This window comes from Camellia sinensis, chromosome 4 (genome assembly GCF_055761805.1).
Source record: "Camellia sinensis isolate YWXY chromosome 4, ASM5576180v1, whole genome shotgun sequence".
Classification (NCBI taxonomy): Eukaryota; Viridiplantae; Streptophyta; class Magnoliopsida; order Ericales; family Theaceae; genus Camellia; species Camellia sinensis.
The window spans coordinates 141,028,584-141,100,672 of NC_138964.1; the positions used below are offsets into that span (position 1 = coordinate 141,028,584).

The following is a 72,089-nucleotide window of genomic DNA, read 5'->3' on the forward strand; positions in this document are numbered from 1 at the left end:
AAGAAACAAATTGGTTGAGAGATATGTTAAATGGAATCTCTTGTTGGGAAAAACCGATTCCATTTATATTGATTCATTGTGATAGCACCGTAGCAATTGGTGAAGTTAATAACCGTTATTATAATGGTAAATCCAGACCTATAACAAGAAAACACAGTACTGTGAGATCTTATATGAATAATGGCATCATAAATGCGGATTATATTGAATCTGATGATAATTTTGCAGATCTATTAACTAAGGCCTTAGCAAGAGATAGAGTCTGGAATACATCGAGGGGGATGGGGTTGAAGCCCATTGAATATGGTAGGAGTCATGCATGAGGATACTCAACCCAGGAACCAGAGATCCTATAACTGGGTTCAATAAGAAAAATGATCATATGATGGCCGTGAGAAATGTACTAAATTAATTTTTACCCATCCCTATGATGTAAGGGCATTTATCCTGTAACGTTGTAGAGGTTGAGTTATTAAAAAAATTCTTGATGAATTTTTGTAGCTCTTACTGAGTGGGGTGTCATAGTTACAGGAGCACCTTTGATAGAATTCACCTATGTGAGTGTGGTAGTGAGGCCACTACCTATGAGATTTGGCTAATTCTCAAACACACATGAATCGTGGGATTGCCCAAGGCCATAATATGCTGGCTATTAAAGCTTATATGAACACCTAGAATATTATGTGTGTGCAATAATTATTTATTTCCTTTAAGCAGTCATAGTTCAATGCTGAGCATACTATTAGCTTTGGAGTAGATATTATTGTTTCAATAATGGAGCTTTAATGCAGAGCACACCTACCATGATGCATAATATCCTTATTTGCCTAATAATCTCAGATTTTGTTTCCTATAATATTAAAATAGGTGGGAGAATGTTAGCAGATATTTTAATATTATAATGTGTTATAGATTATATTGTGTGCATGGGCTCCAAGCAACTTATTCTCCAAGCTACCTTTCTTTGCCTCTAAGAAAAGTTTCTTTCCCTTCAAGTTCTCTTTTCTTTTCCTCCAAGTATTCTTGCCCACCAAGTAACTCTTATTTTCTTTTCTTTTCTTTTGGCCCAAGTTTTCCTCTCTTATAAATTGAGCTAACCTCTTATTTTGAAAAAAACAAAGAAGTGTTCGTAATTTTACCATTTTTGTGTGAGATTATTAGGCAAAGAAATAAAAGGTGTATGCGATGAAGCTTTGGGTTCAACCAATTGTGTAGTATTGGTAAAGCATACGACTTAGTCGGGCTGTTGTATCCTGGGGGGATAAGTCAAGGTTTTTTCTGCTGCACCGGTGTGAGGCTTTGCCTAACCGCAGAGGGCTTGAATCTCCTTAAAGAGAGCGAATTTCCCGTGCCTCAGCCCTTTCAATAGTTATTGTAATTTTTATTATTGATATTTTCTAGTGTTTTATTTGTAATTATCACCAACAGTATGTTTCTATATTTATTGGTCTTTGTTAGTGCAATAGACAAATTATGCCAATATTTGCTTGACAAAATGCCTAACTAGCTGCCCCATTAAGTCAAACAAAATTTATAAGCCAAAAAATTAATGGGACTCAATAGAAGACAATTAGTAAAATAGAACTTCTAACTGTCTAGCATTTTGTCACTGCATCAGTACTTCTTGTTTTTTACAGATTTAAAACCTTGAAACGCCTAATTTAGTGATTTCATGGACAGCTTCAATTAGAAATTTTCACATTATTTCTCTTGCAAGGGCTGGAACAGAGACCCAAAAAAAATCATTTCATTTGTTTCCTTGGAAGGACTATATCAGTATTTTAAATGGAGTGGTTGTTGAGTAATGATCTCTTTCTTACATAGGGATATTGGAAAACAACACAAGATAATTAAGGTTGTGGGGTGGAAGCTATGTATCCCATTCCTTTAAACCAAACCTAAGTGAATAGGGATTTTGAACTAATATAGGCCTAATGTTAAAAAATAGTTTTTTTTTTTTTCCATCTTTAATATTTATGCCATGTTCATTTTTTGTTTGTCTACATTGTTTTTTGTTAGTCGTGTAGGTATTGGATTTTTTATTCTTTGTTTTTTTTTTTTTTTTTTGTAAAGTGATTTATGAGAATATTGAAATCTATAGGGAGAAGGTCGAAAATTGTTGCGGATTTTTCCTGCTGCAATAATTTTGTTGATTGTCAACAATAATTTACTCTTTAAATTAGGATTTTGAGTTTCATTTTGCCTTAGGGCTATGCATGTTGGCTTTGATTGATCGTTGTTAGTTTCTACTTAAGTAGCAGAGTGAGTTTGTAGTTGCCAATTCGATTTACATAAACATGCTATTTATATTAATCTTGCTTTTTTTTTAATTTTTTTTTTTGAGTTTCTAGATTCTTCTGTTTAATTTTGATTCTACCTAAGACATTTTATTACCATATGCCATTTGCCTATCCATGTTTTAGAAAAACATGAAGACACTTGTTAGTTTTGTTTTTCATCTTAATGTTCTTGGAACCTGCATGTCATCCATAATTTGTGTTCAATTGCTCTAATTTAGTGTACTAACTACGGAACATCAATTTAATGTTTGAAGTTGACTTCTTACCAAAAACATAGATTCCCTTGGAACATTAATTTAAATTTCTCTTATGGTGGGTTGTATTCCTCTTATATAATAAATCATAAATTCTATGAAGCCTTTGAATCTTCTGTTACTCTATTTATTATTTGCCAATCTAGGCCTTAACGCTTTAGACAACTTGCCCTGTTTATCATCTGCTGAAATAAGTTAGTCGGTTTATTTTTTTTATTTTTTCCAGTAACTATTTTTGGTTTTCTTTTGACTTTTGATTTCTATATGGTTATTCTTTGATCCCTTATGGAACATATATCACATACATATAGATATATTTTCATATACATGTGTAGATACATATACACATACACATACACATATATGCACAAGTGTATATATATTATTTTGGTTTGTTTGTTTTGATAACTTGGTATTTGGCCCACTAACTAATCCGGTAGGCCCAATTAAAGCAGAGGCAAAGCCTCATATGGACTTGCCCCAAGAAATTATTTGCACCTAAGAAGTTTTGAACCTGAAAAATTGGAGGGAGTCAACCCCTTGGGGTTATACACACAGATATAAGTGTATGTGTGTATATACATGGCTATAAGTGTATACGTAAAATAGAATTAGAGCAACAAATACACATGTATATACACACACATACACTTCCACATTATCAATGTAAATACTAATACAGTTAAATGAAATAGAATTAGAACAACAAACATTGAAATCACTTTAGCTCTATGACTTCTAATGACAGTACTGGTAAATTCTATGCAATTTTGGTCATAGAATTGGGATGAAATAGATGTCTTTACATATTTCAAGTTCTAATAATAATATAAAAGTTACAAATCAACGTAAGCATTGGCGTGTTCCTGAAAACAAATGCATCTCATCATAAATTCAAAAAAAAAAAAATGTTATGTTGACTATTTTCTTTTACCAATTGCATTTAATATTTGATGTGACACACTCCACTGCTGTTAATACAATAGGTCCCATGGACATATCACTGATATCTAAAGGTAATGGAGTGTGCCACATCAAAATCTAAATAGAAATGGTCAAAACAGTTGATAAGCATAGCGATACTCAAATTGAATTAACAGATTGACAAGTTGCTACAACATTGATAAAATGATTGATGGCCTGCTGGAGCATTAATAAAATGATTGAAGATCTTAAAATGGATATCTACAGATTGAAAACTGTCTTCTTCTCATATAAATCAGATTGCATCTTTTCTCTTTTTTAATGTTAATATTTTACTTTAATAATGGGATGAGCTAAACAGTAGAGCTATGTTCATCTTGTTCTACTCTCTTTCCTCATAGTAAGTTTCTTCCCTCAGTCTTCAAATAGAAATCTTTCTTTTGTCTTCTTTTATGGGTTTCTAAATTATGTTATTATTAGATTATCAGACACCTAGCAAACCAAACTATGTGTTTTGGAAGAGATAGCTTTTGCTTGAATGACTGATATACCAATTTGTTCTTTGAAAGGTTATGATTAACTTGCAGAATGCAGTTAAGGATTATGATATTGTTATGAATAGGTTTCTTTCTACTAAAATACATGAGTTGTTTGAAGAGCTCATTAACATTGAGTCCGACAAAGAAAGTAGAAATATAACAACTTGTAACTTCTCATCTTTTTTCAATTCATATCAAAATTAAAACAAGAGTTCAAATTGTCAAATTACAATCCAGAGGGTTAGACCCTTACATATCTAACACCAGTTATGTCATCTACAAGTGCAGCTTTAACTTCATCTGGGGGATTCTCAAGAACCACAACATGCTCTGTTTGAGCCACTCCCAGGTTAGCTAGTTGATCAACAACTTTGTTACCCTCTCTTAAGGTGTGTACAAGAGAACAACTACACCTTCTGAGCAAAAACTTGGCATCTTTAATGAGGGCCTTGTATGGTGAATTTGGGTTTGGACCTTGAAGAAGTTGAGTGATAGCATGTTCCGAGTCTGATTCAATTACTACATATGTAGTGTCTTTTTGGAAGAGGATGGTGAACCCTTTGTAAATGGCCCAAATCTCAACCTCCAAGCCAGTGCAATGTCCTATCTTTCCAAAGTAGCCCCATTGCCAGGTGCTTGTTTCATCTCTCAGCAAACCTCCATAGCTTGCTTGTGCTGGATCTCCCTTTGAGCAGCCATCAATGTTCATTTTGAGTTTACCTGCAGATGGACAATTCCAATTAATTAATCTAGGTAATGTAGGTTAGGGATAGAGAAGGGAATGATAAGCCTCATCAATCTCTTGAACATAATTGAAGATGTTCTTTAGATTGATGTGGGTTGGGTTCAAAAGATTATCAAAAACCAATTTGTTACGGTCTTTCCAAATTTGCTAAAGAGTAACAATGAAAATAAGGGACCCGTTTTTACCATAACAAAGAGTTTTATTTTCCATAGTAAGAGTAACCCAATCAGTTAAAGGCTACTCAAAATTTGATAGGTCATTACACACACCAAAATTAAACACAAAATTATACCAAATTCTTTCAAAATAATGGCAAGTCCAGGTATCAATCCACAGAGACAATTGTGAAATTAAACTAATTTAATTGTTAAATTCCTAAATTAATTTTGATGAAAAGATTGATTATTCATAACCTAATTTAATAACAAATAAATGAAACTAAGTAATTAAATTATTAATTATAAATAAAATTGGATTTACTGATTTGGGAAAAAACCTAGGGCAATGAGTCCACCACTAGTTATGTAAATAGGGTTTCAAATTGAAATCAATTATGTTATGGTTCGAATGGAATAATGCTTTGCAACTACAAGTTCAAAGCATTTAACACGAAAATCATCACGTTCAATGTACGAGCACGAACCATCTCAAGTAGTATGAATTGTTCACTCTAAACTAGGGTAGTGACATGACTTGTAACTGGTAGTATGGTTCGTCTCATACCTTGAATGTGAAAGAATAGAAAACTCTTGTATGGAAAACATTCAACAATCACAAAAAGCCGAATACTTGAAGAAATAATGGAAAATATATATAAAAAACTTCTAAAAACACCATACAATTGTTCAAACCTTTACATAATTGAAAATCAAAAAGAAAACCTAATTACATGGCTAGGGTTTCATCAAAATCCTAGAAAAGAAGACTAGCCACTCGTGGAGGAGTGAGAAGAGGAAGAAGATGAGGAAAAAGACCCCATGGAAGTGTTCTTCAAGTTTTTTGGAGAAAATCACCTCTTGAAACCCTAGCCTCTCTTTCCTTGCAAAAACAATTTCAAAATCCTAATCTAGCCTTTTTCTTGCCTCTTTATACTTCTGCTGCCTTTCAAACAAGTTTAAAACATCGGGCCTGTTTTCCAAAAAAAGTCAATGCACGTACGAAAAAGTCAACGCACGTGCGAACAAAGTCAACGCACGTGCGGTAAGCTGTTTTCTCTTCAAATTCTGTCTTTTGGCTCATTTTATGCTCCAACTATGTACAACCTGATTGACATTAAACACATATAAAATATACAGTTTGACAAGCAAGTAAAGTTAAGAGATCCTAATTAATGGCCTCAATGTTGTACAATTCGGCCTTAATCACCCGTCTACCCGCCAAGTCTGGCTTTAATTGATGTTGAGCCAGATTTTTTTGGGCATAGTACAGTCTGTAAGTAAATGTCTCATATCTTCACAGTAATGGCCACACCTGGGGCATGTATCAGTAACAGTTAAGTGTCTAACAGGCCGTAGTTGATTGGTCAACAAACGACCCTTTAACACAAACCAAAAGAAGTATTTCAGGTTTTGAGGGATCTTGAGTTTTCAGACCCACTTCTACTCTTTGTTACTCAACTCAGAAGTAGTAATGAAATTAAAAGCTGAAGCTGTAGCGAAGTTACCAGAAGAAGAGAGAACCCAGGCTGGAGCATCAATGGAAGTAACATATCTGGGCCTATAAACTTTGAGTATCTCATTGAGGTCTTGCTGATTAACTAAATTGGATAGGGTATCTGTGTCCCACTTGCCTTCATCATCTAGAATGGAGCTGACCATATCAAGATCATTGGATTGGTCGCAGTTGTTTTGTTTTGCTAGTGGTTATGTACCACACCACCAGTCATTCCAAAGAGAGATATCCTTTCCATTGCTAACTATCCATTTAATACCCTTCCTGAGGACTTCCCTGTTTTTACAAATACTTCTCTAGCAGTGGGAAGATTTTTTCTTCATGGGCCAAGTGTACAGAGTATGATGTTTTAGATAATTAGATTGCATCACTCTACACCAGAGTTTGTCCTTATCACTGATTAATTTCCAACTTAGTTTGGTGAGGAGGGCAGTATTTTGATCCCTAGCCTTCCTAATTCCAAGACCTCCCTTAGGTTTGCTTTTGCAAACACTGTTCCAGTTAACCAAATACACCTTTTTATGAATATCAGTGTCACCCCACAGGAAGTTTCTATTGATTTTGTCAATTTCATCACAAAGTTTTCTAGGTAGTTCCATGGTTTGCATAATATAGGTGGGAATGAGAGAAGTGACAGATTGGATGAGAGTGGCTTTACCAGCCAAGCTGAGGTTTTAGCTTTCCAACTTTAGAGTCTAGATTTCAGTTTCTCAATAATATCAGTGAACAGGTTCTTAGTAACTCTATAGTGGAGTAAGGGTGGGCCTAGGTATTTCCCGAGGTTTTGGGTAAGCTGGATACCACTTTGGAACTAAAAGATTTGGCAAAGCCAGTGGAGAGATTGGAAGAAACAAAGAGTTTAGATTTTAAGAGATTGACTTTTTGGCTAGACACTTCACAAAACTCAAAAAGGACTTCCATAATTGTTGCACAATTGGTATGGTTAGCTTGGGCAAAAAGGATCAAGTCATCTACAAAGAACAAATGAGATAAGGATGGGCTATTTCTGGATGCTTTAATACTTTTCCAACAACCCTCCTAAACTTTTCTATTGATCATGTTAGATAATCTTTCCATACAAAGCACAAAAAGATAAGGGGAGAGAGGGTCGCCTTGTCTAAGGCCTCTCTTGTTGTGAATACCATCAATTACTTCACCATTCCACAGGACGGAAGAGAGTTTATTAGTGACATAGCTCATAATCAAATCAATCCAATCGTCATTCAGTTTGAATTCCATAAGTGTTTCTTTAATGAAGTCCTAAGAAAGTCTGTCATACGCTTTTGCTAAATCAATCTTAAAGATCATACCACCCCATCTTCCTTTTTTAGACCTTAAGGTGTGCAGAATCTCTTGGGTAATGATAATGTTATCAGTAGTGGTTCTCCCAGGAATAAAGCTTCTCTGGTTTGGGGAAATAATGTTTTCCAACAAAGGTCTAAATCTTCCCACAATGATCTTAGTTATAATCTTATAAGTGACATGACATAAGTTTATGGGTCTAAACTATTTAATGGTTTCAGGATGGTCTACTTTAGGGATCAAGACAATAAGAGTTTCATTAATCTCAGGGGGCACAAATTTGTTTTGAAAACAGTTTTTAACAAAATCACACATAGAGTGGCCTATAGAATGCCAGTACTTCTAATAGAATATGGCCTGAATACCATCCTTACCAGGTGCTTTAAAAGCTCTAATATCTTTGACTGCTCTAAGAATTTCAGCATTGGAAATAGGTTTGAGGAACCCATTATTATCTTCTTGAGTAAAATAGGTTGGAGTCAGTTGAGTCCAATGGTCAAGAGGGATGGTATCTTCACTATTAAAGAGATTTCGAAAGTAATCAAGGATAGCAGCCGTAATATCTTCAGTGTCAATGATCCAAGAACCAGTATTATCTTTAAGGGCATTGATTTTTATTTTCCTTCTCTTAATAATAGTGGAAACATGGAAATATTTAGTGTTTTTATCACCAAGAGTAATCTGATTAGCCCTAGATTTTTGAAATCATAAGATCTCCTCCTGGGCTAGCACAACATTATATTATTTGATAAGGTCTTTTTCCAAGATGTGTAGATTATGGGTAAAGTTACCAGCTAAAGCTCTTTGGGTTCCTTCTAACTTGGCAAGGATGTGTCTTTTTCTTCTAAAAATATTACCAAAGACTTATTTGTTCCATTCTTTCACTTTAAAAGTAAATTCAACATTAGCCTCAAGAAGGTTATTATTCATGTCAGCCCAGGTGGATTTAATAATATCAATGTGTAACGACCTAGAACCGTATATGATGATTACCAGAAATTAATTATGTGTTAGTATGATTTATTTGAAGATTATCTGTTGAACTTAGAAAATACCTGTTGAGATTACGACTTCGGGACTGAAATTGATGACCGTAATGGGTTCAGAAAATGAAATTGAGCACGCCTATGTGATACCGGGAATTTTTAGAGCCATTTGGGAAAATAAATTGAGAACTGAATTTCGTCTGATTCGTTAGGCCATGTTTGGCTCAAAGTTTGGCACAATTGTTTATAAATGATATATAGATAAGTATAAGGGCCTTTATTGACTCTTTGACTCAAACTAAAGAAAAAGAGAATATCTGGGGAGAGGAAGAGAGAGAACTCGGGGAAGAGAGAAAGGAAAGGGAAAGAAGAAGAGAAAAAGGGGTTAAACTCAAATCTTCTCCAAACTAAGCGGTTAAGGTAAGATTCCCATGAAATTGATTGTTGATTCGTGGTATTTAGCATGTTGAACACAAGATCATGGCTTTAAAATGGTATGATTTATGGTTAATTGGCATTGTTGAAGGAAACCTCCATGGATGTTTCGAAGTGAAGCTTTTATGCTCAAGTTTATGATTTTCTATTTTACTCCAAGATTTGAACTTCTATTGTTCCATATGGGTTTTGAATTGAAGTTTTGATGTTGATTTAAGATGGGTTTTAAGTATTTTGGGTCTTAGATTTCATAAATGTGGAAAATGATTTTGTAAAGAGGAGAATGAAGCTTGGAAGAAGAACTAGAAATTCAGATTTTTGCTCTGTACGCTCGAGCGGAGGGAAGCCCGCTCGAGCGGTGAAAACAGCCTCCCAGCAGTTTTGGGACTTTTTACAGTACGCTCGAGCGGTCAAAGTGGCGCTCGAGCGGGAAGGCCTTTTTCTAGAAAACTTTGGGGAAGTTGCAGACTTGATTTTAACATGTTAATTGCATCATTTATCATCTTATGAACATGAAATGAGTATGAATCAAAGTAAAGAAAGATTAGAATGAACATGAAATGAAGTAAAGGAAAGAATGAAGTGCATGAATTATAGGATTTAATGATAACGTGTATTGAGAAATGTGTGATATGTTGATATTTGCAGGTCAAGATTTGAAGACCGTGCATTCGGTTTCGGAAACCCTCTGTGAGTAACATTTCTGTAAAGATATGTTATTATGAACTATGTTTTAAATGTATTACGTTATGCTATGCTTTGAAATGAGAATGTTTTCTGTGAATGAATGTCCTGATTTGCGAATCTAGTATGGCATCCATAGATAGTTGGGTCATGGGGGCGGGAACATGCAGGCCCATGCGTCATGAGTCATGGGGAACGGCATGGAAGGACAAGCCCATGACTAGTTACGAGATCTCGTAGACTGTTGATTGATAGACTGTTATGAAAGGTTCTGTGGAGTATGCCATTACGTATGTTCTTATGATGACTGATGACTGATATATGTTTATGATTGATTTATTGTGGATTTATGAAAATGTCGGACTTCGTTCACTAACCTCTTTACTGTTATGTTACTTGCTGAGCTCTAGCTCATTGTTTGTAATTATGTATTATAGGTGAGCATTCTGGAAGTCAAGCCTAGGCGGAGTCCGAGCCGAGCCGCCGTTTTGAAGCCTACCCGGTGTTTTGGTGCCTCCGAGTTGGGGCTAGGCCTAGGAAGGCCGTTAGGAAGCTTAGTTTTGGTTGTGCATATGGCGTGAGCCTATGTTTTGTACATGAATTTTGATTATATGTGATGTAATGTAGTGGGTAAATTAACATTTTTGGCATGTAATGTATGTTCATATAAATGCACAGCTCTTTGGACTATTAGTGGTTATTGTTTTCGCTTCCGCGAGCCCCTTTTATTTATGTTTTGTATAGCAAGGCCTGTGGTAATCTAGGATTACTGGCCGGTCTCGTTGCCAAACTTCTAGGGGCGAGTTTGGGGCGTGACAGAGTGGTATCAGAGCACACGAGTTAATTTACCCACACACGTGTCCATCAGAGCTGTAGGGTGTCATAGAAAAGAAATAGAGCATAGCATACATGTGTGCATGTGTGTGTGTGTTTGAAAGAGAAAGAAACGAGAATTGTATGATGAGGCAACAGAAGAACTGTTATGTGAAAATGAGATGTTGTATTTTCTATGGGTTCTATGGACCAATGGAAGACGCCAATGCAAGAAATGCAGATGAGACAGAACCTTCTGATGCTAGAATGACTCGGTTAGAAAGAATGGTTGAAGCTCTGACTGGATTGGTTAGACAACAGCTAGAACAAAACCAACAACCACAACAAAGACAACCTTTTCCACCACCTCCTCCACCACCTGTTCAAGTGGAACCGATCAATTATGATGACATCATTACAATGACACAGAAATACAAGAAATTGAAACCGCCAGAATTTGCAGGAGGTATTGAGCCATTACAAGCAGAGGCATGGGTACTTGAAACTGAGAAAATTTTTGAAGTGTTTCCATGTAATGATACATATAAAGTTCTATTAGCCACATTCACTTTGAAGGAAGAAGCGAGAAGATGGTGGATGCTCATTCGAGATATGAACAGGGACTTGATATGGGATCGATTCAAAGGAATGTTTTATGAAAAGTATTTTCCACAATGCATGCGAGATAGAAAAGTATCCGAATTTGAGCAGCTGAAGCAAGGTACAATGTCAGTAGCGGAGTATGAGAGTAAGTTTACCGAATTAGCTCGTTATGCTCCTCATATGGTTGATGCAGAATACAAGAAAGCAAGGAAATTTGAGGGCGGCCTACATGTTGAAGTCCTTGACCGGGTAAATGTATTGAAATTAGAAAAATATGTTGATGTACTTGACAGAGCCTTGATGGCTGAAACAAATATTGCTATCTTGAAAATGTCCAAGTCTATAACTACACCTAAACCAGAAAGTAAGAAATTCAAGAAACAGAAGATGTAAGCGGTTAGTGAATCAGTGGCCTCCGTGAATGAAAATTTGAACTCAAGCTTTAATGATAATACAACAAGGGGAAATAGTGGGAGTGTAGGTAAACCTATTTGTAGGGAATGTGGGAAGCAGCATGGGGGCATTTGCCGCCGAGGAACTGGAGTTTGTTACAAATGTGGACAACAAGGACACATAGCCAAGACTTGTCCACAAGTGTATCCACGGAATGAGAGACCCGTGACTAGTGGAGCTAACTCAACAGTGACACCAAGGACGACCGCAACAGCTACTCCCGAGGGGAATACGTTGAGGCAAGCAAGAGTTTTTACCCTAGTGGCAGATAAGACGCAAAATACTGGAAAAGCAAAGACAGGTATGACTTTAATTGTCTATTATGAAGTTAACACTATTACCTATGCGATGGAAATATGAACATATGACCATGGAATAATATACCTTTGTTATTACTTATTAAGGAATGATTATGTCTATATGACTACTTTTATATTGAACATTTCTGACGGAAGAATTATCACGTACAACCGAAATTTCTGATTTGAATATTATCAGCATGAGCTAAGTTTGGAGGACCAAACTTTTAAGTTGGGGAGAGTGTAACGACCCAGAACCGTATACGATGATTACCAGAAATTAATTATGTGTTAGTATGATTTATTTGAAGATTATCTGTTGAACTTAGAAAATACCTGTTGAGATTACGACTTCGGGACTGAAATTGATGACTGTAATGGGTTCAGAAAACGAAATTGAGCACGCCTATGTGATACCGGGAATTTTTAGAGCCATTTGGGAAAATAAATTGAGAACTGAATTTCGTCTGATTCGTTAGGCCATGTTTAGCTCAAAGTTTGGCACAATTGTTTATAAATGATATATAGATAAGTATAAGGGCCTTTATTGACTCTTTGACTCAAACTAAAGAAAAAGAGAATATCTGGGGAGAGGAAGAGAGAGAACTCGGGGAAGAGAGAAAGGAAAGGGAAAGAAGAAGAGAAAAGGGGGTTAAACTCAAATCTTCTCCAAACTAAGCGGTTAAGGTAAGATTCCCATGAAATTGATTGTTGATTCGTGGTATTTAGCATGTTGAACACAAGATCATGGCTTTAAAATGGTATGATTTATGGTTAATTGGCATTGTTGAAGGAAACCTCCATGGATGTTTCGAAGTGAAGCTTTTATGCTCAAGTTTATGATTTTCTATTTTACTCCAAGATTTGAACTTCTATTGTTCCATATGGGTTTTGAATTGAAGTTTTGATGTTGATTTAAGATGGGTTTTAAGTATTTTGGGTCTTAGATTTCATAAATGTGGAAAGTGATTTTGTAAAGAGGAGAATGAAGCTTGGAAGAAGAACCAGAAATTCAGATTTTTGCTCTGTACGCTCGAGCGGAGGGAAGCCCGCTCGAGCGGTGAAAACAGCCTCCCAGCAGTTTTGGGACTTTTTACAGTACGCTCGAGCGGTCAAAGTGGCGCTCGAGCGGGAAGGCCTTTTTCTAGAAAACTTTGGGGAAGTTGCAGACTTGATTTTAACATGTTAATTGCATCATTTATCATCTTATGAACATGAAATGAGTATGAATCAAAGTAAAGAAAGATTAGAATGAACATGAAATGAAGTAAAGGAAAGAATGAAGTGCATGAATTACAGGATTTAATGATAACGTGTATTGAGAAATGTGTGATATGTTGATATTTGCAGGTCAAGATTTGAAGACCGTGCATTCGGTTTCGGAAACCCTCTGTGAGTAACATTTCTGTAAAGATATGTTATTATGAACTATGTTTTAAATGTATTACGTTATGCTATGCTTTGAAATGAGAATGTTTTCCGTGAATGAATGTCCTGATTTGCGAATCTAGTATGGCATCCATAGATAGTTGGGTCATGGGGGCGGGAACATGCAGGCCCATGCGTCATGAGTCATGGGGAACGGCATGGAAGGACAAGCCCATGACTAGTTACGAGATCTCGTAGACTGTTATGAAAGGTTCTGTGGAGTATGCCATTACGTATGTTCTTATGATGACTGATGACTGATATATGTTTATGATTGATTTATTGTGGATTTATGAAAATGTCGGACTTCGTTCACTAACCTCTTTACTGTTATGTTACTTGCTGAGCTCTAGCTCATTGTTTGTAATTATGTATTATAGGTGAGAATTCTGGAAGTCAAGCCTAGGCGGAGTCCGAGCCGAGCCGCCGTTTTGAAGCCTACCCGGTGTTTTGGTGCCTCCGAGTTGGGGCTAGGCCTAGGAAGGCCGTTAGGAAGCTTAGTTTTGGTTGTGCATATGGCGTGAGCCTATGTTTTGTACATGAATTTTGATTATATGTGATGTAATGTAGTGGGTAAATTAACATTTTTGGCATGTAATGTATGTTCATATAAATGCACAGCTCTTTGGACTATTAGTGGTTATTGTTTTCGCTTCCGCGAGCCCCTTTTATTTATGTTTTGTATAGCAAGGCCTGTGGTAATCTAGGATTACTGGCCGGTCTCGTTGCCAAACTTCTAGGGGCGAGTTTGGGGCGTGACAGAGTGGTATCAGAGCACACGAGTTAATTTACCCACACACGTGTCCATCAGAGCTGTAGGGTGTCATAGAAAAGAAATAGAGCATGGCATACATGTGTGCATGTGTGTGTGTGTTTGAAAGAGAAAGAAACGAGAATTGTATGATGAGGCAACAGAAGAACTGTTATGTGAAAATGAGATGTTGTATTTTCTATGGGTTCTATAGACCAATGGAAGACGCCAATGCAAGAAATGCAGATGAGACAGAACCTTCTGATGCTAGAATGACTCGGTTAGAAAGAATGGTTGAAGCTCTGACTGGATTGGTTAGACAACAGCTAGAACAAAACCAACAACCACAACAAAGACAACCTTTTCCACCACCTCCTCCACCACCTGTTCAAGTGGAACCGATCAATTATGATGACATCATTACAATGACACAGAAATACAAGAAATTGAAACCGCCAGAATTTGCAGGAGGTATTGAGCCATTACAAGCAGAGGCATGGGTACTTGAAACTGAGAAAATTTTTGAAGTGTTTCCATGTAATGATACATATAAAGTTCTATTAGCCACATTCACTTTGAAGGAAGAAGCGAGAAGATGGTGGATGCTCATTCGAGATATGAACAGGGACTTGACATGGGATCGATTCAAAGGAATGTTTTATGAAAAGTATTTTCCACAATGCATGCGAGATAGAAAAGTATCCGAATTTGAGCAGCTGAAGCAAGGTACAATGTCAGTAGCGGAGTATGAGAGTAAGTTTACCGAATTAGCTCGTTATGCTCCTCATATGGTTGATACAGAATACAAGAAAGCAAGGAAATTTGAGGGCGGCCTACATGTTGAAGTCCTTGATCGGGTAAATGTATTGAAATTAGAAAAATATGTTGATGTACTTGACAGAGCCTTGATGGCTGAAACAAATATTGCTATCTTGAAAATGTCCAAGTCTATAACTACACCTGAACCAGAAAGTAAGAAATTCAAGAAACAGAAGATGGAAGCGGTTAGTGAATCAGTGGCCTCCGTGAATGAAAATTTGAACTCAAGCTTTAATGATAATACAACAAGGGGAAATAGTGGGAGTGTAGGTAAGCCTATTTGTAGGGAATGTGGGAAGCAGCATGGGGGCATTTGCCGCCGAGGAACTGGAGTTTGTTACAAATGTGGACAACAAGGACACATAGCCAAGACTTGTCCACAAGTGTATCCACGGAATGAGAGACCCGTGACTAGTGGAGCTAACTCAACAGTGACACCAAGGACGACCGCAACAGCTACTCCCGAGGGGAATACGTTGAGGCAAGCAAGAGTTTTTACCCTAGTGGCAGATAAGACGCAAAATACTGGAAAAGCAAAGACAGGTATGACTTTAATTGTCTATTATGAAGTTAACACTATTACCTATGCGATGGAAATATGAACATATGACCATGGAATAATATACCTTTGTTATTACTTATTAAGGAATGATTATGTCTATATGACTACTTTTATATTGAACATTTCTGACGGAAGAATTATCACGTACAACCGAAATTTTTGATTTGAATATTATCAACATGAGCTAAGTTTGGAGGACCAAACTTTTAAGTTGGGGAGAGTGTAACGACCCAGAACCGTATACGATGATTACCAGAAATTAATTATGTGTTAGTATGATTTATTTGAAGATTATCTGTTGAACTTAGAAAATACCTGTTGAGATTACGACTTCGGGACTGAAATTGATGACCGTAATGGGTTCAGAAAACGAAATTGAGCACGCCTATGTGATACCGGGAATTTTTAGAGCCATTTGGGAAAATAAATTGAGAACTGAATTTCGTCTGATTCGTTAGGCCATGTTTGGCTCAAAGTTTGGCACAATTGTTTATAAATGATATATAGATAAGTATAAGGGCCTTTATTGACTCTTTGACTCAAACTAAAGAAAAAGAGAATATCTGGGGAGAGGAAGAGAGAGAACTCGGGGAAGAGAGAAATGAAAGGGAAAGAAGAAGAGAAATGGGGGTTAAACTCAAATCTTCTCCAAACTAAGCGGTTAAGGTAAGATTCCCATGAAATTGATTGTTGATTCGTGGTATTTAGCATGTTGAACACAAGATCATGGCTTTAAAATGGTATGATTTATGGTTAATTGGCATTGTTGAAGGAAACCTCCATGGATGTTTCGAAGTGAAGCTTTTATGCTCAAGTTTATGATTTTCTATTTTACTCCAAGATTTGAACTTCTATTGTTCCATATGGGTTTTGAATTGAAGTTTTGATGTTGATTTAAGATGGGTTTTAAGTATTTTGGGTCTTAGATTTCATAAATGTGGAAAGTGATTTTGTAAAGAGGAGAATGAAGCTTGGAAGAAGAACCAGAAATTCAGATTTTTGCTCTGTACGCTCGAGCGGAGGGAAGCCCGCTCGAGCGGTGAAAACAGCCTCCCAGCAGTTTTGGGACTTTTTACAGTACGCTCGAGCGGTCAAAGTGGCGCTCGAGCGGGAAGGCCTTTTTCTAGAAAACTTTGGGGAAGTTGCAGACTTGATTTTAACATGTTAATTGCATCATTTATCATCTTATGAACATGAAATGAGTATGAATCAAAGTAAAGAAAGATTAGAATGAACATGAAATGAAGTAAAGGAAAGAATGAAGTGCATGAATTACAGGATTTAATGATAACGTGTATTGAGAAATGTGTGATATGTTGATATTTGCAGGTCAAGATTTGAAGACCGTGCATTCGGTTTCGGAAACCCTCTGTGAGTAACATTTCTGTAAAGATATGTTATTATGAACTATGTTTTAAATGTATTACGTTATGCTATGCTTTGAAATGAGAATGTTTTCCGTGAATGAATGTCCTGATTTGCGAATCTAGTATGGCATCCATAGATAGTTGGGTCATGGGGGCGGGAACATGCAGGCCCATGCGTCATGAGTCATGGGGAACGGCATGGAAGGACAAGCCCATGACTAGTTACGAGATCTCGTAGACTGTTATGAAAGGTTCTGTGGAGTATGCCATTACGTATGTTCTTATGATGACTGATGACTGATATATGTTTATGATTGATTTATTGTGGATTTATGAAAATGTCGGACTTCGTTCACTAACCTCTTTACTGTTATGTTACTTGCTGAGCTCTAGCTCATTGTTTGTAATTATGTATTATAGGTGAGAATTCTGGAAGTCAAGCCTAGGCGGAGTCCGAGCCGAGCCGCCGTTTTGAAGCCTACCCGGTGTTTTGGTGCCTCCGAGTTGGGGCTAGGCCTAGGAAGGCCGTTAGGAAGCTTAGTTTTGGTTGTGCATATGGCGTGAGCCTATGTTTTGTACATGAATTTTGATTATATGTGATGTAATGTAGTGGGTAAATTAACATTTTTGGCATGTAATGTATGTTCATATAAATGCACAGCTCTTTGGACTATTAGTGGTTATTGTTTTCGCTTCCGCGAGCCCCTTTTATTTATGTTTTGTATAGCAAGGCCTGTGGTAATCTAGGATTACTGGCCGGTCTCGTTGCCAAACTTCTAGGGGCGAGTTTGGGGCGTGACACAATGAGACCAGGATGGGTCATTTAGGCTGCTTCAAATCTAAAAGGCCTATTAGAAGGGCTGAGATAGTGCATGCCTTGAGTATAGACTACAAGTGGTGAGTGATCTGAGTAGGTACGGGGCAGAACTCTCACTGTAGCTTTAGGAAACATTGTTCTCCATTTTGCATTGCTCAAGGCTCTGTCTAACCTCTCCATCATATTCGCCATGCCTTGTCTATTATTGGTCTAGGTCATCTTAGGGCCAGAGCTCCCTAAGTCAATCAAATTATAGTTGTTGATTTTTTCTAAAAATTTCTGAGCTCTAATAGAGCTCTGGTTTGGAGTAAAGCTTCTTCTTTCTCCCTAGTTTGGTAGTCGTTGAAATCATCAGCTACTAGCCAAGGTTTATCCATGTTCGCAGCCACTCCCTCTAGATCATTCCACAGAGTCTCTCTCAAAACTAGTTTTGGGCTTGCATAAATAGCAGCAAGGACCCACTCTTCATAGTCTTCCTTATGGATGGTGGCATGAATAGCCTGAGAGCTGACAGAGAAGGCCCTGACATTAATATGACTTGTGTCCCAGATGATCCATATCCTACCTACTTGGCCAATAGGGTCAACTATGGATGAAGCTGTGAAGCCTAAGCTATTGAAGAAATTACCCATTTTACTAAATGGAACTTTAGTCTCCATGAGGATAAGTATTTCAGGTTTATGAGTCCGAATGATATCCACAAGGTTTCTTTTAAAGATGTTGTTGCCGACACCGTGGCAATTCTAAAAAAGAATTCGTAGCAAATCTATAGATAGGTATTGAAGGGGAGAATCAGTTACCAAATCCTTAACAATGCTTCGTATCCTTTGATGGTCTTCCTCCTCCGATCTCATGGAGGCGAGCTGGAACGAGTCGAGAGGTTTTAAATGGGGATCCCTCTAGTTTGGCACGATTGTCATTTTGAGTTGTTTTATTCATCAGGCGAAAGTGACTAGGTGAGTTGCTTCTCTCCCTGGTTCTAACAATAAGTTCACAGTGCTAGTTTGATTTCGATGTTCTATTACTTCTTCCATCGGTTTCTCTGGGCTTGTATTTCTTTCCTCTGTCATTGCTATCTTCACCAGGATTTGGTGGTTCACTTTCTAGGAGGTGTGGTTCGAGGGATTTAGGGATGGAAGTGGTTTCTGATATATTTCCAAGAGTGGGAGGTGGGTTAACCTCTAGCATGGTTGAGTCTACTTGACCTGGGGTTCTTTTCATTGAAAAATTCATGTCAGATGGGTTTGTGGGCTTGTGTTTCCTTCTTTTATTGACTTGGGGTTCTATTACTTATTCCTTCGGTTTCTCTAGGCTTGTGTTTCCTTCCTCTGTCATTGCTATCTTTACCAAGATCCGTTGGTTCACTTTCTAGGAGGTGTGGTTCAAGGGATTTAGGGATAAGAGTGGTTTCTGATATATTTCCAAGAGTGGGAGGTGGGTTAACCTTTACCGTGGTTGAGTCTTCTTGACCTGGGGTTCTTTCCATTGAAAAATTCATGTCAGATGGGCTCTAATGCTTTTGATTGCCATTGAAGAGAGTTCCCTCTTTTGCTTACTCGCAAACTAGATTCTTTGAGTGAGAATACTTAGCGTGTGCAAATGAGCTTTCCCTTATTTTTTTCCTACTTGGTTGATTCGTCACATGGATATCTGAGTCCTTAGCTTTAGACTGTTGTATTCTTATTTTGGATTTTCCTTTGGTGTCCTTGAGTTGGTTTGGTCCTACTGAGAGACTGGGCTCACTTTGGGCCTTATCCTTTCCTATTCTTATTTGGTTCTTGCCCTTATGAATATAGCCTTGGTTGTCTGGGGCCCTCTTCCAAATATTTAAAAGAGTTGGTGTTATAGGTTGGGCCAATCGGGTCTTATGCTCTTTTGGGTTGGGTTATTCTCCTAAACCGCTTGGTCACAAGCATCCATGGACCAAATGCTTTTTCCGTACTGTTCTCTAGTTGCAGGTGACCGTTTTCCTCAACTGTGTGACCATCAGCACATCCGTTATCGGAAACGGCTAGTATTTCCTTCGCCGGTGGAACGCTTGGGGCCTTGAATATGCAAGCCTCCTTTCGATGATCAATGCGTCCACAGAGGAAACAAAAAGAATGAAGGGACTTATATTCTATGTTGTAAATCTTATCCTCCAAAATGAATTTCAGTGTAAGGGGTTTGCTGAGATCCATTTCTATACAGACTCTTACAAATTTACCCTGCGTCGCCATAGCCGTGATCCAATTGATTTTGAGAGGCTTACTAATAGATTTGGCTATCACAAAGAGAACTTTTTCTTGGTAGTGTTCAATTGGAAGCTTGGGAAACTAAACCCAAACAGCGGTTGTGGTTTCAAAAGCTTTCGATGGTTTAAAATTTGGTTCCCATCTTCTCATAGTGAGGTAATGGTCCATGATAACCCATGGTCCTTTTGTGAAGACTTTGGCACAGTTCTCCTGCTTAGAGAATTTAAAGAGAAAGTAATTACTGCCGATATCAATAGCATTAAATTCACCCTGGAGGCCCCAAATATTCTTAACCCTAGAGCAGAGCATTTTGTACCCAATATTCTTCCCCAGCAGTCTGATAATTAGGGCATTTTCCCATGGTTTTCTGATCTTGTCCAGAAGCTTCTTAGGCAAAGATATGGTGGGGAGGCCCCGATGCTCTGGGTAAACGTGTTGGATCATAGAGCGACCCTCTTGAGCCTTATCATCTTTCTCATCAGATGAGAGGATTTTTACTCTATTATCAAAGGTGTAGTCACTGTTTCGGATAGTGGTTAGAGCCATTTTGAAGGATTTGGGCGGGAGAGGACCCAAAATTGCAGCTTCTTGGCCTCAATGGTCTTCATGGAGTACTTCCGTATCCATATAAGCTACATTCGCCATGCTGTCAGTCGTATTTACGTCGGAGCTTTTGATTTTCTTTGTGCTTCGGAATAGATGATCCTCTTCCTCAGTAGGTTTGCCTTGATTAGAAGGTTCGCGAAGGTCTCCTGGACTATGAGAGTTGTTTCTGATGGTGTTATCAGGAGAATGGTCCAACATTACTTTCTCTCTTAGGAGGATGGCTGTGTTTGTGTTGTTTCAAGCTGAGGGATTGAAACACTACTGCTACTCCTATGTCGTCCACTCATATTCTACATCAACTTGTAACTTCTCGTCAATGAATAATGTGGTCCATATACTTTTTTCCTATGAATATTTTGTTCAGATTCCAATTACACTTGTCATTCATACTTGGGGGAAACCAACGCCTACGCGACCTCCACACGCGTAGCTCGTGGGGATCCAACTAGCCTATAACTATTATAAAAGAGGCAAAACTCTATCAGTTAAGTCTAACACTTAAATTAAACAAATACCCCCAAATTTACTCTCAATTTCAAATTGCCTTCGAATAATTTTGTATTGCAATTCACCTAGGCAGTTTGCATTGATATCAGTCTTCATATGGTTGCTCTGGGTGTTTGAAGACAAACACGACAGTGCTCCGACACTTGCTCTAGATACCATGCATTCTTCCTAGAACCTTTCATTTGTGTTTCTGCCTTTTTCTCCATCATTGACGGTTGTGGTGACAAATGGACCACCCATCTCTTACCGAAAAAATCTTTGCAGGTTCACCCTGTTTCTCTATATCGCGGTAACCACCACCATCATCACACAATTCCATCACAGTTAATCAAACTCTCATTTCTCTATCTCTATCTATTTCTGAAATGGTTTTTTATGATTGGAATGGTTTTCGTATATTGGTTCTCAAATGGTTTGATTTATGAATCATCTCTTCTATAATTGAAATGGTTTTTTGATGCCTAAAAATAGACCTATCAAAATTTTAATTTGTAAAAATCAACCGCAGGCACCTTCTATTTCACTAGGGGTGCTGGAGGATGAACACGTACATCATGATCAGGAACTTGTGAAAAATCTTACACAATATCGCAAACCATTCGAAAAATCTTGGTAGCGCCTATATGTTTGTTGCGAAATATAAACTACTTGTAAAGCAAACCAAATGCCCTAGCACAACGCAAAGAATAAATCAAGTCTCGAATCATTAACGCTACTGGCCACCGCCTCAACCCATTGATAAAAATCGACATGGGTACTCAACCAAAATCAACAAACTTCTAAGCTAGACCTATTACACCACCAAACAGCCATGAACACAATGTATCAACGTCTCTCTAGCATCATCACAATGTGCACAATTTTTCAAAATATGGATCCGTCGACTAGCAAGTAGTACCCACGTGGGCAAGATGTTTAAACAGGCCTTCCAATGGAATTTTTTGTTTTGGGAGAAATGTGAAAGTGTCATAGTCGTTTCCAAAAACACTTTGTATACAAATTACCTCTCAACGAAATAGATGCACAACCCAAGTCCGACAATTTCATATACAGATGGTATGCAAATCGAACGATAAAGGCACCACTCTTAATGTAATGCCATACCAAAGTGTCCAAAGGAAGTGATGGGCTCGAAGGGACCTTACAAATCTCATCAATATCAATAGCTAGAAGCTTCTCATTCAATAAATTCATATCCCAACATTTACGGTCCCGATCAATGAGTGAACTAACCATCAAGTTTTGGTCCATGTACTGAGGTATGATTACCTGAAAAGAGTGAGGCCTAGGCACCCACTTATCACCCTAAATACGGACTTGTTGCCCATTACCAATCCATCATTACAGACGCGCTAGTAAAAGGCCTCTAGCATTAAGAATGTTGCACCATGTGTATGATGGATTAGTTTCCATCGACATGGTTAGAAAGCTAGATTGTGGAAAATACTTAGCTTTAAGGATCCTAGCCAGAAGTGAATCAGGGTGTTGAATCAATCTCTAACCTTGTTTTGCGAGCAATGCTAAACCCAATAATTGTCGAAAGCCCATTCCATTTAGGAGTACACAATGCCTTCTAATTTTTTCAATGGATTTTTCGTTCTTTCTTACGTTGACCCCACCAATATCGGCACACCAAGGAGTCCATATCCTTATGTAGCGATTTCGAAAGCTAAAAACAAGACATCACATAAGTTAGAATGGCTTGAGCAACCTCCTTTATTAACACCGCCCGACCCGCCTCCGAAATCAGTTTTTCCTTCCAACTACTTAGTTGATTCCAAAGTCGATCTTTGATGTATTTAAACACCCCTTTTTTCAATCAACAATGCTAGGTGGCCCGAATTTTCTTGGCTCCTCTTGAATGTTTCAAAATATGTTTCAGAATGACGTCGTTTTGAGTGTAAAACAACGTCGTTTTGACACATTTGAGCCATACGGGCCACTAATCATTTTTCCTTTTCAATCTACCAACCAAATATGGCAAGCCCAAATATTTTCCAGATGCCACCATCCTACCGACCTCCAATACAGCACAAGCTCAGATTGGAATTCATCGGTAACGTTGCCATTGAAGTAAATTGCCGACTTAGAAAGGTTGATTTGTTGACCTGAAGCGCACTCATACTAGTGAATGATTTCCTTAATCACCACTAATTGTTGAATAGTCACATTATTGAATAATATGCTATCATTCACAAAGAAAATATGGAACACCCTTGGACAACCTCGACAAATAGCAATACCCATAAGTCGGCGCTCATACTCCGCACGACGAATCAAAGAGGACAAACCTTTGGCACAAATGACAAACAAATAAGGTGATAAGGGACACCCTTGGCGAATACTTTGGGTTGGGCGAAATGTCTTCATCGGTTTGCCATTGATTAAAACAAAGTATGAAACTGACCGAACATAGTGCATAATGGCATTAGTGAAGTTGGAACCAAAACCCATCCTTTCCATCATACATTTGAGGAAATCCCACCCAATACAATCATACGCCTTACTTATATCCAACTTGAGCACAAATTGACCACCCCGGTCATGTCACTTATTCTTCATGTGATGGAAAAATTCAAAGGCAGTGAGCACATTATCATTGATAAGCCGACCCGCCACAAAAGCACTCTGGTTTATCGAAATAACAAAGGGAAAGACTAGCTTTAGGCGGTTGGCCAGCACCTTACTAACCAACTTGTACACCATGTTACACAAACTAATGGGCCGAAATTACGCCATGGTTTTCTATTTTTTTGATCCGGGATCAAAACAATGTAAGTATCATTAACCGTATCAACACTCTACAAGTGATTCAAAATGACTGTGTAACTTGATAGCCAACCACATGCCAAAAGCGTTGGTAAAATAGAGCGTGCTTCTCATTCGAGCCAGGTGCTTTAGTGGGATGCATTTGATGTAAAGCCTTGAAGACCTCGTCTACAGAAAAAAAAGGTTAGATAACATGACTTGTAACTCCCTAACAACTCGTGACCTGACCGAGTCAAGAATTGTTTCCATACCCCATGGACAAGAAGAAGGAAACAACTCCACAAAATAGTCCACCGCAATATTGGCGTTGTCATCTTCTGAAGTGCACCAACTGCCATTGGCATGTTCAGTGAGAATATATATTGTATATATTGTATATTAGGAATTGGGCAATTTCCTTTTCTTTGTATTTCCTTTTTTTGTCATAGATTAGGGCTATATAATTGATGCACTCTTTGTAAACAAATCACACAATTTAATATACAGAAATTCTTCAGAAACTTACATGGTATCAAAGCCGTTCTCTGATTTGAAACCCTAGAGCCGTCTCCATTGCTCTCTTGTTCGTGATTATGCCTCGTCTCAGTCAACCCATCTGGATTTCCTCTTTGTTTGCGCTATTTGGTAGTCGCACCCATCCAACGGTTCGACCCATCTAATCATCGGCTCCTCACAGCTCGTCTTCTCTCTCTAGCTCTCTTTCATGGTCGACTCATCTGGTTTCTAGCTCTGAAAACCCTAACAGAAGTCGTAATCGTTGTGCGACCTGAGATTTCACATCTTTGTCTTCTTCATCGTGACTGTCGCGATCTAATTTTGACCATCATCAGACTCGCGATTTTTTGTTTCTGGTTCGCGATTGCTGCTGTACTCTGTCTCAGACAAGTCGCGAACCACCTTTGGCTCTCGTCTTCGGGTTTGCTCTCTGGTTCAGCTTTGGATCTGGTTCTCAGCTTTGGTGGTGTGCTTGCTAAGTATTCTTGGTTTGCTGGTTATTTCATTCTGACCTCGAGATTTTTTGATAATTACACTCTGACCCTGGTATTTTCTAGTTATTGCATTGTGACCATTATATTTTCTAGTTATTGCATTTTTTGCATCGAGGTTAGATTACTGCATTTTGGTCCCTTCTCTATGTTTGTCATGTTGATCGCATCTTCTCATCAGCTCCAGTCTTTTGTCCCGCCCAAGAAGGGGCTTCTAGCCTTAGATGAGTGTGCTTTCTGCCATCAGATGGGACATTGAAAGTATCAGTGTCCTAAGAGAGACGTCTGCCTGCTTCTTCTTCTCAGCAGTCTCCAACACAGTTCCAAGCTCCACCTCCAAGTTCTTCTCAGTCTCCGATTGCATACACTGTCTCTACTCTGGCTCCTAATCTTGACTTGGCTTCCTTGAGTGCTCAGATTAGCCAGCTTCAGCATATACTGTCTATCTCCTAGCCATCTCCATCAGCCTCCATTGTTTCCTCTTTTCATTTAGGTTTGCTTGGGTCTTCTTCAGGTATCTCTTCGTCTGTTTGGCTTTTTGACTCTGGTGCCTCTCATCATATGACTCATCATCTCTCTTTACTTCAAAATTGTACTCCCCCTCCCGTTCCTATTACTGTTAATGCTGCTAATGGGTCTAGTATGTCAGTTGTATCTGTTGGGTCTGTCTTACCGTCTGCTATGTCTGCTATTCCATCTGTCCTTTATGTTCCTCAGTTATCTGTCAGTTTATAATCTATCAGTCAGCTTGATGCCTCTGGTTTTGATGTTATCTTTTCTTCTTCTATCTGTTCTGTGCAGGATCGGATATCCAAGCAGCAGATTGGGATTCGCCACAGAGTTGGAGACCTCTATGCGGTGGAGAGCTTGCATCTACCTATGATAACTTCTTCAACTGTTTTTTCTTTTTTTCAGTTATATTCTTTGTCTAATCATTTCTACTTGTGGCATTCTAGATTAGGGCATTTATCTGCTGACCGCTTACGGTCTTTAGCTCAGTCAGGTATCTTAGGTAAAGTTTCTCCTAGTGAACTTACTGAATGTCGGGGGTGTAAACTTGCCAAAATAACAGCCTTACCTTTTCGTAAAAGTACTTCTATATCTGATACACCGTTTTCTTTAGTTCATACTGATGTTTGGGGCCCTTCTCCTGTTCTCACCAAAGGGGGTTCTGCATATTATGTATCATTTATAGATGACTGCACCCGTTACACTTGGGTTTATCTGATGACTCATAAGTCCGATTTCTATCAGATCTACTGTACCTTTCAGTCCATGATCACTACTCAGTTTGGGTCTATAATTAAAGTCTTACGATCTGACTTGGGTGGGGAATATTTTTAAAATGAGTTCTGTGAGTATTTGGCCACTTTGGGTACCATCCACCAAACTTCCTGTACAAATACACCTGCCCAAAATGGTTGATCAGAACGTAAACACCATCATCTCCTTGAGACAGCTAGGTCTCTTCTTCTCTCTACCTCAGTTCCAGCTCCATTCTGGGGGGAGGCAGTTCTTACTGCTGCTTTTCTTCCCAACCGCATGCCTACTTCCATTCTTTCTGGTCGGTCTCCTTATGAGGCTTTGTTCTCCCAAATTCCTAATTACTCCCTCCTTCGTGTGTTTGGGTCTGCCTGTTTTGTCCTTCTTCTCCGCAAAGATAGGACCAAACTTAGTGCCCGGTCTGTCCTCTGTGTCTTTTTAGGTTATAGTCCTACTCAGAAAGGCTACCGTTGTTATAACCTTGTCTCTCGTCGCCTTTATGTCTCCCGTCATGTTGACTTTCTCGAACGTCTGTCTTACTTTCAGCTTCCTCCTCTCATTGCTCCCGTTTCCAAAGAAGATTTGGGTCACATTGACCCATTTCTTTCTGAGGTCCTATCTGATGAGTACATCGCCACTGTTTCTCCTGACGTCATTTCTAGTTCTCTGTCTATGTCACCTATGGCTCCTTCTTCTCTTTCGGCTGCTTCGTCCCCTCCGTTGTTGGTCTATTCTCGTTGCAAGGCTCCCCCACCACCAGTTGTCTCTACTCCTGTTGCTGCTCCTTCTGCTTCTGACGACTCTGATCTTGCTACACACCACTATCCTCTTCGTGAGCGTCGTCCTCCAAATAGGTTGGGTTGGTCTAATACATGTTTTTATGCTTCCTATCGTACTTTTTTGTCTGCTATTCACTCTTTTTCAGAACCTTAGTCTTACAATGAGGCCTGTCAGGATCCTAATTGGGTTCAAGCTATGGAGAATGAGTTGTTTGCCTTACAAAAGACTAACACTTGGGAGTTGGTTTCTTTGCTTGCTGGCAAGAATCTGGTTGGTTGCAAATGGATCTATAAAGTCAAGACTCATTCTGATGGTTCTCTCGAGCGCTACAAAGCTCGCTTGGTTGCCAAGGGTTTCTTACAGGAGTATGGTATTGATTATGAGGAGACCTTTGCCCCTGTTGCCAAGATGACTACTGTCCGTACCTTGATTTCTGTTGCTGCTGTTCGACATTGGTCTCTCTATCAGATGGATGTTAAGAATGCTTTTCTTAACAGATATCTCACTGAAGAGGTATACATGCGTCCTCCCCCTGGTCTTCTTCACTCTTCTGGGAAGGTTTGTCGTCTTCGGCGTGCTCTGTATGGTTTGAAGTAGTCTCCTCGTGCTTGGTATGATCGCTTTCAGACTGCTGTTACCAAGCTTGGGTTTCATCCTTCTGCTTCTAACTTTGCTTTGTTTCTCAGATATACCTCGGCTGGTTTTGTTGCTCTCCTACTTTATGTGGATGATATGATCATCACTGGTTTTGACTCTTCTGTTTTCTCTAAGGTCAAGCAACATCTCTTCCGCACCTTCGAAATGAAGGATCTGGGTCTATTATAGTATTTTCTTGGTATTGAGGTTGCCATTTCTCTAAAAGGCTATTTTTTGTCTCAGGCCAAATATGCTAATGAGGTTATTCACCGTACTGGTCTTACTGATACTAAGGTTTTTGGTACACCTATTGAGCTTAATGTGAAGCTCAACTCTACTGATGGTGTCCCTCTAAATGATCCCACGGTCTATCGCGAGCTGGTGGGTTGTTTAGTTTATTAGACTATCACTCGCCCTGATCTTGCTTATGTTGTTCATGTGGTTAGTCAGTTCGTTTCTGCTCCCCACTCTACTCATTGGGCTGCTTTGGTTCGTATTCTTCGCTATCTCCGGGGCACCATCTTTCAGGGCTTGCTGTTGTCATCTACTTCCTCTTTAGACTTGGTGGTCTATGCTGATTCTGATTAGGCTGGTGATGTAACTGATCGCAAGTCCACCTCTAGTTTCTGTATGTTTCTTGGTGATTCCTTGATCTCTTGGAAAAGCAAGAAACAAACTGTTGTTGCTCGCTCTACTGCCGAAGCTGAGTACCGTGCTATGGCTCATGCTACTGCTGAGCTTGTTTGGCTTTTCTCTGATTTGGGTGTACCTCAGTCTTCTTCGACCTCCCTCTATTATGACAACCGCAGTGCTATTCAGATTGCCCACAATACTGTCTTCCATGAATAGACGAAACACATTGAGATTGATTGTCACTTTATCCGACAACATCTGTATTCTGGCTCTATCTCACTTCCTTTTGTCTCCTCGACTTTGCAACTTGCGGATTTCTTCACCAAGACTCACCCTACCGCTCGGTTTCAGTTTCTTCTTAGCAAACTCTCAGTGTTTTCTACTAAAACACATTGAGTTTGAGCAGGGTTGTGAGAAAATATATTGTATATATTGTATATTAGGAATTAGGCAATTTCATTTTCTTTGTATTTTCTTTTTCTGTTATAGATTAGGGCTATATAATTAATGCACTCTTTGTAAACAAATCACACAATTTAATATACAGAAATTCTTCAGAAACTTACAGTTCAGACCTTCAATTCTTTTCTTTTGATGTCGTTGGGTAGCTTTCACATGAAAGGAGTGTTCTGATCTCCATCTTGAATCCAGTTTGCCTGTGCTCACTAAAACCAAAAAATTTTATCCTTCTCAAGAAGCTCATCAACCTCATGACGTAGCCCATGCAATCGTTCAAAAATTGGCTTTGTGAGTAAAATGGCGTCTCCTCCAATGCTCGAAGTTCTATAATTTTTGTTTGAATTGCTTGCTGAACATTACCAAACAAAAATGACGGAACAAAAATGTCACTAATTTGAAAAAAAAAAAAAAGTTAGGGATGATGAAATTTTTTTTGTGAAAATGATCATGAAAGATTTATAATTTTTGAATTATCTTACTTAGTGTGTGGTGCTTTATTCTAAGGCCAAGTTTGGCTAACCTAAAAAAGTGCACTTATTTCATCTTTTTATCTTTTTTGGGTCACATCAATCAGCACTTCCTCTCTACTTTTTCTACACATAATATCAAAAAAGTCAAAAAGTGCACTTATTTAGTCTTCCCAAACTTGGCCTAAGTGTAATCTAAGAGTCACAAATCTTTCATGATTATTTTCATAAAATATTTTTCATAATACTTAACATTGTTGATTTGAAAATAGTTTTTTACTCATACATTGATATGTTATTTCCTTTTAAAAAAGAGAAATGATATATTTATTAACCAAAATAATATTTAAGAAAATAAGTGACTAATGAAGAGTCCATTTTTTTTTTAATATACAAACTATCCCTATAATTTTGAAAATTACATTTTATTTGTTGAAATTTTTAATTTTATAATAAATAATTTATTTTATTAATAAATTATTAAGTTAATTAAAATTTTTTAATGATATCATAAATTTATTTCAATTAATAATTCATATAATTTTTTTATTATATAAAAAAATAGTTAAAAATTTTATTTTTTTTATTAATTTTATTAAATAAAAAATTCTAATAAAAAATATTTATAATTTTTCAAATGATTCAAATCGTATTTTAAACAAATTTCAATACATATTTATGATTTTTAAAACAAATTTCAATACATATTTATGATTTATTTATTTATTTGGAACTAATTGATGGATAGTGCATTGACTTGGATCATCGTGATGGATGCAAAGAAAGGTGGACGGGTCAGGGTCATCTTCTTCACAAAACCAGACGGAAGATAAACCAACGGCTCTTCCGACCTCCGTTTCATTCCCCGCCAAGCTCTCTCTCTCTCTCTCTCTCTCTAAAAATTGGGATCGTTAACCAATTTGAGTTGAAAATGTCGAATTGTATTTGTTGCAGACCGATGATTTCGATAAAATCGATAGACAACAACAACAACAACAACAACAGCTTCGTATTGCCCAGAAGACTCTCGATTGGTGGCCAATCTATACGCGACGGTCGTGTCTTGAATTCTAGGGTTTATGGTGTTCGAATTCGAGCTTCAATGGTGGACTCTTACGAGAGCTCCTCAAACTTCGTTAAGCGTATGGAAAAAGCTTGGATAATCTCTCAGGTATAATATGATTGCCTCCTCTAGGGTTTTCAACTCTGTTTACTTGTTGAAAAATCTAAAGAAAAATAAAGAAACTAAAAAGCCGTAATTGGTGATTTGATTAAACAGTCGTATTTATTAAACGGTTTATGAAATCAGTTTTAATCGCTTCATTGATTAGTTGAAAGTTGTTAAAAGAAAATTGATTGGTCAAATAAGGGTTTCTCATGGTTGATTTTAAGTGATGATGATTTGTGATTGTGACTTGTTAATAACAATAATGTTTGATTCACCGAATTTCCCTCCGCCCGAATTGTAAGATATTCATTCAGGCAGGAAAATTCTGTGGATGTAGCGGTACTGCATTAATAAACCTGTTTGTGGGTAGTTTAATATTACCAGGAATTGTGTAAGAGCTTGATCTCTTGTTCTATTTTTTATTTTTGATATATTGTTCTCCTGTTCTTTTGATTGGAAATTGGTTCATCCCTATTACATTATGTGGAATGAGCAGCATTTGCTACTATTACAATAACTTCAGATGTGTAAGGAATTGCCAACCCAAACCCAGAAACAAAGAAAAATATGTATATGACCCATTGATGCGTCATAAATTTAGAAAACTTGAAGTGTTGTTAGAAAGATTTTAGATTGTAGAAAGACTAGGGATAACCCGTGTTTGAAGGCACGGTCAACAATTTTTTTGGTACCACATGTGCTAAGAAATTCAATTGTAATAAATCAATTCAAAATGATAATATCACTCTAGTTTAAAACTTCACAAATAAGAAGTTGAAATTGTTTTTACACAGTAAACTGGCAAAAAGATTCATAAATTTCAAATAACAAATTTCAAAATTAAAGTCCAAATTATGAATTTCATATTTCAGTGTAGCATAAATAAAGAACAGAATTTAAAAATATTTGCTAAAATTTAAGTCCAAATAGCAAATTTTAGAATTTAATCCACGTCAAATGACACATGTATAGCAAATCTTCAATAAAAGGATATTACTGAATTAGGCCTCGTTTGGCAAGAGGCTATTTTAGCCAATTAGCCAAAAAGTTACTAAATTAGCCAAAAAGCCAACAACTCATACCAAAAAGTCAAAGATTCTCTTTTCTCTCTACTTTTTGCACATCTTTTCGTAATTAGCCAAAAAGTCATCCCAAACATACAAGTTTTTTTTACCTACCTTTTTAGCCAAATAGCCAAAAAGTTACTAAATTAGCCTGTTCCCAAACGAGGCCTTAGTATCATAACTGGTTACTTTTTCACTTTATCAAATTTCAATACCTTCAAGGAAAGGTGAATGAATATTTTTGTACAAAAGAGTAATCATCCTATCTAACTAAAAAAAATCATAATTAATCATCCAGTTTAGAATGAGAGCCAACCAACTATACACATAAAGAGAAGTAACATAACCCAACGTTTCTAATACGGATCAACCACTTGCAACAAAATCACTAGCTTAAATTCACTTTAAAAAACCAATAGCTATGAGGAATCGCATCAAAATACATATGAGAAATCAACAAAATGATTCTTTAAAAGCCACTCTAATTTGACAACAAAATGAACTCATTGAAGTAATAAAAATAATTAGAAGAACAATAACAAATGCATGAATAGCTTAATATAATATTATTGAATCAGATGATTTTACGGTTTCAATTTGAACAATACCAAAAAAACTCAGCAAACCCATGTTTAAGAGTAATAATTGCATGTTTCACAATTTTTTGCAATGGCATTGTCATAACAACAAATAATCTTCATTCAATTTGTTTTGTAATTGATTCCCTTCTTTCAGCACAAAATTCATTTACTTCTTTGATAACTTTGAATATACCAGTGGTAAGCATAATTCTGACCCATCATTGGCTGAAACACATATGAAAAATAACATTGAGCGAAAATTCTAAACATGCATGTAAGAGAGAAGTTTACATAGGTTTTACATAGTGAACCTAACAATAAAATGATAACTTGTATAGAAGTCTTTCTAGTTGAACCGGGGAGCAAATTTCAACAGCAGCAAAAATATGAATTAGGCCAACCTCTCCAAACACTCTGATCTAGATAATAAATTACCACAGTGAATCAAACATAGAACACGCGTTGATGAACTTGCAATTTTTCCAATTATCTAAGCTCCATAAATAGATCAAATAATAAAAAATAAAATTAAAAAGCCTTAAAAAAACACAAACTATTCATCGCAAAATTCACGAAAAAATCAAAAATTTGCGTCATCATTACTATATAAGTCCAAAACACACTACTTTTAATCTTTGAAAGACATGATGAGACCACAATTTTATATTCCTAACAATGCATGAAGCAACACATGACAAATTAATTGAGGAAAAAAAAAAAAAAAAAACAGAGATGATATGAAATGCATAGTTTGTATTGGTCACAACAAACACTAAAACTAATTTGGAAGGAAAAAATGATTTTGAACAATAATCCCGCAAGCAAAAATCAATTTTTTACTTTGATATAAAGACTAATCATCACTTCATAAATAAAATCAAATGTTTTACATAGAAACAAAATGAAGATGCCATCTAAGTTTGAATGAGACATGAGAAATTGCCTTTTTACTCATAAGGACTTCAAAACAATATTTAAGTGATTGTTATCATAAAAAAGAATCTCATGGATGACTAAATTAGTACATCAAATGTTTAGTTAGTGTTTGGATATTATTCAGTACAACTGTATCAAATCATTCTCCCATTTTCTAATCTCTTGTATTTTGTCTTCTACAAAACGAATTGCCTCCCTAAAGCATTTAGAGTTTTCAAGTGCTTTATGTGGTTCAGGCCATCCCCAAACCCATCCAGAGAATAAAAAAAATTACCAAAATGAAATGTGGGAAAGTGAACAACAACATAGCTAAAACCAAAGTAAGCTATGAAGCACGGGTACGGATACGGGTATAGGTACTGGTACGATATGGGTACGCCGATACGGCAAATTTAAAAAAAGTAGGGTATGGGCACGGGTACGGCTGAGGTACGTCAATTTTTTATTTTTTTATTTTAAATTTATAGCTAAAGATCCAACATACAAATTAAAGTTCAATAACATAATTAAAAAGAGAAATTACAAAAAAAAAAAGAAAAAAAGAAGAAGTAAATCACTCTTCAACAATACCAATAAAAAAGTAAATTGACGAGCTATTTTAATGTCATTATTACATAGAAGAGAGTTTCATGCCAAAAACAAGCTAAACAAAATAAAAGATAACCCTAATGAAACTAGAAAACTTAGAACATCAACTTTCAATTCCATCAACTTCATCATTAAATAATATGGCTTCCATCTCCGGCTCATCAAGTGAAAGATTTGCAATTTCTAATAAACCAAAGCCCTCCAATGAATCAAAAGCATCTCGTCCAATGTCTCATAACTTGCTCTCTCCTTCTGTGTATTGTTGACTCCTTGATAGAAGGCGAATATTAGAATGCACAAAAACCAAATCCTCACAATGTTGTGGAGTCATTTTATTCCTTTGCATGGAGTGAATGAAAGTGTATATGCTCCAATTCCTTTCACAACATGAAGAGGAACAAGGTTGGCCAAGTAATTTCATTGCTAATGACTGGAGCATAGGTGCAGAAGAGCCATGTGTCAACCACCAAACCATTAGTTCCATGTGCAGAAGAGTCAGTGTCTCCAAAACTCTCCAAAAAACCTGAAAATTTGGCATACTCTGTATTCACAGCCCTTCTCTCTTTTGCATTTGGAAAGTATTTCTTAAAGCACTTGGTTCTCATATCAGAAATTTCTTCATCCTCGTGAGGAGGAACACGAATGGGATTTTCATGAAGTCACATTCCACTATAATACCTAAATTGCAAAATTAGGGAAAATAATAAATAAAAAGTAAATTATGGTAAGTTATTATATTAAGAGTTTAAATTATGTTAACTAAATTCTATCATTTTTTCATTCAAAAAAAAAAAAGAAGAGAGTTTAAAAATGAATTATACCTCGGATTCAAAGAATGTGCGAGACAATGAAGTGGTGTACTACTTTTTGTCCATCTTTCCACTAGTATTTGGTGCACCACAGAATAGAAAGCCGACTCTTCATTTTCGAACTTTCCTTCACGCCTATAAATGGATGCCTTCACCCTCTTAATCATTGAATCCCACATTTCATAGACCAAATGTAAACATGGCTTATCGGTGTCACAAGATCTAAGCATCTCATATATTGGCAAAGTAAATGAGATTATGTATTCTATCTTGTCTCACCAAATATCATTCAACACTTTTTCCTTAACAAGAGCTGCTTTTCCAACATCATCTTCTTTGTAGGATGACTATTTCTCACTTATCACCATTGCGTGGAGGCCACGATATATAAGCTTAAACCTTTTTAGCATAATAATTTTAAAAGGTTACTGCTATTGTTAGTCTGACTTGGCTTTTTCAAGATGAATATAATTGCTTAAAGCATTGAAGGATTGTACCTTGTTTTGGATAAGGGAGCTCCTAATTTGATAATGTGATGAATCATTTTTTAGTCCAAATTCTTGTCTGTCAAGTTTTGGATCTTTGATTGACAATCCAATCTATAAGAAAAGGTTGTTGTTATTGCCAGGGTTGATTTGGCTTTTTCAATGAAATATAATTGCTTAACACAATAAAGAATTGTACCATGTTCTAGAAAAAGCAAAATATGCATAAACCATACTAGTAAATCCAAGCTATCTTAATTAAAGAACTTTTAGGTAAAATTACAGGGAAACCGTAGCAAGACTTATAAGTTATGACAATGAGCTCAACATGTTTACTTTCATGCACCATTTAAAGCCTAATTATTAAAACCAAATAAATAAAAGAAAAAAAAAAAAACTATAAATCCTTATAAAGTTGGCTATACAAACAAGAAATTCATTTTGAAAATAAACTAATAAATTGGCATAAAATCTTCTAATGTAGATAAAAAGAATGAAATAAGAAAAGAAGAAGCAAGTATATTTTGAATCAAACAAAATGAAGTTGTCATAAGAAAAAAAAAGTGAGAAAATGGTAGAGAGAAAGAGGGGAAGCGGAAGGGATTTTGGGGTGGGGGGGGGGGGTTGGAGGAAGACTAACTAAAAAAAAGAAATTAAAATGCAAACATGAGTCACCAATACTTGGAGAGAAATTATATCAATGTTTGTGATACTTGCTTTCAATGATGCCGCTAAGGAGAGAGGGAGAGAGAGAGAGAGAGAGAGAGTATAAAAGGGAAGCATTGAGCCACCACATATCCAATGCTGACTAACATTGTGACTTTAAATAAGAAACTAAAATTTTTTAATAACTGAGAACATTATAGGCCCAATGATATTGAACATAGTAGATACAAAAAAAGAGAAAGTTAAAATATATATATATATATATATTTGAAGAGTTCATTTGATTTTAAGTAGGACACGATTAGGAAACACTTGACAAAATCTTTTTGTTACTTTATTAGCTTTAAACTTAATTATGGGCACCAACGAAACCGTTCTTGACTTTAATAGTTGTGCAAAGTAATTTTGTAATATTGGTTTCGTATTTTTAGACTAAGTTAAGCTCCATAGTTAGCACATGCTTGCTTGTGACCTACTTGATGTAGAACCTGTTGAGCAAGTTGTAACACCTAACCAAAATTAGTAAGACATGAAAAACATGGAAGAACAAACATGCACGAATTGTATGCCCCACACAAGAACACAAAATTTACGTGATTCACCCCAAAATAAGGGTTACATTTACGATTGCTGTGATTTCATTATGATCAGAAAGGGTTACAAGCAAGATACAAATATAGCCGCCCCTCTCAACTACATATGGATATAATTAGGGGTGCAAGTCACAAGTGCGGAATGACCAAAATGCCCTTACTACAAATTTCCGATAGAGAGGTTTGTGTCCAATGCTTATCAAAATGTACACTACCCCAAAAGAACCAGTAGGGTAACAAAAAGGGTAAAATATACCAGGAGGTATCTCATGATTCTTGAATTTCATTTATGCCAGCAAAAAAAAAAAAAACACAAATTAATAAGTGTAACTAAAAAATAACACCCGAAGAGAACAAACTTATAGTCAAACTTGAACTATTGGCAGGTGCCTCCATGTTCTCCATCATTTGCCCTACCAAATTCCAAGCATTCTTTCAAGGTTAGGAGCGTTGATGGTAGCAACAATAATTTTGGGGGCACCTGTGCCAAGGTAAGTTTCGAAACTTGAAGGGATAATTCAAATCTTGGAATAAAGCTAAATTTAGATGTGATAGATAGAAATGCTCCCTTTAACTCAATACAGACCTACAAGAAAACTTGAAGAGAAGCTTCTTTGGATGACAAAAGTTGTGGGAAGAGTTTGAACATCAAGAAATAAATCCAGTGAGAAAGAAAAAGAAGAAAATAAAGGACATGGTAAGTTGCAAAATGTTTCTAGAAGATGATGGAAAACCAATTTCTTTCATGTGGAGAGCAATGGTTTATACTAGTCTCTTAGAATCTAACAAATATATCTACTAATCTTGTAATATTTTGATGACTATGAATAATCAAGCCTCAAGTAGATGACGGACACTGATGAATGGGTATAATAGCTTATACATGTATAAAAAAAAGTTGGGTTTATGATACTATGACAAGTTTCCACAAAAAATAAGGCTCCAAGTGTAGATGGCTTCATTGTAAGTTTGTTGTGGGAACTGAAAATGCTTATTGATGATTGGTTGACTTTTATGGAGTGTTACATATCTACCATCATAAACTACATATTCTGATTGTGAATCTTAAAATGTATACCCAGAAGGACAACATTTAGAACCAGTGGAATGAAAAAGAAGAAGAACAGAAGGAAGCAAAAATACGAGCCTTTAACAGATCTTAAGCCGTGGAGCCCAAATTTGTTTTCGTAGAACTGCTTATACATACCGGAGGTAGTAAAGGTTGTTGAAGAAGATAAACACCAAGGTTTTGTCTAGTTTGGCTATTTTGCAAATAAAATTTATGCTTTAATGTTTTTGTTAGTCAAAATTTGAACTTTTGTCTTGTAATTTGTTAGAGTTTCAATAATAATCTAGATATCTAACTTATTTTCTCCAATTTCACAACCTATCAAAAAGTTTACGATTTCACCCTTCCTCTCAAACCTTTCTTTTAATAATACGCTTACCCATTTAAAACACCTAGACATTTTTAGCAGTGTCTTGTATCCTAAATTTTGAAGATTTGGAGAATTAGACACTTGGACACAACTGTAATTGAGACCCATTCCCATTTCCGTCTCCATGTAATGTTGTACAAGGTCTTGAGTAGGGCCGCAGTTTGGTTCGTCTTGTTTAGGTTAGTATTAACATGTTGAAAGTTCTTTGGTTTCTGTTGTTTGGGTTAATGCTACTAGTTAACGTTTTTTTTTTACTTGCCACAAAATGTATAAATTCAGAATTCAACGATGTAACTTTGCTCTGAAATTTTGGGCCTCAGTTGAATTGAACAGTGGATAAAATTGAAGCAAATCAACCTAGAATAAAATCTGGTTGATTCAGATGAATTTTCCCTTTGGAATGATCGGGACTCTTATCTCTCCAAATATAATGAATACCTAATACATCAATTTGTGATTAAACAGAAGTAGAAGATTCGTATTTATCAAAAAAAAAAAAGAAAAAAAAAAAAAAGGAAGAAGAAGAAGAAGAAGAAGAAGAAAGGGAAATGAGTAAGAAAAACACAAGCTCATGTGGGTGTAAGATTTTTGAAAACTTTTGTGTATATTCAATTGTGTATATAATACAAGAATACATTGGTTTATATATCAATCTAACCCTAGAGCTGAGAAGGAAACAAAAAAATCCTAATATATATAAACTACCATATATACATGAAACGTAATATTCTCACACCGCTGTTCAAACTCAAGGTGTTTTAGCAGAAAATACTGAGAGTTTGTCAAGAAGAAACTGAAACCGAACAGTGGTGTGAGTCTTGGTAAAGCAGTCAGCAAGCTGCAAAGCTGAAGAGACGAAAGGAAGTGAGATAGAGCTAGACTGCAGATAGCGACGAACAAAGTGACAATCAATCTCAATGTGCTTTGTCCGCTAATGGAAAACAGTGTTATAGGCAATCTAAATAGCACTATGGTTGTCACAGTAGAGGGAGGTCAGAGAAGACTGAGGGACACCTAAATCAGATAAGAGACAACAAAGCCAAACAATTTCAGCAATAGCATGAGCTATAGCACGGTACTCAGCTTCGGCAATAGAGCGAGCAACAATAGTTTGTTTCTTGCTTTTCCAAGAGATCAAAGAATTGCCAAGAAACATACAGAATCCAGACGTGGATTTGCGATCAGTAAGATCACCAGCCTAATCAGAGTCAGCATAGGCCACCAAATCCAGAGAGGAAGTAGAGGAAAATAGTAGACCCTGAAATATAGTACCTCGGAGATAGCGAAGAATTCGAACGAAGGTAGCCCAATGTGTGGAGCGAGGAGCAGAAACAAACTAGTTAACTACATGAACAGCATAGGCAAGATCAGGATGAGTAATCGTCATATAGACTAAGCAATCCACAAGTTCTCGATATAGAGTAGGATCATCCAAAAGTATACCATCAGTAGTGTTGAGCTTTACATTAAGCTCAATGGGGGTATCAGAAATCTTAGTGTCAGTAAGACCGGCACGATGAATAACCTCATTGGCATACTTGGCCTGTGAGAAAAAGTAGCCCTTGGGAGAAGAAGCTACCTCAATACTAAGAAAATACCGCAATAGGCCTAGATTCTTCATTTCAAAGGTGCGGAAAAGAAGCCACTTGACCTCAGATATAGCAGAAGAGTTAGAACCAGTGATGATCATATCATCCACATCCAGTAATAACGCAACAAATCCAACAGAGGTGTGGAGAAGAAATAAAGCAGAGTCCTGGGCACAAGGATGAAACCCAAGTTCAGTAACAGCAGTCTGAAAGTGATCATACCAAGTACGAGGAGACTGTTTCAGACCGTATAGAGCACGCCAAAGGCGACAAACCTGTCCAGAGGAATAGTGAAGGCCAGGGGAAGGACGCATGTAAACCTCCTCAGTAAGATGGCCATTAAGAAAAGTATTTTTAACATCCATCTGATAAAGAGGCCAAGAACGAACAACAACGATAGAGATTAAAGTACGAACAGTAGTCATCTTGGCAACAGGAGTAAAGGTCTCCTCATACCTTTGGCAACCAGACGAGCTTTGGAGCGCTCAAGAGAACCATCAGCAGGTAAAGAAACCAACTCCCAAGTACTAATTTTTTTGTAAAGCAGACAACTCATCCACCATAGCTTGAACCCAATGAGAATCCTAATAGGCCTCCTTGTAAGACTGAGGTTTTGAAAAAGAGTGAATAGCAGATAAAAAAGTATGATAGGAAGTAGAAAAACATGTATTAGACCAACCCAACCTGTTTGGAGGATGACGCGCTCGAGTAGGATATCGGTGTGTAGCAGGATCATAGTCATAAGAAGTAAGAGGATCAGCAGTAGGGGTAGAGACAACCGGTAGAGGAGCCTTGCGACGAGAATAAACTAACAACGGAGGATGAGAAGAAACCGAAGGAGGAGAAACAGCCAAAGGTGAAGCAGAATGAGAAGATGGAACAAGCTCAAGAGGAATTGTGGAGATGTACTCATCAGACGGGACCTTAGAAGGAAACAGATCAATATGAACCAAATCCTCTTTTGAAACTAGGGCGGTGAGAAGAGGAAGCTGAAAGTAAGGTAGACGTTCAAGAAAAGAAACATGATGGAGACGTAAAGACGACGGAAAATAGGTTCGTAACACCGTTAGCCTTTTTGAATAGGACTATAATCCAAAAAGACACAGAGGATAGACCGGACACTAAGTTTGGTCCTATTTTTGCGAGGAAGAAGGACAAAACAGGCAGACCCAAACACACGAAGAAGGGAGTAGTTAGGAATTTGGGAGAACAAAGCCTCATAAGGAGACCGACTAGACAGAAGGGGAGTAGGTATGCGGTTGAGAAGAAAAATAGCAGTAAGAACTGTCTTCTCCCAGAATGGAGTCAGAACTGAGGTAGAGAGAAGAAGAGACCTAGCTGTCTCAAGGAGATGACGGTGTTTACGCTCGGCTCGACTATTTTGGACAGGTGTATCTGTACAGGAAGTTTGGTGAATGGTACCCAAATTGGCCAAATACTCACCAAACTCATTTTTAAAATAGTCTCACCCAAGTCAGACCGTAACATTTTAATTGCAGACCCAAACTGAGTAGTAATCATAGACTGAAAGGTACGGTATATCTGATAGAAATCGGATTTATAAGTCATAAGATAAACCCAGGCGTAACAGATGTAGTCATCAACAAATGACACATAGTATGCAGAACCCCCTTTGGTGAGAACAGGAGAAGGACTCTAAACATCAATATGAACTAAAGAAAATGGTGTATCAGATATAGAAGTATTTTTATGAAACGGTAAGGTTGTCATTTTGGCAAGTTTACACCTCCGACATTCAGTAAGTTCACTAGGAGAAACTTTACCTAATATACCAGGCTAAGCTAAAAACCGTAAGCGATCAGTAGATAAATGCCCTAATCTAGAATGCCACAAGTTGAAAGGACTAGACAGAGAATCTAACTGAAAAGAAGAAAAGGCAGTCAGAGAGGTTGACATGGGCAGATGCAAGCTCTCCACCATATAGAGGTCTCCAACTCTACGGCCGGTCCTAATCTGCTGCTTAAACATCCGATCCTGCACAGAACAGATAGAAAAAGAAAAGATAACATCAAAACCAGAAGTATCAAGCCGATTGATAGATAATAAATTGACAGATAACTGGGCAACATAAAGGACAGATGGAATAGAGACAACAGACATAGAAAACGGTAGGACAGAACCAATAGATACAATAGACATACTAGACCTATTAGCAGCATTAATAGTAATAGGAAAGGGAGGAGTACAATTTTGAAGTAAGGAGAGGTGAGGAGTCATATGATGAGAGGCACCAGAGTCAAAAATCCAGACGGACGAAGAAATACCTGATGAAAACCCAAGCAAACCTGAATGAAGAGAGGAAACAATGGAGACAAACGAGGATGGTGGAGAGGTAAACAATATATACTGAAGCTGACTAATCTGAGCAGTCAAGGAAGCCAAGTCAGGATCAGGAGCCGGAGCAGATGCAGAATACGCAGAGGGGGAAGCCCAAAATTGATTCTGAGACTGCTGAAAAGATGAGGCAGGCAGACGTCTCTTCTTGGGACAGTGGTACTTCCAATAGCCCCTCTGATGGCAGAAAACGCATTCATCTGAGGCAATGAGCCCCTTCTTGGGCTTTACAGAAGTTGAAACCGTCATCGTCATAATGAACCAAACAAAAATAGAGAACCGTAATAAATTGAAATCTGATGGGGCAACAATGTAATAAACCAAAACCTGAGAGCTTCAAATATAATGACACCCAGACCAGATGGATTTCTGTTTAGATGGATCACGAACCACGATGGGTATGGGTGTCGCAATTCTAAACCAGAGGGGGAGAGAGAGGGAAAGAGAGAGAAAGAGATGAACCAAGGGGGAGATATGTGATGATGTATCGAACCAAAAACAGAGGACTATTGATCGAACAGCCCAGATGACCCACGATGTGTGGTCGATTAGCTGAACCAGAGAGAGAGAGACGAGAGAGCCCTGAATCGCGACTTCAGACCAAGCACAGAGGACTGTCGCGACTTAGAAGAAGACCAGAGAACAGATTCGCGACTTCGGAGAAGCCTAGAGAAGACTCCAAGCTTCGAATGATCAAGGCCGGACCTAGAGTTTCGGACGTGGCTCTGATACCATGTAAGATTTCTAAAAGCTTTTCTGTATATTCAATTGTGTATATAATACAAGAATACATTGGTTTATATATCAATCTAACCCTAGAACTAAAAAGGAAACAAAAAATCCTAATATATATAAACTACCATATATACATGAAATGTAATATTCTCATAATGGGTATTCATCCATTCCTAGACCCTTTATCTAACGGAAAGTTTGTACCTACATTCCAATTCCAGATATGATGTTGCAGGCTAATTCTCAATCTATCGATAGTGGTTGAAGGATAGATTTGTCTAAATGAGATCGATAATTTGCATCCAACTTCTTAATCTCATATCTCTTTGGTGGAGGGTCTGCTTTTCACTTAATCAATATTAACAAGTCCATCAAAGGCCTATAATAATAGATCAAAACTCACATGAAGTTTGTGTGGTTGTTATATATATTGTGTGTGGGTGTGTATGAATTATTTTGTGAATGGTGGATTCTCTAGTTGGGCCAAATTACTTAACCCATCATCTCTGAATGTGATGTCCACAAGTCCCATGTTTTTCTACCCAGGTTAAGCCGAGATGGTTTAGAACCAATTAATTTGATTCCCTATTGGACAAGACTAGTTTACACCTACAGTGATGAGAGCTTCCAAGGCATCTATGAAGCATGGGTAAGGGTACAAGTACTGGTACTGGTACGATACAAGTACATCGATATGATAAAATTAAAAAAAAATAGGACACGGGTATGGCTTGGTACGCTTGTAAAAAAAATATTTATTTTTAATTTAGAGAAATTCAAAAATTAATTAAATGGTTTAATTTGTTAAGGTCTAACCTTTAATTAACATTTAATGCCAAAAGTAAAGGCATAAATCAAAATTAAATGTCAATATATTAAATAACTTACAAACTATAGTTTAATTTTAAAATAATGTTAAACATAACAAACCATAGTTTAATTTTAAAATCATGTTAAACATAAAACAAAAAATAAAAAAGAAGTCTAGTGAAAGGAGTTTTATCTATGTAGTAGAAGAAAATATTGTTTCAACTGAGGTACGGTACAGCTTGGGTATATATTAGGTACGTTTGGGTACGCCAAAAATTAAGAAGAAAAAACTTGGGTACGTATTTCATGTACCCAGTACGTATGTAGAAGTACCATATGAGGTACCATACGCGGGTAAGTACCCTGTACGGGTACGGTATGTTTTTCGAAATACCCATGCTTCATAGCAAGGCATCCATGGAGTTGTAGGTTTGGGCATAGTTCATATGCTGTTTCTTCTCTGTGCATAGGTTAGTGATCAGGTGACAAGTGGTGGTTGTTTTTCATGGATTAAACCATTTATTGAACTCTAATATGCCATTCTCTTGAAAATAGGGAAACCAAGACATCAATCGCGATAATCACATTACTGTTATGCGTTCAATGTTTTATTACTTGAGGTCTAAAGTATATTCAGATCTGAACTATTAGCTCCTCTACTTGGCTGGTAATTTTCTTTGGGACGAGCTTCAAGTTAGTGATGCTTTGTGGCCTTAATTTAGGACATTTTATAAAATATTGTTTTGGTCGAAAGGTGAAATTTTTTTAACAAGAATGGCTGACTGTAAAGAAGGTTGGTTGTTTTCTACATTAGGTTTTGATTATTTTTTGTGTTTTATGGAGAGGATAGTTTTTTTTTTGAGAAATCTTTTGTGTGGGTACCTAATGAATTGAATAATGAAGGCAAAACTTTTGTGGCTAGGTGAACCGTTCTTCTTCTGTATGGCGTTGCTTAGAGTAAGAAAGGTAACTGCTTGAAGTTGTGTTAGACACGGATGGTCAGTGGTCACATATTCCTGTCAACTACTGTCTTTATGCATCGGTCGCCAGTAGGGCAAAGCATCCTACATACACTATGGTGAAAGTAAATCAACTACATTTGTGAACACCAGTTTCTGTTTTTTTTTTTAATTTTTCAATCATTACAAAAAAGACGTAGCACTGGTTGACTACTAGATTAGAGAAAATTGGAAGAGAAATTAGATCTTGTGCCGTAGGGAGAAATGGTCACACCTATTACAGATTTCTCTATGATATTAGTTCGAAGTAGTATATAGACTAGGGGAAGACAAAAAAAAAGGGCCATTTGAGTGAGATGATAAGTTGACTTTTGAATTACTAGAGTTATTTCTTGGATGGAGCACAATTAAATTAAAATCGAAATAAAAAGCGACTATCAACCGAACTCTGTTGCTGATGCAAAAATATTTGTCACGATGCTTGCTGTTTTTTTTTTTTTTTTTTTTTACCATCAAGTATTAATTATCCTAAAGTACCAAGGGTTCATTTGGGTAGATGTGGATTTCAAATATTACTCTTCCTTTAACAGGATCTTCTTAATGGCACTGGAAATGCTTTTATGATTTTGTAGTGGTTATCCTATACTTTGTATGGTCTCCTTTTGTACCTTCTAATATCTCGCTCGTCCCTGATGCATGCAGCAACCAAGGCCCATTGCTTGCTCTTCTTGTGACTCAAATGGGCATGTTGAATGCAAATGGTGTGGTGGTACAGGTTTCTTTATTCTTGGTGACAACATGCTTTGCCAAGTACCATCCAGAAACAGCAGTTGTGTTATTTGTGCTGGGAAGGCAAGTTAAAATAGCTAAATCAAACTCTCTTCTTTTTTTTCTTCTGCTTTTTTTCTTGCATCATGAAAGCAAATATTATTGACATATCCCCATATTCTACTCTGGTGATGTTTCTCCCAGGGATCAACATGCTGTGCTGATTGTAAGGGAACGGGCTTTCGTGCAAAGTGGTTGGGAGAGCCTCCTATTTCTAAGTAGTAGTGCTAATGCTTGGTTTTTGAGACCATTAAAAGTCTTCTTTAACCATTCTGAATTTCTTTATTTCATTTATGGAGTCCAGTTTCGTGGTCAAGTCTATAAATTCGACACTACCAATTGCACCATGTATTCATGAATGCATGACCTAATGTTGTACTATTTTCACATCTGCAAAGTAAAATGAAATTTCAGTGACAAGCATACAACTTACTGGATTTTGTTGAAGCCAAAGGTATTGAAACCTTAAAAACTATGATACTGAGCAATGCTGTGCCAAATAATGTGCACTAGACAACAATTGAAAGGCTATGGTACTTTGTGATTGGAAAGGAGAATTTTATTTTTTGTTTGTCATCACTGAAGAGAATGTGTTTTACAACATGTTAGGAAATACATGTATGTTTTCAACACGTGGTTGAAGAGGGAGGAAGTTTTCTGGGTCCTGCTGCAATCTACCTGTGGAAAATATTCATCAAAAGCATTTTTGTAAAGAATGGCTACTTCTGTTAGGTTGCATTTGGCTTAACTGAATTTCCATTTCCAGTTCAAGAATGTTACGAGGCCAAGAAACTGACCATACCAAGAAAAGTATATGTGATCTAGATTCATTTCAAGCATAGAACCTACAATACGACTGTTGATTTTGGACTATACATTTTATTTTTTTCTTTTGTTTTTTGTTTTTTTGTTTTTGTTATTGAGTTCTTGATTTCTAGCATTTCTGTCTTCCATTTTTGAGGGCCTGGCTGGCCTACTGTGAAGTTGGGGACGTTGTTGCTTGCCAGGAGTCAATGATCGTTCTATGCCTTCAATACTTTGAGGACATTGTATTTTATTTTATTTTATTATTATTATTATTTTTTTTTGTGGCAAATATAAGTACTTCATTCATAATAACAAGACAAAGTACAATAGAGTTTTAGAACAAGTAACATACTCGGACAGAAAATAAGGCAAAGTAAACAAATCCTAGAAAACCACACAACCGCACTACCAAGGGAACGAAGCTTAAGCGGCAAGTCATCCACAAGCAGAGAGCTACAAAACACCTGCACAAGAACTAATAAAAACACAAGACCATACCTAGACGATATCATATCAAAAAATGCATAGGTTATTAATGAAAAAGAGTCCGTCTCGGTGGGACTCAAAAAAGGCTTGGGTCAGTATAGCTATTTTTATGTGATGCTCACGTTTCCGCTTTGTGTGATCTATTGAAAAGGGCTTGTGTGATCTTCCCCTCAAGCCAGATGGTAATGCTTGAATTCACTTAGAACCACCCCCACGATAGGACACCACTCATTTCCTGGCCATATTTGATGACACTTCAACTCGAACAAAATTACTTTGGGAATGTTGAAATGTTTTGGAGACATCATTTGAGAGTTCAAGAGCTTGTCCCAGACCAACAAAGGAGATGTTCTCGGCTACAATGTTGGCTGGGTTGTCGGGCGCAAAAGTAGTACTTGTCAGATTCGAGAATGTTCTCACTAGGATTACCCGAGCATGTATTGCACTGAATATCCAATTGGTCAATCTGCATATCAGCTAGATTAAACTTTTTCTCTTGATCCTTAACCAATGACGTGCTTGGTCACTGAAAAAACTCAAATTTTCTACCGATTTTTAGTTCCTCTCAGATCCTAGAATCAATGAGTAGAAATTTGCGTCCCATAATCACTTGCTTCTTCCTCCTTGATGCTTTGAAGTTAGGCTTGTTCCTAGTTCCTGAGCCTGGCCAACTACCACCACTATGGGATGCATCATTACCTTTGTCATCTAATTTGGGGAAAGCAGATAAATCTTCCATTTTTGAAGAGGTATTAGGAGGCACAACAGATGAATCATGAGTCTTCCTTTGTTCTTGCCTACTTACATTCCCAACCAACTCTCCGTTGCTTTGATAGGCACCCACAACAGCTTCCCAATCAAAATTAAAATCATGGTAAAAGGCATCCTTAATTAAAGCCACTTCAAGAGGATTCATATAAGAGAACATGTCATATGGTGACATACACTGAGAAGGGCTATGTGACAAATAAGAGACTTCTGGCTTAACCAGACCCTTACCCCTATCCTCCTTCAATGATCTTCTTTTACCTGATGTAGAACTACGGAGAAAACCTTTTTTCAACATTCATGCAACAGAAAAGAGATGACACTAGAAAATAAACAAGAGAATAGATGATATTAGAAACACAGAGCTGCTCAAAACACCACAGCACAAGCATAAAAGATAACTAGTAGGCTTAAAAAGGACACAAGCAAATTAACCAGAAAGATAAGGCTCAAGGATACCGAAATAAGCTAATGGACTAAAAAGAGCCTAAGCATAAAATAAGAAATCAAACAAACCTTTGAGGGCATATTTGAAAATGGAGGAAATGTGGGGTTCACTGTATTATTAATTGGGTGTTTGATTGCACGATAAGGAGAAAGGGATTGGAGGTAGGGAACATGTAGGTCTCACTAGATAGTCTAATTCGGCATTTGTTTTGTATGGTACCAAATTTTGAATAATTTTAATACTGGTATTGAGAATTAAATAGAAAAAAAATGGAGGGATTAAATAATACCATAGATAGTGTAGTGGCCTTTGAATTATTTTTTGGGTAAATTATCAATAGATCCTAATAGTTTGACTTAATTCTCATCAAGTCCTATTGAAAATAAATCCTAATATAATTGTCGCTAAAAATAATTTTTTGTGATAATTTTTTACATACGTTGCTAAAAATTAACAATTAGTGACTTTTTTTTTGGTCACGAAATTTATAAATTATCACTCTAACAATTAGTGACATTTTTTTGTGATCAAATTTTCAAACTGTTGCTCAAAGTTGAAAATTAATGACTTTTTTTGTGATGATTTTTTTAAACTGTCGCTAAAACTTGTAATTAGTAACATTTTTTTGTAACAATTTTCAAACTGTCGCTGAAAATTAAAAATTAGTGACATTTTTTAATAGTTTATTATGAAAAATGTCATTAGAACCAATTGGACAATAAGTTCACTTAGTAGGACTTATACGTAAGTCTCTCATATTTTTTTCTTCATCCAACAGCAAAAAAATAATTACATTTTTATTCTATTGTAACCAAATATGATATCTCTCTCTTTCTATCCAATCATTTATCTAAACTATTATCTCATGGCGTAACTTAGTCCCACAATCACATCCATAATCCTAATCATATATCCAATCCTTCATCCCATCAAATCTCAACACACAAATCCTATTAATAATCTTATTGTATCTAAACTCTTAAAAAATAATTCAGAAATCGAACATTACCTGATGGTTTAAACTCATAAGAAATAATTCAGCAATCAAACGTGACGTGATGGTTAACATTTCATGGAAGTCTACAATTGTGATATCAAATCCTAAAAAAAAAATATTGAATATAATAAAATACAAAAACTATACTGAATTTTTTTTTATTTTCATTTTCATTTTATTTTTGTATTTTTTTATATTCAATGAATTTTTGAAAAAAAAAAATTTGCACAAATTTTGTAATTTTTCAATGTATCTAAATTGAGTGGATCTTAAAACGAAAAAAAAATAAATAAATTTGGGAGATATAGAAATATGAAATTACTTATCAAATAATAAGGTTACAGACTTCGTCAGCTCATGGATTAGTTGAATTACATTTCGGGAAACTTTAGAAATACAAAAGAACACTAAACTACTAGCAATTGCAGAAGATTGATCAAAACTTGGCAATCTATAAGGATGGGGACTCTAGTGAAGCCCTGATCCTTGGCCCACTTGTTCTGAGTTGAGACAAACCCATGCCATCCATCCCTGCTGCATGCTCTTTGTCTTTCCAAGAGCCATCAACAAGAAAACTCCACACCTGAAAATTGCTGCATTAGATGCCGTATGCTCGATGGTAAAATTATCCAGATTTGGCTTTGCTTCCATACACTCTTTAGTTGTATTGAAAGGTTGGAAACAGTGTGCTCTATGATTAACACTATGAGCTAGTTCTTGAATATGATGCAAGGCCTCGGCAATGTCCATCCAATGTGTTTCCAAATGGTCCAGAGAACCACAATGGAATGAATGATAATTTCATCCTCTTTCACCATGTTTACCCACTTGGAAAACCACTCTATAAAACTAACAGGTTCTCCAGAAGACAAGTTTAAACCTAAAGATGACCTCTCCCAATTCATCACCACCACTGCCAGCCACTTTTTCAGCTACCATCTGATGGTGATGGTGATGGTGATGGTGTGATAGGTGTAACAACGCAAAGGTGAAAGTGGAATGATATTTTTTTCAAAACAATAATTTGTCATTTTCACCAAAACTTTGTATTATCATGTTCTTATCAACAAAACAAATCAGTCACTAGACCTAATGCCATAGGCACCTATGGAAGTGGACTTTTATCAATTTTCTCTTGTATATATATATATACATATTTTAGATGTTTTTAAAATATATGTATTCTATTTCTAAATCATTTTCCATTTATATTTTCTCTTTTTCAAAAATAAAAAATAAAAATTCGGCAAAGAATTTATATATATTGTGTTGAAAAATGAGACTCTGCTAAGGTATAAGGATAATAGATAATTATGTATAAATTGCACGAAATACTCGATGCAAATTATTTTCAACAATAAAGACAAAATCAAAAAACAAAACAAAACAAAATTATAAACAACTCCAATAAACTACACCAAATGGTCTAATCTACTTGAAAAAAAATCAGAGTTCTTAACTTACCATGACAACGTTAATATTGGACTATTAGTTCAAGCATGCAATGTTGAAGCAAAGAGAACCTTCAATAAAATTGGCTTAAAAGTAGTTCTTAGTAATGTAGCTCTCCCCTCTTGGCTGGAGCTACAGGGAGAGAAAGATCATCCACAACACCATCAAATAGCTCACACAAAAACCATCAAGTAGTTCAATCTCTGGTTAATGATATAATCAACAGATCTCAGACAGCTCACACAAAAACCACCCAGTCAAAGCTAGGAAAGACCTTTAAAACCAAACAAATTTGAATAGGTATTGAGCTGCCTTTCAGCCAAATACCGCATATCTAACTGCCCATAATCTAAACCCTAAACCATCGATGTAGATCAAAAGAGCAGCCCATAATCTCAATACACTGCATTAAAGACAAATAAATAAATAAATAAAATGAAAAACAGAAAACGATGATACTTCATGCCCCGTCAAGAGGTCATATCCTGGATTTTGACAGGGAGTAAAACATCTGTCCAATAAAGCTAATTTACAACTACAATATATCACAATTAAAATATGTGCACCAATTCTAAGGGGGTTGGAAAACTGGATCCAAAACCGATGTACTTAAAATATTACAAAAGAAGATTGGAAAACTCTATTTTCTTAGTTGAAGAGATGGGAGACAATATAGGCAATATGTCATCAGCTGTTTAAGCTAACAGCAAGCAATGAAAACAACCCATAGTCAATATCTGTAAGAAAATATAATTCACAGGTGTTGCTGATTATAAAGATTGTCATGCTTTTTACATATTCAAAAAAAAAGAAAAGAAAAAGAAGTCGTGCTTTTCTTCAGTTGCCTTGAACAATTGCCGAGAAGAGAAGCTGGTTGATATCCTGAGAGTTTGACTCATGGCTCTCATCCCCTGCATAATTTATGTATTTCCAAAAAAAGTTACAAGAGGCATTCAACTTTTACTGGCACTATATCATATATGGTCATCATGAGATCTGTAATTCATCATGTAATTTATGGAATTAATCATTTATGTTATTATGAGGTATGGCCTTTTCTACCCCACTTTTTAATAACCACTTCTATCAGAACAATATCAAAACAATTTCAGTGGACAGATCCCCTAGATGCATACCCAATTTATCCATCATTTTATAGCATTCTAGTTTACAGTGTGAAGGTTGAAATAGAATTATCAAATTCAATTTTAAATATAATTTGGGTAAATTACACTTTGCATCCCTGCACTTTGCAAGTGTAATTTACCTATATAATTTTATTGCAAGTGTTAAGAATAAAAGCTCAAGAGAGCTCACACTTGCCTAGACATCCTATTAAAGACAAGTTCACATTTTTTTTTTTAATCAATGAAACAGTACAGATCATAAATGACAATTCCTGTTTCTAGCAGATTCATTACACGGCGTCTCCTGTTGATGCATATCTGGGCCTATTTCATTGCTACTCAGGTACATGTATAGCGCAGCTGAACATCCTTCACTCCTTGTTAATTGCAGAAAACCTAAGGGCATCTGTTTGTCCAACCATTGATAGTATTAGACTTTTCAGATATATCTCCCCCCAACCCTACCAAAAGAAGGAACAAAAATTTTGTTTCTTTCCATCAAGATGGCCAAAAAGTTTCAATTTCTTGAGAAACTGAAACGAAAGAGTGGAATACCGAAATTCCAAGGTTTCCATTGAAACATACTGAAATGCACCAAAATACCAAGAAACATACCAGAGCAATAATTTGTTTTGACACCTATTAAGATTATTGAAAATGCAAACTTCTAATTGCCTCTTTTTGTCAAAAAAATTGAGAATAAAGGTATTAAAAAAAAACTCAAAGTACTGTAAACGGGCCTTTTACAAAGGTGGAGGGTCGAGGCTGATAGGCCGGAGTGTTTTGTAATCCTATTGCGTATAATGGATTTTGATCGTTTCTTTGCCGTGGACGTAGGCATCTTGCCAAACCACATATATCTTGTGTTTGTGTGTGTGCTTGTTTTTCTTGTTATTGTTTATTGTGTGATTTAAACTAGGTTCTTGCATAACAAGTGGTATCAGAGCGAGGTTAGTGTTTCAACCTCTTGATCAGTAACAATGGCGAGCTCAAAGTATGAAATAGAAAAGTTCAACGGCAAGAATAACTTCTCTCTCTAGCAGAGACAAATGAAGGATATCCTCCTCATCCAGCAAGAGGTTGCCAAAGCGTTGCTTGGGAAGGCGAAGAAGCCAGAGAAGATGGAAGACCCCATTGCTAACTCATGACACCTCCCATCCAAAATGTAACACAATCCCAAATGAACTAGGAATCTGGGCTGACTGGCTGCACGTGCGGCCTCACAACTGCATTGCATGTGCAGCCGCACATACTGGACAGCCTTTCGTATTTTGGACATATTTCTCTCATCCAACATCGGATTGAGGTGATTCAATAGGCATTGGAAAAAAAACTTAAAGGGCTACAAGTTTGTGTGAAATAGATATTTTCCAATTCCAAATTTTACTAGGCGAAAACAGGCCCTCAAGATGAGCCAAAAATAATTTTTTGCATGAAAATGGCAATGCAGCATCTTTAACAACTTCAAGCATCTCAAAAGTCAAAATAATGACACATTTGATCTTTGGCAAGTATTTCAAGTGCCTAAGTCTTAATGGTCAATCATAATGGGGTGTCTATAGAAAGCATCACATATTGCTTACGTGTAAAGTGAGATCCGGTGTGGAATGAAAGGCAAAAATCTTCTAATCATGTACTTGTCCCCAACAAACACTATGATGCATTGGAATCTTCGAAATTAAACATTGATCCTAATCTCTCTCTTTTTCCTTTCTTTTTTGTTTTTTTTTGTTTTGATTTGTTTTTTGTTTTGTTTTTGAATGAATGGTTCTCTCAAGTTTTCTAATTAACCCATGCAGTAAATGTTAGGCCAATTACTCCCAAACCGAATGGCTTTAGGGCATTAGGTGTGAAAGTACCCACAAGGTACGTAGTAACTTGAGTTAAAAAGGCTACAAACCAATCATGAGCATTGTCGCAGTCCCTTAAGCTTTCTAATTAACCCTTATAGAGAGTGTTAGGCCAATGACTCCCAAACCGAAGGGCTTTAGGGCATTAGGTGTGAGAACATCCCAACGGGCTTAGTAACTTAAATTAAAAAGGCTATGACCCAAAACACCAATTTGTTTTTCCTTTCTAAAACCACGCTAATCTTTTGAAAAATGCAATTCATCACACGAGGTTGGAAATAACATGTGGTCAGAAATTTCACATTTTAAATCACAAAAACCAAATGTGAGCATGCAAGTGCAAAAAAAAACTACAAGTGATATGTCTGAAGAGAGGGCATCCGAGACAAACTATGAAGCCAATTCTGCTCGGTGTCGTACAGGACATCCGCAATCAACTCCTCCGCGGGATCAAACTAGTAGCTCGAATGGTGGTGAACGAGGTAAGTGATCAAGTTGGCGAAGGGAAGAGGCCAAGTTTGAAAGGTCTTTGTTTGCTTAAGTTTGACATCAGTCAAGATTTTATGCATTTGATCCCAATTGAGCATTAGGACATCCACCCAGAAATCAAACTCAAAGTGATAAAGAGCACGAATAAAGCCACTGCGGCACTCTTCCTTATGCATCAAGGTGATCACATTCTACCACAAAATGACATCAATCAACAAAAGGCAGGTAACAAATTACGGCGGCAAACAAAAGTGTAGCTGGCATCACCTGCACGATCTGTAAAATGTAGCTAGCATCACTTGACTGGTATAACTTCACCCTCATAATATTCTAACTAATCATAATGACCCTTAAAATACCCATCACATTAAAGAAAACTCAAAATTATAACATATCCAACTCATCAAAATAAACAACCCACCATGTATACATACATAAACAAAAGTCATAATATTTCAATGGTCCACACCGTACCTGTTACCAAACAAAACGATTACATAATAATCACAACCGTTTATCCTCTAGCTCCCAAAACAAGATACTCAAGACTAACTACCTAAAATAACTATCCCTCCGCCAACACCACCATCACATTCTTATCCTGATTGCCGAGACAGGTTATCCTTAACCCTTGGAACAATCCCTGAACTACGATGCCAAGGACAAGAGCTATAGATATGACCCAGCGGGCCACACTTGAAACAAACACGCATCTCCCTACTTGGATAGAAGTTCGATCCTTTAATGACCCTCGAAGTTTGGCCTATTCGGTTTTGGTATCAATATCACCCTTGCCTGAACGGATAAGGTTGAACCCGACTAGATTGCGGATTATCCAAAGAAGTCCCTCATTATGTACAAAAATGCCTCGTATGCCTTGGTTGATTACATTCATAGCAAATAGGCAGTCCCTGAATACGTGACTAGTTCGAAGTCTAAATTGGTAAGGATTCCAATGACTGCTCCCCCTATGAGCACTCGATCGCCGCTAGTCCCGGTTGGCTACATGACCCCGTTGGTACAATTATTGGTTGAGGTAAAAACCTTGCCTTTCTCCTTTGGTTCTTACTAGGTCTACCACGAGCCCTAGCCATAGAAGTTGCCGAAGTGGCCCCCTCCCCGCTTTGTCCCATGATTAGGATTGTGGCCTCCACGTGAGCCACCGCTTCTACAAGTGTACGTTAATTCCTATGCCAGGCCCAACAATCTTTTCCCGAACATCATCACATAATTTACTCTCAAACTCCGCACAACAGTGCTCCTTGGTTTCCACCAACTTCGGAGCGAACCTAGATAGATTGGTAAATCACGCCTCAAATTGTGCCGAAAGTTTAGTACCTTGGCGCAACTCCAGAAATTGCTTCCTCAACTCTTCCCACATGGAAGGAGGAAATTCATCACATCCTCGCCTAGACATCCTAATTAAAACAAACATAACAAATTTAGGACACATCAAATGGTGTTCCTAACAAAATCTCATACACTCTAGCATTAGACACACAACATATCACCTATATAGCACACGCAGAGCTGCCCATTCAACGTTTACTACCACTGCCCAACATGTCTCTGTTAAAGAAAAAACACGTAACCTAGGATACATAACACGAGTACCCTTCACCAAAATACTAACATAGTCACATAACGATTATTTGAACAACCACATTGAGACTCCACTCAAATCACACATCACCTACCACATAACACATAACACATAATCGTTCTAAGTCTACAAAAATAGTTATCCGTTCCAACGCTCACTTAGATTTCCTATTAGAAACAACGTTGATCAAACGCGTTTCTAATAAGACCTCCAAGTTAGTCAACTTGACACCGAATAATATCTATGAGTCTCAACACCATACCCAGATAAAATGCAACACATAAGCATGTTATCACTTAGCACACAACATACAAATGTCCTCATTGAGCATGTTAAACCCACTATGGCTAACCACTTCCCACGAGCCCAAGGTTTTCAAACCCAGTTAGCTCTGATACCAAGTTGTCACGCCCCAAATTTACACGGTCCAGCTCACATGAATAAACTGCCCAACAATGAACAATAGATGACAACTCTCATGCAAATGAATATAATATAGTCACACAATACATGCGTTTATCCGATTTTGTACATTCTTGGATACTACATCTAAGTCAAATGGATGTTCTGTAACTAAAAACATACACAGATGTTATAAATTAAATTGAATGCCCTGAGGCTTACATCATACACAAGGGTGTAACTCTTACAAGAATGACACACGGCTAATAAATAACATAAATGGCCCATGGCCTACAAATAACTGAACCCCGAACATAACTTCATGTCACAGTCCACCTCCACACATGTACACCTGAAAAATATTTTCAACTATGTAGGGTGAGCATAGAACCCAGTAGAAAATATTTCAAAAACTAAACATGCTCCGCCAGCATAAATGATCATGATGCAATACATATGTATAATATGCCCAAATGCATTTTTAAATCCATTTGATTTCTCAACAAAATCCTTTCTTTCCAATTATCAAAGCCTTATGTTTAATCAAAACGTTTTCAGAGTTCAAATCATCTGTTTGATATAAACTCCCTTTCCAAAAAACTGATCTAAGTATCTTAATACCAACCAGCAAACACATTGCTAAATCAAATGCGAATACATCGCTAAATAACAACAAATACGTTGCTAAACCTTTTTTTTTCAAAATATCCTTTCAACCGAAAACGATAATAAATAAAATGGGTAAATCTCCAGGGCTAGTGTTCATATAAGTAACTATATAAGTCACAAGGTCATTTTTACCGGTGCTAATCGGAAGGCTCGACATCTACTGTGCGAGTTTAGGTCTTTCACCATAGACACACATGCTAACTTAATTCTGCTTTAACAGCCCCTTATAGCTTTACCACTTTGTTTAGCTTTTTTCAATAGCACAATACGTGTGGTTCAAAATATTATTTTCCAAAACACTGCAAATGTTCCAAAACATAATACAAGAACTTCCAAAACCTCTTTCCAAACATACAGTTTTAAATTCCAAAAATCCGGTACATGCTCCATGATATGAATGATTTCAAATTGCCTAATCCACATGCGATTTCTAACACATGGCAATACTATCCTCCACCAATAGCCAAAATAGTTATCTCTAATGCCATAATTAAAAGATAACAATATAGATATATTTTCCAAAAGAGTAACAACACCCATTTTCAAAATCCCACAACCATTTTCTTCCCACCTCTTTCCAACCAAACCATTTACCAAAATCAATCCAACTCCCAAAATAATATCATTTAGGGTTTTCCTACAAATTGGGACTTTTTCACTTTTAGAAATTCACATGCATTTTTTATTACCAAAAATAGTTGTAGTAGCAAAATCATAGCCCAACAATCTCCCAATTTCACGAAACCTTCAAGCCCAAAATAACATTTCAAAATCCACCAAATGACTACCAAATATAAATAACAAAATACGCCACAAATATGTTACCGAACTCATATTGAGTTTAGGAAATAGACTTTACTTCTTGAAGCGAAGAGGAGAACTCGGAAAAAAACTCAAAGTCGAAGAAACCAAGAAACTCTTAGATCAAAAGAAAGCCCTTGACGAGATCTGCAATCTTTCTCAAAGGACCAAGGTGAAAAGATGTCTCTAACCGAATAGATCTAGAGATCTATGTAAGAAAAGTTGAGTTTCTAAGAGAGAGAGAGAGAGAGATTCACGGTTTAAAGAGAGAAAAGAGAGAGAGAAAAGAAAAAGTGAATGAGAAAAGTGTGTTTGGGGTCTATTTATAGTGGTAGAATAATAGCCCTAACGTCAAAGAAAAGAATAAGTCAAACCCTAAAAAAGTTAGGCCCAAAATCGAACCAAAATTTCTGCAAATAACTCACAGGGGTCGATCCTTAAGAAAGTGGTGTCAACCTACAAGAAGAAAGTGCTGAGACACTAATTTGTGCAACAGACAAGGGTCAACCCTAGGAAGTAGTGGTGTTGACCCTATATTTCAGTAGCAATACCCAGAACACAACAATAGACAAGGGCCGACCCTGAGACCCATGGTATCAATCCTATAAACTAGCAGAGACACTAAGATCAAGGCAACAAGGTGGTGTCGACTCGCGGGAAGACTAGTGTCGACACCAGGACAAATTTTCCAAGTTCCCAAAGAACTTTTCAATGTAAACAAGTACAGACGAACAATCCCAACAAGACTAAATCTAAATTGTACTCCTTCAAAACCAAGATACAACAACTCCAAAGACTCCCAAAATGAAAGTAAAGGAATTAAATACACTCTCCAATAGTTTAAAGGACACAAGTGCTATAAAGTTATCGTAAGTGAATCTCTCAGTCTATGTCCAACTGGTAGACCCTGTCTGTACTGAGCGATAACTAGGTTGGTTGGGCAATCATAGATTTCATTGAATGCCTCCCAGTACCTAGCGTTGTATGCCTTCAACGCTTCTCCCTGTTCTATGCTTACTTTGAGAAGATGGTCTGTAACAACCCAGATTTTTAATTATTTTGTAAAATTTATACTAATATTATTTGATTACAGTTGAAAAAATTACGATTTATTTTGTATTATTATGTGTAATTTTGTAAAATAATATAATTATTAAAGATTTAGGAGTCAAAGTATAAATAAATAATAATAATAATGGGTGTGGTAGTAAAATAAATAATTAATTTACTCTTGGTATATGATAGAGTATAATTTAATTAGGGATTAATTAATTTATATAGTTATATTAAAATATTAGGCCAAAGGATAATTATCTTAAATATCTATTAAGGATAAGAATGAATCTATATAATTATGAATTTAATCTTTGGGAAAGAGATGCGTAGCCACATGTTGGCCGCGGACGGGGCTCACCTCCCTATAAATAAGGAGGCGTTTCACCTGGAGGAAAAAGAGAGAAGAAAGAAAAGGAAAGAAAAGAGAAAGGAAGGAGAAAGAAATGAGAGAAATAAAGGAAAGAAAGAATAGTGGAAGTCGAGAGGGTCTTTGGTAGTGGAAAGAAAGAGTAAGGTATTAAATTAAAGGTAAGTTATATTATACCTTGAGTTACTATAATATATTTTACGTATGTTTTGACTTACCATATTTATTTTATACAAGTTATGTTTTATAAACTATTATAAATTATATAAATATTTCAGTTACGTGGATTATTTTCTGAACCCTATTTGTTAAAATGAAACCCACAGATATGTTTGTTTATATTTTAAAGAATATTTGACTATGACCTTATAAACAATTATATTTTGTAAGTACCACCATGGGAGTCCCATGCTTTAGGGGACTGAAATAACCATCGGCTTCTGTTTGGTCTCTTTGTGGCCTTCTGTTGTTATGGATCTATTGACCTCTGTTTGGTGCAGAGCAAAGTACTGTGCGGAGATAAGTACTACACTATTGTGGGAGCCACCTTTATAATTCGTACGAGCCACCTCTTGAATCCATACTTCTGTTTGTCATGGATCCATTGACCTTTGTTCTGTGCGGAGATAAGTGCTACACTATTGTGGGAGCCACCTCTTGAATCCGTACCTCTGTATTGTTATGGATCCATTGACCTCTGTTCTGTGCGGAGCAAAGTGCTGTGCGGAGATAAGTGCTACACTATTGTGGGAGCCACCTCTATAGTCCGTACGAGCCACCTCTTGAATTCGTACCTCTGTTCTGACTGTCACTTCTGTGACCTCTGTTCTGTTCTGTACCGTGGTTATGGTCATTTACTTACATAATTTCTATATTTCAGTTTTGCTATTTAAATGAGCAGTTTCTGCCACTTAAATGATTTGTTTACCAAATTACCGTGGTTATGGTTATTTATTTACGTAATCTCAGTTTTGCTACTTAAAGGATTATTTGTTCCGACTAAGTTATCCTAAATGTTTTGGCCTAATTAACTATCCATGGTTATTTTGTATCCCTTATACTCTTGGAATAATATTTCTCATTCTGCCATGTGCTTATAGTTGTTTACCAATTTTTAGGAAATAATGCAATTCAGAAATAGCTTTTGCAAAGTCTTAGATGCGGGGCTGCGGAATAGACACACACAACGCTTTTTTGATATTTTTATATGTAAATATCGGCCTTTTTGGTCAATACATTTTGTAATAAAAATAGAAGCTCCAATGATTATTTTGGTACCCTCATTCAAATATTACTTTCGCTCGTGTTTATTAATTTGTTTAAGAATTGGCCGGAGGTAACCTCAGTTACTGGCCATCACGATACTTAACCCTTGGGTACGGGGAGCGGGTCGTGACATGGTCGACCTCCTTTGGCATCGTTGCATTTGTCTCAAATCAAGTGACAAATGCTCTGGCCAACTGCTGCCAACTATGAATGCTTCCATCTGGCAGTCCTTCGAACCATTTGAGGCCTAGCTTGCCCAAGCTTGATGGAAATAACATACACATCAAGGTGTCGCCACGCTTGTGAATAGCCATGACGAGGTGAAAATGACTTACATGTAGGTAAGGGTTAGTCCTCCCATCATAAAGGTTGAACTTGGTTTGGCGGAAGCTTGTGGGGAGTGACACATTCTCAATTTTTGGGAAGAAAGCGGTACTGTTCAGCTTCGCTAAGTTCCTATTCACAAGTGTGCGCGCGGCGGCATGTGGTGTCAACATAACGGCTGCTATGCTTTGATGGGATCTTGGTGCTAGTCTCTGCAACGTCGATACCCTCTGGGTCTCCCTCAGCCTTGCTCTCCACTCTAGAACATCCCTAAGTTGCTTGAACGAGTGTGTAAGAGTATTTGGACATTATAGCAGGATGCGATGGGTGATAGTTGCTATCTTTAGTATAGTACCTCTACGTCGGTGATGAGGAGCTATCCTTTCTGAAACTTCTTGTTATGAAGAGCGCAGGTGCTTCTTCACTTCTCTAATCATTTGAATGATTGGAATGGGTGTGCTTACTATGGTTTCCCACTCTAGCTACGCTCTTTCCCTTTAACTGTCGCTTTATGGTCTCTATCTCTGCTACCATTTTTTGGATAATGGCATATTGGCTCTTCAGTCTATTCTCCAAGTGCTAGGTGTGTGACTTTTTAGTTGTCGTCGCACTTCAGGGCCCCTTGAGCGTTTTGGGCTCCTTGTGCATTTATCTCGTGTTTCGTTGGTCAGTCCACCTATGGGGGTGCCCAGCTTTGCCATAGTTGGGAAGGAGGGCAAGTCACTTTGCCTCCTAACATATTTTGGTGTTAAACCGTCGACAACCGACATCAGAAGGTCATCATTGTTCGCTATTTTAGTCAACCAGAGAATTGTGGAGAGCAAGGTTTTGTCTGTTAAGAACTTCCCATAGACAGTGCCAATTGTGCGGGGAGTAAATATTCTTCAATTCCGTACTCCTTGCCTCCATGTTCTTTTCACTTTAACGGCATCGTCTTTCATGCAAACACAACAAAGGTGAGCTAACTGGCGGGTATCTCGCCGAAAAACCCCTCTGACGGTCTAGTTAGTACCCTTCGAGAATCTAGGAGAATAAGAGAGTATTTTCGGTATTCAAGATTGCATACTTTCCACCATGAAGTTCGTGGCTTTTATACAAGCAGATATCCCTTTTTTCCACGTAGTGTGCATTATTTCCATTGTCTTAGGGCAAGAACATTATGTTCTCTTATTCCCTTACACGCGTGTATTTGTCAGAAGTTGACAACTTGACTATCAGCATTAACTTGGATATGTCACTGTTTGTCCCCCACAAACAGTTAGGGCACGAGACGCATATAACCGGGACACTCTTTGTAACATCCCAACCCTTCACATGTCATCGATATTGTCTGCTTTGAGCCATGCCCGCACGGATTTGTTCTTTTTAGTGGGTCACCCATCCCAGAACTACTCCAGCCTAAGCACGCTTAACTGGAGAGTTTTGCTAGGGATTTCACCACTCGGGAAAAGGCCTCAATGCTATATAAGGGTCTGGGTTTTTACTTTTATAACCCAGGAACTCCCCCTCTATTTCCAATGTGGGATATCGGGACCTTACACTCTTGGCCAAGCTACCAATAGCTCGGTTCGGACTGTGATCCTTACCCATGAATGTCGCTTCGTGCTACCACTCAAGACCCGGTCCAGCTACCAGTTTGGTTGTAGACAAGCAGATGCCCTACAGTCTTCCAGCCAGGACTTGATCATGCTCGGTCTTACACAACACAGTTGGCTCAGCTTGATTCAAATGAAAAACATCTCAGTTGGTAAGAGAGAGCTCGGTTAGCTTTGTAAGGCAGCCTCAAGTCCATTTTTAGTGGCCTAGCTAACCGCAAAGTACTGGGCCGAGCTTGGCCCATCATAGCTGGGCTGAGCTTGGTCCCTTACAGCCCGACACAAAACTCTCCTCTTATATAGTATGAGTATGTGTGTCATCTCAAGCCCGACCTGACATCGGGCCTAACCTAGCCATCCCAAATCCGGTCATAAAAGAATGTCAAAATCCCAAGTCCACCCACTTAGCCCAATAGATATGAAATATTTCTATTTTTTTCCTTCGTCATGAAGGGTTATCAAATAATTTAAACCTTTTTAATAATTATTTGAATTTAAAATGTTAATAAAATTCAATTATAAAATAAACATAATCTCTTAAAAAATATTTTAATTTAAGCTGGAAAGAAGTATATATATGTATTTTTCTTTTATCTTTTATTATTAATCTAATTTATTTTGTAACTATGTAATATAAAAATTAGAATTAATATTTCTTTAAATGGGCAATTCGGGATGGGTTAAAACTCTTTATCCCAAACTCAATTTGAAAATTAAATTAGTTCAAAAATTTTATTTAACGCGATCCTATAGGCTAAATATTTTTTTTTCAAATCCAATATGTACAGAGTATCAAGTTGTGTTGGGCGGATTGGGCGGGCCATCGGGTTGCTGGCCTTCCCTAGCAAGAACAATCAAGACCTTGGCACCCCCACCCCCAAAAGGATAATTAAAAATAAATATTATGGGATTTGACCTTTATAGTAAAATAAATTTTGAGTTTTAAATTTTATCAATTTAAATCATAATTTTTTGATTTATATTTAATCTAAATAATTTTTCTATTTTTGTTAATTAAATCCGATGAAAAAAATTTAATCACTAAACTCAATATAGATATACAAAAAAAATGTCTAAAATATAAATTTTTGTTAAGTTTAATAGCTAAAATATCAATTTTTTTGTCAATTTTATTTAAAAAAATAGATAAATAATTTAAATTAATAAAAATAAACTAGAAATTTAAGATTTAAATTGATAAAATAAAAAATTTATTTTGTTAGACCATCTCCAACGGTGAACCAAACCCAGCATCAAATTCAAATTTTGATGAAAAACCTACTTTTTCAAGCTCCAACCGTTGCACCAGATTGATATCAAAATGAGATTTCAGCAAAAAAAGTATCAAACTGAGAACGAGACACAGATTTTACCAAATCACTGTTACTAACCGTTGAAAGAGGTACACCGGTCAACCAGCCGGTTGCCCGGCCGGTTGACCAACCAGTCAACCAGTAAAAGATTCAAACAGTTCAGGAAAAAAAGTTCAAACCGTTAAAAAAAAAAAAAAAAAATTTTTGCCTAACCGGTCAATCGGCCGGTCGACCACCCCGATCGTTCCGAAAAAGTTCAGAAAATTCAAAAAAAAGTTCAGACAATTTGCAAAAAAAAAAAAAAATAAAATAATTTTTTCCTAACCGGTCAACCGGCCGGTCGACCGGCCGGTCGACCACCCGGTTGTCCCGGGATAGATTTGGTGAAAGGTGAATCGTTGGAGCGAGTGGTATCAATTTAGTGAAATAGGTCATTTTTGACTCAAATTTGGTGAAAAATTTGAGTCACCGTTGGAGATGCTCTTAATGGAGTCAAATCGCGAGATATTTTTTTTGTAATTTTCTTAAAAAAAAAAAAAAAAAATCCATTGCCTAAACCTGTTGCGGAGGGCAAGACTAACTAACATCGGTTAACGTTGTCCCCTGTTGCAGAATCATATCCCGGATAAGCACAACTCAACTCTCTTTCTTTACTTGGAGGCCAGTGTGGATAAGCAAATTCAAACCCTTGTCTTGTGGTGATAATGGAAACTCTGCGTCTTGGAAACCCACCTCTCAACTCTCTCTGCTTCTCACACACTGATTACCAGAGACAACATTGCAGGAAGCTATTGAGCTCAACGCATTGTCTCAATTTCTCGGAACCATCTTCTCTAAAATTCAGACCCTTTTATGGAACTCGTTCCAAGGTACTTGAATTTTCCATTTTTTGATCATTTTGATCAGTTGGGTCTGTTTTGTATACTCGAATGTGCGTGGGTAATTGAATTTCTGAGATGGGTTTGCTTTAATTATTGGTGTAGTGTTTGAGTAGTGTTCGAATGCAAGCAGTTGAAGAAGATTATGAGTTGAAGCAAATGAAGGATATGGCTGCTGCTAGAAAGAGATGGGAAGCTCTGGTATTTTCTCTTTTATCCCCATGTTACCGCTTTTTCCTATTTTTTGGTAAACACACACACACACACACATGCCATGCAAAAAAATGAATATATTTGTGAAATGGTAGAGTTACACCTATTGAAGAGAACATGCTAAGATGTTATACAATGAATAAGGAAGATTAATATGATTGCCATAAATGGGGATGACTTAAACTAACATGGATGTGGCAGTAGAAAAGAAATATGCTCACCATAAATGAAAATGTTAGGGGAGGGGAAGATAAAAAATGACACGAAATGCGGTAGTAAAAAGAAGATACGAATTTATTTAGTTTAACTAAACATATTGCATAACCACGGCAAATGATTCATGTAGGTGACCCCATTTAATTGGGGTCGAAGACTTTTAGTTTGGTTTGGTTATATATATGTTCGGGTATTAGGTACGAGTGTGTATCTCTAGAGGCTGGATTCATCAAACCTTGAATTGAAGGATATGTGGACATTGGAAAAAAAAGGGTATCTTTGAGATAAAATGGTTTTATATGTAACATACAGTGTTGAAAAGACATTTATAGCAATTGTAAAATAATATGTACATATGCTAATAGTGTTAAATATAAATATATATGAAAGTATGATGAAAAGTATCCGACACGTATCTCATACCCCTGTCCAAGTGTTAGGTGTCCGACATTGAAGAGTCCGTGTAACATAGTTTGTACGTATAATGTTATTGTTTATTAGATTAACCAATTTTTCGAAGTAGTAATTTTCTTTGGTTCTTAAAGCTGCACTAATTTATTGTTTGCACTTAATATCTTGTTTATGGCGAACTGAATTTTTAATCACTTGAAATGTACTGCTTCAGCTGCACAAAGGTGGGGCTTTGGATTTGGTATTGGAGGTCCAGTTCTAGTTTCAAGGGTTTGATTGTTTTGCATTATATTTAAATTTCATAGATCTCACACTTGGTAGAAGCAAGACTCTTTAGGTCCACAAAACTGAAATTCTGTGTGAAATACAATCCTGCACAGCCAAATGTAAAACTACTGTCTTTGCCTCGCAACATGGGTGTTTTAAAATGAGGTCTAGTGCTGTTAAATTGATCTGAGCTAACTTAAGGTTCACAGCTTGTGGTTTTCACACATTTGGAGAAGTATCTATAGACTATACCACATTCTTGAAATAATAATAATAACAAATCAATATTTGAAAAAGAATAGAATTGAGTAAAGTCAATGTAGATTTAGAATACACACCCACATGCATAAAGTCAAAAGCTACGTTAAATCCTTTCTACTTTATTTTTGCTCTATTTTCCATTTATTGGTTAATCACCTAGGTTTGGTTTGCCAAACCGAATCTTTTAACTGATGCTTTATTCCTTTGTGGGCTATGATTGGGATATCAGGCTTGGTGCATATGACTCTGCAAGTACTAGTACTCTTTCTGGAACATTAGTACTAAGTTGGACATGGATCATAGTTACCATATTTTGTTTTCTATATTGGTGAGTGCTTAGACGTTAGAATTGTCTATCAATGGACAGTTGGTAAGTATAGAAGAAGAGGAGAAGCAAGGTTAATGCAATGGAATACCACACATGAACTATATATTGTTCTAATAGACGAAAAAACCTCAAATCCATGAGAAGAACCTTGAACCTAGAAGGAAAATAAAAACTTAGAAATATTATTGAACCTGACCCCTAGACTAACCTTAATTTTTGTAGGACACAAAATAACTAAGAATAAGGAAAAATTACCGAAAATAACAAATTTGAGTTAAGCCCAAATTTGAATGCTATTTAGTCTAGGAGGCATGCCAAAACAAGTTGCACTAAAAGTGGAAACTTTTAAAAAAAGTTATAACTAAAACAAAACTTTTCTAAAATAGTAAGAATGCAAAGTAAAAAACTTAAACGATGAAATCTGGTCAGAGTCATATGTGCATCATTGCCAAGGGCGATCAGTTGTGATAAGAAAGTGATTTTTAATTAGACTACTAAGGTAGAGGCAATTTTGAGCTCATCCACGGAAATTATGTCTTAACCCCTGCTTAGCCTTACTAGGTTAGCTCAGCCTTTTCTTCCTGGCCTCTTCTTGGGCTTCTGCCACTCTAATTGTACTAGAAACTCCTCAGCTACTTATCCATCAAAGATACAACTACTTAAAATACAATAATATTTCAATATTGGGTCTTTTAATTTCACATACTAATATTAATTGTGTTATGGTATAAATGTAAAGATTTCTATTGGCCTTGCAAGGTCATAGATTTTCTTATTACACTGAAACATGAATTGAAATGATTAACTGCACATGGTTATGATCAAACTTTGTTGACTAATGCAGATAAACATTGTGAATTTGGTATCTTATCTTTCATTTAGGTGTTTTATCTGTTTTGTGTAGGTCAGGGAAGAAAAAGTCAAAGTTCTGACACCAAGGGAAGCTGGATATGCTATGCAACTCTCTCATAAAACCGTACTAGATGTTCGTCCCTCTACAGAGCATGAAAAGGTGAAGGATTTTTTTTTTCTTCTGATTTCTGCTCCTGATTGAACGTAAATTTGTGGGCAGCCCTATGTTATGGATCATTGGTACCAAACCTAAATTAATATTCTTAGTGATGTTCACCTAATGTTTTATTATAGTTTTTGTCATTTCTTAGATGACTTTTCTCTAGCTCTACCGGATTGTTAAATGTACATGCTAAAAGAGCTTCATATGTGAGTGTTAATGTCAATTAGTTGATCTTATTGACTATTCTGACGCTGGAAATTTTGTTATGGAGCGTCTTCGTTTGACATTTTCTTTTCCCATAATATGAAGCACAATCTCTGTGTGTGTGTGTGTGTGTGTGTGTGTGTGTGCTCCTTATCATCTTACTGTCAATTTTTTTATTCCTGTTTTGAATGCTTGGGTTAAAGGGTTATTGTCTCATTTATTATCATCTTACTATCATATTTCTTTGTTGCTGTTATGTAGGCATGGGTTAAAGGGTCAACATGGATTCCGATATTTGAGGTTGATAATAAAATTGATGCTGGAACACTTTCCAGAAAGGTCACAAACTTCATGATGGGTATTACACAAAAGTTGCTATCTTGTCTTTCAATAACTGATATCAAGATTTATACTATTTGTACACTTGGTCGCCATTTCAGTAATTTATGGGTTGTTCAATACTTCAAATGAACAGTCAGAGGTGAATATTGATATGGTGTGTCACTGGGAACAAAAGAGAAGTTTCCTTTGCCATTAATATGACCAATTTGACTTCAAATATGAAAATAGTTATTGTTTTAGATCATTTTCACTGTCCAATAAGTCCCTAGGGGTTTGTGGGGTTTCTCTCTTTAAACTTGCTATGTTTCTGCAGGAGGTTGGTGGAGTGGTGTGCCTACGTTGTCATATGATGAGTATGTTGCAAACCATTATTTTTCTTCTATATTTTTTTTTGGCATTGATATATATGTGCATATTTACATTTGAATCTATTGTTGATTATCCATTGCATGTTTTCCTTTTCTTCTGCAGCCAATTTTTATCAAAAATCGCAGAGAAATTCCCAAAAGACACGGACCTTATTGTTGCATGCCAGAAGGGATTGAGGTGAACTTTTTGTTTGAACTGATGGACTTCCAAATTCCATATAATTTAGTAAAGCAATCACTATATTATTATTATAGTTTTGGAATGAGCTTATCAGACTTTATTTTACAATGATGTTTTGCAATTTTTAGTAGTGACTTCATAGGGTCTCATTAAGCTCAAATAATATGGAGAACCAACAGAACCATTTAAATTCTTTGGTTCTCCCAACATACATAAATAATTGAGTGAAAAGGCTTGAAATAATTTTCAGGGAAAAAAATTTCCTCATATAAGATTACACCAGTGGGCGCTAGTCTCCTCTTCAAAACCTAGTGGTTTCACGATAAATTTGTGATCTGTCTATATATTCATGAGCTGAGTTCAATCACTGATCTGGAGAATGACATGAAAATATATAGCTCTTGGCCAAACCTGAATGATATAAACAACTGAATTATGGATAACTTTACTCAATGCTTTAATGGGTGAGTCAGTATGATGGTAGTTTTAAATTCTGTCATCTGGGTTCCAGGCAATTCGGGTGCAGGATATTGAATTTCATTTCCAATGATGTGACCGTAGCTGTTCCCTGGCCAGGTTGAACCAATGCACTTTCGTGCTTTTTACAATTTGGTCATTGTTTTGGGATAACTCTGAAACCTAGCTACCACCTGGTAACCTCTGTGTAACCTGCGGTCCAATCTGTGCTACAAAGAAAAATTGTTTATTTGAGAATCTGGGCCAGGAACTGTCATGGTTTGAGTTGGGATTGAATAAAGAAAATATTATGTACAATAGTTCACCTTAGGGATATATGATATCATGCCAAATGAACTTGGGTATCCTTTAGGTTAAATATGTGACTTGGTATGACATATTTTCACATATTCTGCTTCATACTAAAATAAACTCATCAGGCAGATCTCTAGCAGCATGTGAGCTACTGTATAATGCCGGTTACAGAAACCTTTTCTGGATTCAAGGGGGTCTGGAGGCTGCTGAAGAAGAGGTTTGAATGATTCTAGTTGATGCTTATAACTTCTTGTCTCCATGATTTCTGTTTAAAATTTTCTCCCACTCAGAGTTCTTTTCATTATACTTTGAACTAAAATGTTAATTGATGAGGAGGCTCTCATCTTGTTTGGAGCAGGATCTTGAAAGGGAAGGTCCCCAGCCTTTTAAGCTTGCTGGAATTGGTGGGGTTTCAGAGTTCCTTGGGTAATTATAGTACATAATCTCCTTTTCTTTGAGCCTTTTTTTTCCTGGTAAAATGATGAGTTTTATCTTATTATCTTTCTCCCAATGTGAAATTGTTGCATTTCACCCCTTTTTCTGTCAAGGTTGTTTGTAAAAAAAGTTGATTTTACGTGGCAAGCAAGAAAATCCTTTTCTATTGAATTATACTTTGGTTTAAACATTATGAGACAACAAAATAAATAAATAAATAAATAAAATCAGACAGTGCTTTTCATTGCCATTCCCTGATTATTGTCAGTTGGACTGATCAACAAAGAGTCGCAGCTGCCAAAGAGGGTTGGGGCTACCGATTAGTTTTCTCTGCCCGTCTGGTAATAATTCTATCCAAGCCATTTTGACATAGAGCAGTCAACTGTTAAAGATGGGTTTTCATCTTGAGAAGAGTAGTCTCATGTTTAATTGTTTCTATCGCAGGTTGGAGTCGTTCTTGTTGCTGATGCTTTGTTTATCGGGGCACAGCAAGTTGGCCGTTATCTTCAGGATATAAGGTCTCACTGAGTGTTTATGACAAGACCTGAAGTATTTATAACCTCTGGAGATGACATTTTTGGGATCCAAAACACCCAATTTTGGAAACTAGACAACACCATTCAAAAGCTGTTCTCAAATTAGTCTTTTAGTTCCAAGACGCTCCATCAAGATACGTTTAGCCAATTGAGTTGTATTTGTGCATGATTCTGCCATATGCGGGAAGTGAGTTGTGCTTTATAGATTTTGTTAAATGTTTGTAAGAGAGCGTATAATTAACTGGTTGTGGACATGTAGATTTAACTACCAAGTAATATATCGCGACTTATGCCGCCCAATTATTCATCTTACTTTTCACATAACCATGCAATTTATTTCATCGTCAGTAATGTCTATATGTTCTTACAGAAATCGATTATCTGCTATGAACTCATTTTTGGAATCTAAGCTGCTGGTATGATTCAATTCAATTCTCTTGCTTGGGGTGCTTATTAGGGTACCCATCTGGCTCTAGTCAAACATTTATGCTTAAGCTATAGGCCGAAAATGTAAACAAGGAGTTATTATTGGCAGAATCCACTTGACTACATTTTATGTTTTTGTTTTAAAAGTACTATTCAAGTAGCCAATAAGTGGGGGGATTTGACCCCATGATGATAGACTCTGTTCATATAGGTCGGTTTGCAGCCATTGCCCGCCTCACACATCGGAAACTCTGCAAGTGAGTATCTCAAATCTCATGCCTAGTTGTCTAGTAGGAATGGAACTTACGGTCTCTCAATGCTTCTTTTTTAATGTTTTTGTGCAATTTATGCAGCTAGGTCTGCTTGAAAATTTTAGTGAAATTGAAATTTGAAAAATGAGTTGGTTATTCTGTAGATTTGAAAATCTAGTTGTGGTCCTTCATACCTGATGCAATGTGCTAACCTTAAAAGTGACTCAATTTAAACATGAAGGAAGAGAAACCCAGGATAATTTTCTGGTATCCTAGATTAATTTTCTTATATTGCTCCTTATAAACAAGCTGTACCAGAATGAAAAACCATTGCCCATTGGTGAATTGTATTTTGCACAGTGGAAAACTTGATTATGGAGCATTAGTGATATAGAAATGTCACATTACTAAAGTATTTGCACAGTTGGATGATAGATTCTTTCATGATAAGTTCTATAATCCTTCGGTGATGCTACATGCGCTAATTAGTGTACTAACTAGTGTACCAACACAAGTTATAATATTATTATTGACTCCACTCATTAATCACATTACAAATACCAAAACCTTTTAAATTATGTCACATCATCAATTGGTACACGAATTAGTACACTAGTTGGTGCATATAGCATTATTCATAATCCTTTAAGAGTTAGGAAATCAGCTTCTATTTTTTTTTTTTTTTTTTTTTTTTTTTTTTGAGCTTAGTTTCTATTTTCATTAATGTACATTTAATTGCTTCTTTGACAGGCCACTTTCTTGTGAACATACTTTATTAGCATTGCATACCATTGTTGGAAGTACAAATTTTAACAGCTTTGTCCAACATTAACTTTTCTCTTTTCAACATCTCGTGTTTCTTTTTTAAATGGAAACAAAAACGATGCTGAATCATATTTATAGTCTATGTGCTTTGAGCTGAACTTTGTTATTAAATTCTATTAAGCATATAATTCATACTGACAGAATATTGATCACACTGTTCTCTAACCATTATTGTTGTTTGATTTCTTTCATTACCATCATAGTTCTTCGATTTCTGCCTTCGAAGTTTTGACTCAAACGAAGCGTGGTTTAGCAACCACCACAAGATGAGCTATCCTGTGCATTGTGATGCCGAAAACTTCAGTCATATCCAGATCATCAATTTGGATACCAGGGGGAAGCTCCCAATCAAAGCTGTGGAGAAGTTGAGCCAAAGCTAGCTCAACGGTAACTGCTCCAAAGTTGATAGCAGGGCAGCTTCTTCTACCCGCCCCAAAAGGTATCAACTCAAAATCTTGCCCCTTGAAATCAATAGTGCTACCCATGAATCTCTCCGGTTCAAACATTTCTGGGTTTTCCCAACACTCCGTGTCCCTCCCTATTGCCCATGCATTGACGAAGAACCTTGTTTTTGCAGGAATGTTGTACCCATCAATGGTGACGTCTTCCATGGATTCTCTCGGGACTAGTACTGGTGCAGGAGGGTGCAACCGAAAGATCTCTTTGACAACTGCTTTCGTGTATGGCAACTGAGGCAAGTCACTTTCTAAAATGAACTTTTTTTCTCCGACAACACTTCTTACTTCAGCTTGTGCTCTTTTCATCACCTTCGGATTTGTGATGAGCTCTGTCATTCCCCAATCTAGGGTTATGAATGTTGTATCAGTTCCTGCTGCAAACATGTCCTGCAATGACAATAATAAATCCTGTGAGTTGAGCTGAGTTGGAACTCAAATACACTGACCATGAGACTTCTTGGATGTTAATGATTTCAAAAGAGTGGTAGTTTATGAAGCACGGATATTTCAAATAGGGTGATGTATCCGTATCGTATTCGTATTGAATACCGATACTCTTTGGATACTCGCGGATACGTATCGGATACTTATTAAAAATATTGGATACTTTTTAATTATTTTTTCATTAATTTTTGGAGTATCGGATACTTAATTTTGAAGTATTGGATACTCTAAGTCATGTTTACTTGTTTTATGAAATTAGAATTGTAATATTTCTCGCATAGTAATATAATATAATATAATTGCAAGTATAAATATAAGAATATTTTTCTAATACTTTGTTAAGTTCTTTGATAAGAAGAGCATTATTTCATGCATGTCCCCTATAACTACATTGAAAGTAAGAATTAATAAGAGAATATAACAATGGTAAAATTAAATATCAATAAATAAATAAGCAAGCAAACTTGAATACAATATTTTTCACTAGTGTCAAAGAAAAAAGCATAGGGATAAGTTGTGAATTGTTTTATTATTATAATATAAATATATTAAACTTGATATTGGAATGAAATATTTGCAAGACCTATTAAAAATTTAAAAAGTAAACAAGCTACTAGCTTAAATTAACACAAAATTTTTTAAGGTTAGTATTTTGCATTATAAAATTATATTGTGCTTTCTCAACGTTCTTTAACTTATGTGTAATTCACTATTAATAATTTTAAAAAATATATTTTTCACA

At 36.7% G+C, this 72,089-nt stretch overlaps 3 protein-coding genes and 4 long non-coding RNA genes across 10 annotated transcripts in view; 5 read left to right on the top strand and 2 right to left on the bottom strand.

The window, feature by feature from the left end:
• Window positions 1–4,187: 4,187 nt before the first annotated feature.
• Window positions 4,188–24,831, bottom strand: LOC145789548 (uncharacterized). The gene is made up of 2 exons (XR_014327600.1): window positions 24,374–24,831; window positions 4,188–4,737 (listed from the first exon to the last, which is right to left on the bottom strand). It is a non-coding gene; the product is annotated as an uncharacterized LOC145789548 (long non-coding RNA).
• Window positions 9,788–10,530, top strand: LOC145823444 (uncharacterized). Its single transcript, XR_014365735.1, has 2 exons — window positions 9,788–9,846; window positions 10,278–10,530. It is a non-coding gene; the product is annotated as an uncharacterized LOC145823444 (long non-coding RNA).
• Window positions 24,832–29,774: 4,943 nt separating the features above from the next.
• On the top strand, window positions 29,775–45,117 carry LOC114287995 (uncharacterized). 4 transcript variants are annotated; one of them, XM_082866340.1, is made up of 5 exons: window positions 29,814–29,964; window positions 30,047–30,263; window positions 36,369–36,473; window positions 44,572–44,721; window positions 44,842–45,117. In XM_082866340.1, the coding sequence occupies exons 1-5, from the start codon at window positions 29,867–29,869 to the stop codon at window positions 44,917–44,919; spliced, it is 648 nt and encodes a 215-aa protein (XP_082722466.1). In that variant the 5' UTR covers window positions 29,814–29,866; the 3' UTR covers window positions 44,920–45,117. The 4 variants fall into 4 exon arrangements, with proteins under 4 accessions (XP_028087295.2, XP_082722466.1, XP_082722467.1 ...); XM_082866341.1 differs by lacking the exon at window positions 36,369–36,473 and having other exon boundaries at window positions 29,818–29,964; XM_028231493.2 differs by having other exon boundaries at window positions 29,834–30,263.
• LOC145789552 (uncharacterized) lies at window positions 36,551–37,284 on the top strand. Its single transcript, XR_014327603.1, has 2 exons — window positions 36,551–36,679; window positions 37,065–37,284. It is a non-coding gene; the product is annotated as an uncharacterized LOC145789552 (long non-coding RNA).
• Window positions 45,118–63,064: 17,947 nt separating the features above from the next.
• LOC114287994 (Rhodanese/Cell cycle control phosphatase superfamily protein) lies at window positions 63,065–69,250 on the top strand. The gene is made up of 10 exons (XM_028231492.2): window positions 63,065–63,386; window positions 63,501–63,596; window positions 65,996–66,103; window positions 66,572–66,668; window positions 66,966–67,005; window positions 67,124–67,198; window positions 68,102–68,189; window positions 68,331–68,398; window positions 68,676–68,748; window positions 68,852–69,250. The coding sequence occupies exons 1-10, from the start codon at window positions 63,222–63,224 to the stop codon at window positions 68,933–68,935; spliced, it is 894 nt and encodes a 297-aa protein (XP_028087293.2). The 5' UTR covers window positions 63,065–63,221; the 3' UTR covers window positions 68,936–69,250.
• A 1,281-nt stretch (window positions 69,251–70,531) lies between these two features.
• The window catches only part of LOC114287991 (cytochrome P450 71AP13), a 3,254-nt gene continuing 1,696 nt past the window's right edge, over window positions 70,532–72,089 (bottom strand). The window contains exon 2 of the mRNA XM_028231489.2: window positions 70,532–71,290. Coding sequence (XP_028087290.2) covers window positions 70,679–71,290 — 612 coding nt within the window. The 3' untranslated portion in view covers window positions 70,532–70,678. The remainder of the gene's footprint in view (window positions 71,291–72,089) is intronic.
• Window positions 70,746–71,678, top strand: LOC145789553 (uncharacterized). Its single transcript, XR_014327604.1, has 2 exons — window positions 70,746–70,884; window positions 71,023–71,678. It is a non-coding gene; the product is annotated as an uncharacterized LOC145789553 (long non-coding RNA).

Excerpts from the sequence above, each read along its gene's own strand:
- LOC114287995 (XM_082866340.1), top strand. The coding sequence starts at position 29,867 with ATGCAAAGAAAGGTGGACGGGTCAGGGTCATCTTCTTCACAAAACCAG. Across the intron at positions 36,474-44,571 it reads TTGGGGGCACCTGTGCCAAG|CAACCAAGGCCCATTGCTTG; the intron begins GTAAGTTTCGAA and ends TGATGCATGCAG. Across the intron at positions 44,722-44,841 it reads GTGTTATTTGTGCTGGGAAG|GGATCAACATGCTGTGCTGA; the intron begins GCAAGTTAAAAT and ends TGTTTCTCCCAG.
- LOC114287994 (XM_028231492.2), top strand. The coding sequence starts at position 63,222 with ATGGAAACTCTGCGTCTTGGAAACCCACCTCTCAACTCTCTCTGCTTC. Across the intron at positions 63,597-65,995 it reads GAAAGAGATGGGAAGCTCTG|GTCAGGGAAGAAAAAGTCAA; the intron begins GTATTTTCTCTT and ends TGTTTTGTGTAG. Across the intron at positions 67,006-67,123 it reads CCTACGTTGTCATATGATGA|CCAATTTTTATCAAAAATCG; the intron begins GTATGTTGCAAA and ends TTTCTTCTGCAG.